The sequence below is a fragment of the Zalophus californianus genome, chromosome 5, assembly GCF_009762305.2.
Source record: "Zalophus californianus isolate mZalCal1 chromosome 5, mZalCal1.pri.v2, whole genome shotgun sequence".
In the NCBI taxonomy this organism is placed as follows: domain Eukaryota; kingdom Metazoa; phylum Chordata; class Mammalia; order Carnivora; family Otariidae; genus Zalophus; species Zalophus californianus.
The window spans coordinates 2,220,098-2,292,186 of record NC_045599.1 but is presented as its reverse complement, the minus strand read 5'-3'; the positions used below and the strand labels follow the sequence as shown (position 1 = coordinate 2,292,186).

Genomic DNA, 72,089 nt, shown 5'->3' with positions numbered 1-72,089 from the left:
CTATATACTTTCTTCTTAGGACCACCTTTGCTGCACCCCAAAGAATTTGAACAGTTGTGTTTTCATTTTCATTAGTTTCCATGAATTTTTTTTTACAAATTATTCTTTAATTTCCTGCTTGACCCATTCATTCTATAGTAGGGTGCTCTTTACCCTCCATGTTTTTGAGTTCTTTCTGACTTTCCTTTTGTAATTCAGTTCTAGTTTCAGAGCACTGTGGTCCAAAAATTGGCAGGGAATGATACCAATCTTTTGGTACCAGTTGAGACCTGATTTGTGACCCAGTATGGGATCTATTCTGGAGAATGTTCCATGTGCACTAGAGAAGAATACGTATTACTTTGCTTTGGGATGGAATGTTCTGAATATATATTTGTGAAGTTCATCTTGTACAGTGTGTCATTTAAAACATTTATTTCCTTGTTCATCTTTTGCTTAGATGATCTGTCCATTTCAGTGAGGGGAGTGTTAAAGTCCCCTAATATTATTGTATTGTTGTCGATGTGTTTCTTTGATTTTATTATTAATTGGCTTATATAGTCGGCTGCTCCCGTGTTAGGGGCATAGATGTTTAAAATTGTTAGATCTTCTTATTGGATAGACCCTTTAAGTAGGATATTGTGTCCTTCCTCATCTCTTATTATAGTCTTTGGTTTAAAATCTAATTTGTGTGATATAAGGATTGCTACCTCAGCTTTTTTTTTTTTATGTCCATTAGCATGGTTAAATGGTTATCCATCCCCATATTGTTTCATCTTATGATATCACTTTTCTCTCAAATTCTGCCCTCGTGATCCAATAGTTGTTTATCTCTCTTTTTCTCAGCTCCTTTGTTCTCCATAATTTAGTCTTCTATATCCCTACTTCTCTCTTCTGCCTCATTTATCCTAGCAGTTAGAGCCTGCATTTTTTATTGCATCTCATTAATGGCGTTTTTTTATTTCGACTTGGTTCGATTTTAGTTCTTTTATTTCTCCAGAAAGGGATTCTCTTGTATCTTCCATGCTTTTTTCAAGCCCAGGTAGTACCTTTATATAATCCTCATTTTGAACTGTAGTTCCAACGTCTTACTAATGTCCATATTGATTAGATCACTGGCAGTTGGTACTGCCTTTTGTTCTTTCCTTTGAGGTGAATTTTCCTTTTTGTCATTTTGTCCAGAGAAGAATAGATGAATGAGAGAACAAAACGCTAAAGTGGCAACCACGACTCCAGAAAAATATACACTAAACAAATCAGAAGAGACCCGAAACGGGGCAGGGTGTGGGAAAGAAAGGGAAAGCAAAAAAATTAACATGATCATTCTGGTGAATAGGACAGAGCCACACACTAGATTTTGGGTGTATTTTGGTCTGTTAGAAGAAACTGCCTCCCAAAATTTTAAAGAAAGTAAAACTTTTATATATACAAAAATAAGCATCAATACGATGAAGGGACAGAATATGACTGTAAACATAAAAATTTAAAAAATGATTTAAAAAGGAATTGACAAGATTAGAAATTGGTTCAAAAAAGAAAGAAGAAAAATTTTAAAAGGGTGGGAAGAATGTTTTCAGGCAGGAGGCTAGAACAAAATCATGCACTAGAGATTCAGGGTATATTTTCAGTAGTTAGAAGAAACTGTATCCCAACATTTTAAAGAGAGAAAAACTTATATATATGTACAAAAATAAGGTTATTAACTACTATGAAGAGATAGACTATGACTCTAAATATGAAAATTTAAAAAAGATATTACAAAAAGGAATTAATAAGATGTTGGTTGAAAAAGGGAAAAAGAAAAATTTTTAAAAATTTAAAAAATTAAAAGGAAAATAAAAAAAATAACTTTGAAAAACTAAAGAATCATGGGGAAAAAAAGCCATGAATGCTCCCCTAGCGCTGGAGTTCTGCAGTTCTCATTGATTGGTAAACTTGGTCTTGGCTGGATGTTCTTTCTGATCTTCTGTAGGAGGGGCCTGTTATAGTGATTCTCAAATGTCTTTGCCCAAGGCAGAATTACACCGCCCTTGTCAGGGGCCAGGCTAAATAATCTGCTCAGGTTTGCATCCATAGTTTTTTTTTTAATTTTTAATATTTTCTTGTGTTATGTTAGTCACAATTCAATACATCATTAGTTTTTGATGTGGTGATCCACGATTCATTGTTTTCGTATAACACCCAGTGCTACATGTAGTACGTGCCCTTTTTAATACCCATCTCCCAGCTAACTGACCCCCTTCCCCCTCTCCTCTAAAACCGTTTCTTACTCAGAGTGAATAGTCGCTCATGGTTCATCTCTCCCTCCGATTTCTCCCCTCATTTTTCCCTTCCTTCTCCTAATGTCCTCCATGCTATTGCTTATGTTCCACAAATAAGGGAAACCATATGATAATTGACTTTCTCTGCTTGACTTATTTCACTTAACATAAGCTCCTCCAGTCCTATCCATGTTGATGTAGTCGTTGGGTATTCATTCTTTCTGATGGCTGAGTAATATTCCATTGATTATATGGACACACCTTCTTTATCCATTCATCTGTTGAAGGGCATCTCGGCTCTTTCCACAGTTTGGCTATTGCAGACATTGCTGCTATGAACATTGGGGTGCACATGGCCTTCTTTGCACTACATCTGTGTCTTTGGTGTAAATACACAGGAGTGCAATTGCTGGGTCATAGGGTAGTTCTATTTTTAATTTTTTGAGGAAACTCCACATGTTTTCCAAACTGGCTGTACCAGCTTGCATTCCCACGAACAGTGCAAGAGGGTTCCCCTTTTCCCACAACCTTTCCAATATTTTTTGTTTCTTTCCCTGTCCATTTTTATCATTCTAACTGGTGTCAGGTGGTATCTCAATGAGGTTTTGATTTGATTTCCCTGATGGCTAATGATGATGAACATTTTTTCATGTGTCTATTAGCCATTTGTATGTCTTCTTCAGAGAAGTGTCTTTTCATGTCTTCTGTCCATTTTTTGACTTGATTATTTGTTTTTTGGGTGTTGAGTTTGAGAAGTTCTTTATAGATCTTAAATACCAGCCCTTTATCTGTGGTGTCATTTGCAAATATCTTCTCCCATTCTGCGGGTAGATTCTTTGTTTTGTTGACTGTTTCCTTTCCTGTGCAGAAGCTTTTTATCTTGATGAAGTCCCAAAAGTTCATTTTTGCTTTTGTTTCATTAGCTTTTGGAGATGTATGTTGAAAGAATTTGTTGTGGCCGATGTCAAAGACGTTACTGCCGATGTTCTCCTCTAGGGTTTTGATGGATTCCTCTCTCACATTGAGGTCTTTCATCCATTTTGAGTTTATCTTTGTGTATGGTGTTAGAGAGTGGTCGAGTTTCATTCTTCTCCATGTGGCTGTCCAATTATCCCAACACCATTTATTCTAGACAGGGTCTTTTTTTTCCATTGTATATTTTTTCCTGCTTTGTCGAAAATTATTTGACCATAGAGTTGAGGGTCCATATCTGGGTTCTCTATTTTGTTCCATTGGTCTATATGTCTGTTTTTGTGCCAGTACCATGTTGTCTTGGTGATCACAGCTTTGTAATATAGCTCAAAATCGGGCAACATGCTGCTCCCAGCTTTGTTTTTCTTTTTCAACAATTCCTTGGCAATTTGCGGTCTTTTCTGATTCCGTATCAATTTTAGGATTGTTTGTTCCAGCACTTTGAAAAATATCAGTGGAATTTTGATTGGGATGGCCTTGAAGGTATAGATTGCTCTGGGTAGCATAGACATTTTAACAATGTTTATTCTAATCCATGAGCATGGAATATTTTTCAATCTTTCTGTGTGTTTTTCAATTTCTTCCATGAGTGTTCTATAGTTCCTTGAGTACAGATCACTTACCTCTTTGGTTAGGTTTATTTCAAGGTATCTTATGATTTTTGGTGCTATTATAAATTGAATCGTTTCTCTAATTTCTCTTTCTACAGTTGCATTGTTAGTGTATAAGAAAGCAACTGATTTCTGTGCATTGATTTTGTATCCTGCCACATTCCTGAAATGCTGTCTGAGTTCTAGTAATTTGGGGGTGGAGTCTTTTGGGTTTTCCACATAAAGTATCATATCATCTGTGAAAAAAGAGAGTTTGAATTCTTCTTTGCCAATTTGAATACATTTCATTTCTTTTTATTGTTTGATTGCTGTTGCTAGGACTTCTAGTACTATGTTGAACAATAGTGGAGAGAGTGGCCATCCTTGATGTGTTGCTGATCTTAAGGGAAAGGCTTTCAGCTTTTCCCCATTGAGGATGATATTCACTGTGGGTTTTTCATAGATGGATTTTATGAACTTGAGGAATGTTCTCTGTATCCCTATACTCTGAAGCATTTTAATCAGGAAAGGATGCTATATTTTGTCAAATTCTTTTTCTGCATCAATTGAGAGGACCATAATATTCTTCTCCCTCTTCTTATTAAGGTGTTCTATCACATTGATTGATTCGTGAATGTTGACCCACGCTTGCATCCCGAAGTAAATCCCACTTGGTCACAGTGGGTGATCCTTTTAATGTATTGTTGGATCCTATTAGCTAGGATTTTGTTGAGGATTTTGGAATCCATATTCATCAGGGATATCAGTCTGAAATTCTCCTTTTTGATGGGGTCTTTGCCTGGTTTGGGGATTAAGGTAATGCTGGCCTCATAGAATGAGTTTGGAAGTTTTCCTTCTGTTTCCAGTTTTTGAAAGAACTTCAGTAGAATAGGTATTATTTCTACTTTGAATATTTGTTAGAATTCCCCAGGGAACCCATCAGGCCCTGGGCTCTTGTTTTTTGGGAGGTTTTTGATCACTGCTTCAATCTCATTACTGTTATTGGACTATTCAGGTTATCAATTTCTTCCTGTTTAAGTCTTTGCAGCTTGCAGATTTCCAGAAAGGCCTCCATTTCATCCAGATTTCTCAGTCTATTGGCAAATAATTGTTGATAATAATTTCTAATAATTGTTGCTATTTCCTTGGTGTTAGTCATGATATCTCCCCTTTCATTCATAATTTTATTAATTTGGGTCCTTTCTCTTTTTTGGGGGGGGGGTTAGGCTGGCCGGTGGTTTATCGATCTTCTTAATTCCTTCAAAGAACCTACTTCTAGTTTCATTGATCTGATCTACTGTGTTTCTAGTTTCTAATTCATTGAACTTTGCTATAATCTTAATTATTTCTCTTCTAATGTGTGGCTTAGGCATTGTTTGTTGCTTTTTCTCTAGTTCTTATAGATGTAGAGTTAGTTGGTGAATATAGGATTTTTTTATTTTTTTGAGTGAGGCTTTGATGGCTATGCATTTCCCCCTTAGGACCGCCTTTGCAGTATCCCATAGGCTTTGGACTGATGTGTTTTCATTCTCCTTGGTTTCCATGAATTGTTTAAGTTCTTCTTTGATTTCCTGGCTGACCCAACCATTCTTGAGCAAAGTGGTCTTTAGCTTCCAAGTGTTTGGATTTCTGCCAAATTTTTTCTTATGATTGAGTTCCTGTTTTAAAGCATTGTGGTCTGAGAATATGCATGGAAAAATCTGTCTTTTGGTATCGGTTGAGACTTGATTTGTGACCCAGTATGTGGTCTATTCTGGAGAAAGTTTCATGTGCACTCAAGGAGAATGAGTATTCTGTTGTTTTAGGGTGGAATGTTCTGTATATATCTATGAAGTCCATCTGGTCCAGTGTGTCTTTCAAAGCTCTTGTTTCCTTGTTGATTTTTTGCTTAGATGATCTGTCTATTGCTGAGAGTGGATTATTGAGGTCTCCTACAATTAACATACTGTTATCAATATGACTATTTTGTTTAACAGTTGGCTTTTTTAGATGGCTGCTTCCATGTTGGGGGCATAGATATTTACAATTTTTAGATCTTCTTGTTGGATAGACACTTTAAGAATGATATAGTGTCCTTCTGTGTCGTTAACTACAGTCTTTAGTTTAAAATCTAATTTGTCTGATATAAGAATTGCTACCCCAGCTTTTTTTTGAGGGCCACTTGCATGGAAGATGAATCTCCAGCCCTTCACTTTCAGTCTGGTTGTATCTTTAGGTTCAAAATGAGTCTCTTGTAGTTAGCATATGGATGGATCCTGTCTTTTTATCCAAACTGCAACCCTGTGCCATTTTATGGGAGCATTTAGGGCATTCACGTTGAGAGAGATTATTGAAAGAAATGAATTAATTGTCATCATATTGCCAGTAAAGACTTTGTTTTTATAGATTATCCTTGTAAATTTCTATTGTATATCACTCTTAGCGTCTTTTTTCATTTTATAGAGCCTCCCTTAATGTTTATTTTTTTAAGGTTTTATTTATTTGTTTGACAGAGAGATTGAGACGGCGAGAGAAGGAACACAAGCAGGGGTAGTGGAAGAGGGAGAAGCAGGCCTCCCGCTGAGCAGGGAGCCCGATGCAGGGCTCGATACCAGGACCCCTTGATCATGACCCGAGCCAAAGGCAGACGCTTAACGACTGAGCCACCCAGGCGCGCCCCCCCTCCCCCGCCTTAATGTTTCCTGCAGGACTGGTTTAGTGATCATATATTCTTTCAGTTTCTGCCGCTCTTGGATGCTCTGCATCTCTCTATCCATTCTAAATGACAGCCTTGCTGGATAAAGTATTCTTGGTTGAATGTTCTTCTCATTTAGAATTCTAAATATATCTTTCCATTCTGTTCTGACTTGCCAGGTGTCTGTGGATAGGTCTGACGTTATTCTGATATTCCTCCCTCTGTATGTAAGTAATCTCTTCCCCCTAACTGCCCTTAAGATGGTTTCCTTCATTCTAAGATTTGGGAGTTATACTATTATATGCCGGGGTGTTGGCCTGTTTTCCTTGAATTTGGGAGGGTTCCTCTCTGTCTCTAGGACATGAATGTGTGTTTCAGTCCCCAGATTAGGGACGTTCTCAGCCACGATTTGCTCAAATATATTTTCTAGTCCTCTCTCTATCTCCACTCACTCAGGGATTCTAATAATTCTGATATTTAAATACTTCATGGTGTCATTTATTTCTCTGATTCTTTTTACATGGATTCTGAGTTGTTTTTCCCTGGCCTCCTCTTTTCCCTTTTTATCTGTTAAATTGTCTCCCAGGTCGCTTATTCGTTCTGCCTCACCTACCCTAGCTGTTAGATTATCTAGATTAAATTGGATTTCATTGATAGCACTTTTAAGTTCTGCCAATTCAGCTTTCATTTCTGCCCTTAGAGGCTCTATCTTGCCATTAATTGATTTCTCCATTCTAGCTATTGTCTTCACAGTTGCTAGCCTGAATTCCATCTCCGACATCTCGGTTATATCTGCATCCGTTTGTAAATCTGCGGCATAAGTCATAATCTCTGCATCTTTCCTCTTTTGGGGTTTCCTCCTCCTAGTCATTCTGTTGATGGGTGGTTGAGGGAATGTATAGAGTCCAAATTATTGCCTACATCCAAGCAAGATGCACCTGTTTTCTAGGATACAAGAAGACAATATTTTTTTTAATTTTATGTTTGTTATTGTGATGTCCATTAAATATAGACTATTATAAATCAACTGAGTGAAATATTAGAACCACATTCAACTGTTCAAAACATCATATAGTGCCCAAATTCATTACTTAATGCATCCATATCAATAATTAGAGCTATTATAAATATACATTCTGTCTACTGAACTCTAGAAACCATTAAGTCTATTTTTTTCATATTCTTCTGTTTGATATTAATATAAATAATAAACACTCACAGTTGTTGTGGTGGATAAGATTTATTTATATTGTGTGACTTTAAATAGTTACCATGGGGCACAATAAGCCTTGCCTCTAGTAAATAGAATTGAAAGAAATGAAGAATAACAACAATGAGGAATGAGAGCATTTGGCATTCCTATGCAGGAATATTCCAAGTCAGTTCAGTCCCATTCTCATCAGATGAAAATAAGAGTTTTTTCTCCTAGAATGGGAGTTCTACATAGGTTTGGGGATTTGGCTAATCAGGTTACTTTGCATCCATCAACATTTGAGTATTACACTTTTCAGAGACTTCCCCTTTCCATTTCAGATATGCCCCAACACCTACATACAAGAGTTGGTAATTAAGATTTATTTATTTTTTTAGGATTTTATTTATTTGACATAGAGAGAGACAACGAGAGAGAGAACTCAAGCAGGGGGAGTGGGAAAGCCAGATGTGGGGCTCGATCCCAGGACCCTGAGATCATGACCTGAGCTGAAGGCAGTCACTTAACCAAATGAGCCACCCAGGCGCCCCAATATTAAGATTTATTATTATTATATTTTTGGTTTCCATTTTATTAAATCAAATTAGATATCAGACTCGGTATTTGAGTTCTAACTCCATTAGCTATATGGCAGAAATTTGAGAATATTTTGGAAGCATTTGTCTGCTATCATATTTTTATACAACATACTAAAATACTAAGCTTGTAATTTTTTGGTAATTTTTCCAATATAAGAAATTACTGTACCTAAAATGTAATAAAGGGGGGTATCAAAGGAATTACTAAAACTTCCAAGCTGTTTATATAGGACACAGAAGACACAAGAAATGACTTCTTCATAGAGGACATAGAAGTTACTTAAAACTCTTTTGCCTTAGGATAAATACCTAAATAAATAATTAAAAAGCAAACAAACAAAAAACTCCTTTGCCACTGTATGCTGTGGACCACATCAGTACATTTTACAATGATAATTATGCTTTCAATCTTTTAAACCTGAGCAATTCAAGTAAAAAACACAGATTTCCATTCTTGTTTCTCTGTTGTATGTATTTATTTTCTGATTTTTAATGAAAAATAAAGGAAAATGGAGATTATCTCTTAATTCACATCCCACCTAGAAGGACTGCCTTTAAATTACTTAAACATTATATCGATATTTAATAACATAACATTATTTAGCATGTATTGATTACAAATTGAAGTATAAATAAGGTCTCTCAATGAGATGCATTTTGGAACTTTATTAATCATGGTAGGTAACTCGTAGCTACCGAAGTAGAGCACATCACTATTTATGTTACCACTCGGCCCCATCTGTTAACTTAGTGACATGGACTTCTTTTCTTATTTAATCTTTTGAAACTTTTTACAAGTTAATTATAAAATTATTTAAGAGTGAAATCTACTTTGAATATCTTTTAGCCATCAATTAAATTTACATTAAAATACAATATTTCTAATTCAAAAATATTATTTATTACTAAAATTCATTTTTCTTTTTTTAAAATTCATCTTTCTATTTAGGAAATTACTATTTTTTATTGACTTTATTTTTAGAGCAGTTTTAGGCTCACTGCAAACTTGAGGACATTTAAAGAGATTTTCCAGAAACGCCCTGCCTCCATGTATGCATAGCTTCCCCCATTATTAGTATATCCCACCAGAGTTCTACATTTGTTACAATTACCAAACTTAAACTGACACATTACAAAACCCCAGAATTCAGAGTAAACATTAGAGTTCACTCTTGATGTTATATATTCTATGCCCTTAGACAAATGTATACTGATGTGAATTGACCATTAGGATACCTAATTTTCAAGGTCCTAAAACCCTCTGGGCCTGTCTACTCATCCTTTCACTCCCTCTCTCTACAACCCTTGGCAGCCACTGATCTTTTCATTGTTTCCACAGTTCTTTATTCCTTTCTGAAGTGTCATAGAGTCGGAATCATTCAGTATATAGTATTTTCAGATTGGTTACTTACACTTATTAATAAGCATTTAAATTTCTAAAGGCAGGTATTTTCATGCTTATCTGTGCTTTCCTATTTAATGCTGAATAATAGTCTATTTTCTATATGTACCACCATTTATCCATTCACCTAATAAAGATATTATTTATATATAAATATAATATATTATTTATCTATAATAATATTATTTATATATATATGATCATCACATATATCACATAAACAAAGCACATATATAACATATAACATTTATATATATATGGGTTCTTCACTGTGTTTCCATGGTCTTTATTTTTCTGATATCACACTGTCTTGATTACTTTGCTTTAGCATAAGTCTTTTTGTGTGTGTGTGTGCAATTGTATGCTATTTTATTTTTAATTTTTTTACAAAACTTGAGGCTTCTGCAGAGGCTTGGTGCTGTGGGTTGAGTGCAGAGGACAGCCCTGCAGTAGGATGTGCCTGCTGCTGCCAGCCAGAGGTCTCAGCATGTGCAGGCTGCATAACTGCCCCATCCTGAGCCTGTCCTGGACCGATGACAAGCTGGGAACCCACGCCCCAGCACAGTGCTGCGTGGTTGCTCCCGGGGTGTCCTGTCTCCTTCAAGCCTTGGCAAGGACTGTCAGCTAGAGGCTGAGGGTAGTATTGGAAGTGCAGGGGTGCCATGCCGGGGTACTCATGTTGCTGCTGGTATTCCCTTTGGGATGGGGGCCAAAGAAGAGCATGTGGAATGGAGAGAAACCCTCCCAGAGTTGGTCCCGTCAAGGAACGGCTCCTCAGGCTTCCAGCAGCAGGATATTGTATCATCCCTGCCCACCTAGGTTGGGTGGGACCATCATGGCTCCCAGGGCCCCCACAGAAAACTGGAGGGGCAAAGCCCTTGCAGGGAATGGGATTTGTCCCTGTAGCAAGGGCCTGCATGCTTCCCAGAGGATTGGACAGAGCCAGTTGAGGAGAGCTTACAGGGTCACCGGTCAGGAGGCCCGGGTCCCCTGGGACTGTCACATAAGGACTGGGGTTGGGGTGTGCCTCCAGGTCCTTCACAGGGCCATTTCTGCCCTACCCTGGGTGCCGAGCTCTTCTGTTCTGGAACCAGACCTGGGACAGAGAAGTGATGTCGTGGACATGGGAAGAAGGGATAGATGTCAGCTCTCTTTCTCCCCTACCCCCACCTGGGATCTCTCACGGACAAGGCCAGGACTCTTGGTCTGAATCTCAAGGGAACTCTGTCCATAATTTTCACCTGGCGTTTGGAAACTAGGTGAACACCCAGGGAAATTGTGGACACCTGGCCTGGAGTCCATCCCCCTTTGATAGGCTTAAATTGCAGGCTCTCAGGTCTGCTGGCTGTTCAGTCCCTAACTTGCCCTCCTGGCCTCACATCCACATGATAGGTAAGTTTACAAGCACATCACTGATGGGTCTAGTGGAAGGCATGTGCAGCCAAGAATCCACATCTCCAACACTCACATTCAGATTTGGCTCTCCCTGTCCTCCATTTGCTACATGGGAAGAAGAGTTTTCAGGAACAAGCACGTTGAGCTTCCCCTGTGTCCAGGGACATGACTTCTCGGAGTACAGGCCCATGAAGGCCCGCCTGAAGCAGGATCACTGGCTCTTGTCCCAAAGGAGACGCTTCCAGAGAGCCTGCCTCCTTATACCATAAGGGCGTTCCACAAATCCTATACGTGGGAACACTCTATGCAGAGCCTTTTCAACCAGGGCTCATGAGACCTCTGACCCACCTGCCAATAATCCTTGGGACAATTATCCTGGATGATTAGGTTATCCAGATAAGGTGTGGTTTGTGGGTAGAATCCATTCCCGCCCTGCAGGCCTGAGGCCCAGGACACTGACAAACACGTTGCCACACACAAGACAGCAACCCCACTCACACTCAGGAAATCCTGAGGGCCACATGGAGAGTGCTACTAGGCTGCTCAAGAGCTGACAGTTTGTGTGATCTCTAGATAGGTGCCAATGTTTCTGTTTCCCCTCTTTTGTCTACTCACTATTTCTACACTCATGTTCACTGCCAACTCCCCACCCCCAAATACACACACACCATTTGGTTTGGAAATTCTTCCTTGGGCCGTCTCTCACTTGCAAGTTCAACACATTCCCCTCATTGCCTGGGCACTGGATCCTGTGGATAACTCAAAGGAGCCCACGATTCCCCAGCAACGTCTCTGGCTTCACTATCCTTTCCATGTTGGAACAACTCACAGGCCACACTCTGAAAATGGACCTGAATGTGGTATTCTGGAAGACCTGTGAGTCTGGCCAGGTGTTCCCTGGTAACAATGCTTGGAAAGCTGTTTTTCTCAAAGCCTTGGAGGAGGATACTGTTTTGGGATGGAGAAATGGATGTCCGTTTCCTCCTGCCTTCCTTTGGAAATGTTCTAAAAAGAGAATAGAGTTAGAAAGGAGGGCTTTGAAGCCACTGGCACATCCAGTGTAGAAAGAGAAAATGGTGTCCGTGTGCACGCATGAGTGTGTGTGCGTGTGTTTGTGCGTCTGTGTGTGTGTTCTCTCATACTTCTGCGTTTTCTCTATAGCCTCTCCTTCCCTGAGTCCACTGAGGTCAGCATGGACCCGTCCACACAAGCCAGTGCTTGGATTTAAAGTCTGAGGGGTCCCCAGAAGAGTACTCTGTCCTTCCTACAGTTTCAGGGCAAGAAGATTCAAAATCTTCCTTGCCCAGAAACAATACACCTGCCCAACAGGCGGGGTATGCACATTGTTCACCTCTGGGTACAGAAAGGCAGCTGGAACCAGTGTTCTTGTGTCCCTCTGCTAAGCCTCCTTGCCAAACACATGGCAAGCCCTTGCATACCCATTCCTGTGTCAAGGAGAAGCTCAAGAAGAGACCCGTTTTGTATGCTGGGGAGTTACCTTGAGTCAAACCTGGAGGTTGTTCTTGTCCATGTGCTGTCCCTTCCCCCTTGGGATTTGGCAGACCCCAATCATTTCTGCCTTAGCTGTCTCATGCACTGGTTCTGAAATCACACCTAATCGGCAAAAGAAGAACCAAACTTCAGGCAACACTTGTGGGCATGATATATATACATATATGTTTTTTTTTCTCATACCTAAGGTCTCAAAGTGTTTTGTGTGGTCTATGCAATAACACTAGAAAAATGATCTCTAGGGAAAGGCAGCGAAGATGAGTTGACCTGTTGGAATGTCCCAGGCCTGTACTTGGGTTCGATGAGTGAATGACTTGGAAAGACTTCAAAGGGCATGAGCTTAACAGAGATGCACATAGAGGGGCCAAAGCTTCTTAGCTCCCCAGCTGAGCATGTAGATTGACATGCAGTGGCTTGGGACTGATTGTGTCCACGACTTGTCCCCTAGGGAAAATGCAAGTGAAGCTGAAAACTACCTGGATCCTGGATTCTGGAATGTCTAGCTCTCGGGCCAGTCGTTCTCTGGTAGTGATGTCTGGGTATGGGTTCTGCTTGACCAATGCATGCGGAGCCCCTTGTTGTGTCGGCTTCCAAACAAGCCGCCTCCGTCGGGATCTCCATGGGAGTTGGCCTGGTGCAGGGAAAATGACAACCGTATTAGGAATGCTTTCATAGGAATGCAAACTGGTGGTGCATTCTCAGTTCTTCACTTTCTGCGCTGTGGCAACATTCCCAGGCTGAGGCTTCCTGTGCCTTTGTCATTCAGGGATACAACTAAGGGTCTGCTCAATAGGACAGGCAGTCCACCATCTCCCTATGGGAATGAGTGATGGCAATGATCTAGGGAAATACCAAATGCTATCCAACCATATGATTGCATATAAAGGAACTGAGGAAACCCGCGATGGGGATGAAGAGGTGAAAGCACCTTAGGAGAAACAAAGAGGAACCCACTGGTCCTAACACTCATCAGGGTCAACTCCAACAACATATCTTAAGTGCTTGTCTATGTGGTGAAACTTCTTTTTTTGTAAATGACACCTGAAATAGGTGCTGAATATTTTCCTGTTCTCTGGCACCTGAGATCTAGCTTGCCTATTTGCAAAAGAGGGGCTCTTGATGGGATTCCTGGCCACCCAGTTCAGTTTTCATTCTGACAGCAGCCATATGCAATCCTCTCTCTATCCCTTTCCTCCAATCCTCCCTTGATCACAATCCCTCCAGCATGTATGCCGGCAATTGAGGTGGGCTCTTCTACTTTCCCGAACCCTGGAAAATTATCAGGGACTCTAGGAAATGCAAGCAGGGAGCAGGGCATTGGATGGAAACTTACTCCTTGATGTGCTGGTGGGGGCCATGCCGATGGAGTCACTTGGGTTCCAGACACTGGCTGGCCGACTGGTCAGGATCGGGGCCATGGGACTTATCAATGCCTGGTATGGCCCTCCCCTGGATGTCCCATCCCTATCATTTCGACAGCTTCCTGTGGTAGCCCTGCCATCAGTTGTTCAGACCTTTGCTTGAAGAGGTCTTCAGGAGGACATTGGTACCACTTGAGGCAAGTGCTTTCCCTGGGCAGTGGACGTGCCCTGCCCCCTCTCCTCTGGATGCAATGTGTCTTTCCCACTCGCACTAGATTTTCTCTGGGATTATAGCCTTGTCATCAAATCGTGGTGTTGAGACTCTGGGACTCTGTGTAGGACCAGACCATGTGAAGGCCCTTCGATAATCCCTTCAGATTCTGGCATGTGTGTGTGGAACTCGAGTCACCTTTGACAACTGAAGACGTGCCTCCTAATGAAGTTCCCTTTCTTGCATTACATTGTTTTCTACTTTTCTTTTCTTCTTTTACATTTTTTCTTATGTATTGGAACTTTCGTCATTTTCCATTTGAATGTTTTTGATTTTCCCCTTCATTTTTATATTTAATTATTTGGTATTATTTTCTTTTTAATATTGATTTTGTAAGTGCCCTGGTATTTTCAACTTTCGCCCTGCCAGTCAGGACTTGTTAGCCACATAGTTTGGTGTCTATATGCCCTCCCCATCTGGGGAACCCGATTGTGATGACATCATGGCAGCTCCCAGGCAGCTTGTGAAGCTACAGGTGTGGAGCCAGGCAGGAAACTGAAATCAGTCAGCTTAGATGGGTGGCACATGAGAGGAAAATTGCGGAGTTGGCCATTGCCATGTATGTGGGGTGGTTTGGTTGACACTTTTAGTTGCTTGTGGGTTTGCACATGTGTGTGTGTGGCAAACCACCTCCTCGGACTGAGAGGCTTTGAACCCTTTCCTCCCAGGCTCACATCCAGCTGGTTCCTCTACTGGCACATTTCTTATGGGCCATGGTGACAGGTGGCATCTAGAAGTTCCGTATCAACAACACCAGAATTTGGATATGACTGTGTCCATTTGTGGCCGGGAGAAAAGTTTAACTCTCATTGGCAATTTCAGTTTCTTCCTTTCTGTGTGTAAGAGTTGTCAGATTTGGGGGGGGGGGTGGATGACGGGGGGTGGAGCAAGATGTCAGAGGAGTAGGAGACCTGGATTTCGTCTGGTCCCAGGAATTCAGCTGGATTGGGATCAGACAATTCTGAACAATTACAAACCTAACAGGAGATCAAAGAAAAGAATAGCAACAACTCTCTGATCAGAAAAGTAACCACTTTCTGGAAGGTAGGACATGCGGAGAAGTGAATCTGAGGCGATACTCAGGAGGATAGATGGCGAGGGAGGGGGCCTCCGTCAGTTGCTTCTGGCAAGTGAGAGAGCAGTGGAGCACAAAATCGGGACTTTTAAAAGTCAGCTCCGCTGAGGGACGTTGCTCCAGTGGCTAAGCAGGGGTGGAACCCTCACGGGACACTGTGGTCTCAGGATGTAGGGGTCACAGAAAGACAGGGGGTGCCTGAGTACAAGAGAGCTCCCAGGTATCAGAGCAGGGACGCCGGCTGCAGAGAGGGAGCCCAGGCACAGGCTCTCAGCTCGGGGTTGCCATAAACCATGACCCACGGCACAGTTGGGCCACTGCACCTCCAGCAGGGAACCAACATTCGGCAGATCCGGGGAGACTCCTTTTCCTCCCCGGGGAGGAGTGGTTTGGGAGCACACCACAGGGATCTGCTGGGATTGGAGACTCCACACCGTGTCGGGTGCCAGAGATAGAAAGCTTGGTCACAGGCCGGTGAGCATGGAGTGCTGCCGCAGATGAGAGAGGTGGGAGTGAATGACTGCTTTTCTCTGGGGGTGCACTGAGGAGTGGGGTCCCTGAGTTCTCGCGTCCTCCGTGGTGGAGATTGTGAGGTCGCCATTTTCACTCTGGTCCTCCAAAGCTGTACGGAAAGTTTGCAGGAAACAAAAGCTCCTGAGAGCACAGGGGAGCAGATTACTTAGCCCAAACAGGCAAGGGCAGGGCAATTCCACCTCCGGCAAAGACATTTGGGAACCATGGCAACAGGCACCTCCCCCAGAAGATCAGCAAGAACAGCCAGCCACGAAAAAGTTTACCCATCAATGAGAACGGCAGAACTCCAGCGCTAGGGGAATAAAGCACATAGAATTCATGGCTTTTTACCATGATTCTTCAGTATTTTAAAGTTCATTTTTTTAAACTGTCTTTTTTTTTGAATTTTTCTTTTTCCTTTTCTCAACCAGCATCTTATCAATCCATTTTTTAAAACATTTTTATTTTTCATTCTTAGAGTCATATTCTGTCCCTTCATAGTAGTTACACTTATTTTGGCATATATATAAGTTTTTCTCTCTTTAAAATTTTGAGATACAGTTTCTTTTAACAGATCAAAACCTTGTATCTCTAGTGTATGGCTTTGTTCTAGTCTCCTGCCTGATCACATTCTCTCCCTTTTCTTTCTTTCTTTTTTTTTTAAATCCACTTCTTTCCTTTTTCAAAAAATTTATCTTATCAATTCCTTTTATAAAACTTTTTATAATTATCATCTTTACAGTCATATTCCATCCCTTCATTATATCAACTCTTATTTTTGTACATATATAAGTTTTTCTTTCTTTAAAATTTTGGGAGTCCCTTTCTTCTGAGAGACCAAAATACACCCAAAATCTAGTGTGTGGTAATGATCTATGCTCCAGCCTCATCATATTTGATGATATTCCTGGTTTATTTTGTTTTGTTCTGTTTTTAACTTTTTCTTTATTTTTTCTTTTTTCTCTCTTTAACTTTGTTTTCCCCTAGTTTCAGATCTTTTCTGATTCGTTTAGAGTATATTTTCTGGGGACGTTGTTAGCCTGTTAGCATTTTGTTCACTCTTTCAATTCCTCTCTGGACAAAATGAGAAGACGGGAAAAAATCACCTCACCAAGAAGAACAAGAGGTAGTACCAACTGACAGGGACATAATACGGACATGCTAAGATGTCGGACCTAGAGTTCAGAATCATGATTTTAAAGATGCTAGCTGGGCTTGAAAAAAGCATGGAAGTTATTAGAGAAACCCTTTCTGGAGAAGTAAAAGAACTAAACTCTAACCAAGTTGAAATCAAAAAGGCTATGAATGAGGTGGAATCAAAATTGGGGGCACTAACTACTAGGATAAATGAGGCCGAAGAGAGAATCAGCGATTTAGAAGACCAAATGACGGAAAAAGAAGAAGCTGAGAAAAAGATAAACAACTACTCAATCATGAGGGCAGAATTCCAGAGATAAGCAATACCATAAGATGAAACAACATTAGAATACATGGGATCCCAAAAGAAGAAGAAAGAGAGAGCAGAGCAGAAGGTATATTGCAGCAAATTATAAGAGAGAACTTCCCTAATGTGGGGAAGGAAACAGGCATCAAAATCAAGGAGGCACAGAGAACCCCTCTCAAAATCAATAAAAATAGCTCAACACCCCAACATCTAATAGTAAAACTTACGAGTGTCAAGAGACAAATAGAAAATCCCGAAAGCAGCTCAGGAGAAGAGATCTGTAAACTACAATAGTAGAAACATTAGATTGGCAACAGACTTATCCAGAGAGTCCTGGCAGGCCAGAAATGACTGGGATGATATACTTAGAGCACTAAACAGGAAAAATATGCAGCCAAGAATACAATATCCAGCTAAGATGTCATTGAAAACGGAAGGAGAGATAAAAAGCTTCCAGGACAAACCAAAACTAAAGGAATTTGGAAACACGAAACCAGCCCTACCAGAAATATTGAAAGGGGTCCTCTAAGCAAAGAGAGAGCCGAAAGCAACATAGACCAGAAAGGAACACAGACAATATAGTGTAACAGTCACCTTACCGACAATAAAATGACACTAAATTCGGACCTCTCAATAGTTACACTGAATGTAAATGGGCGAAATGTCCCAAGCAAAAGACACAGGCTATCAGATTGTATTAAAAAACAAGACCCATCGATATGCTATCTGCAAGAGACTCATTTTAGACCCAAAGACAACCCCAGCTTGAAAGAGGGGGTGGAAAACTATTTACCATGCTAATGGACACCAAAAGAATGCTTGGCTGACAATCCTTATATCAGACAATTCAGATTTTAAACGAGAGTGTAATAAGAGATGAGGAAGGAGAGTATATCCTACTTAAAGGGTCTATCCATCAAGAAGATCTTACAATTGTAAATATCTATGCCCCTAACATGGGAGCAGCCATTATATAAGGCAATACAAACAAAAGCAAAGAAACACATTGACAACAATACAATAATAGTAGATGACTTAATACCTCCCTCACTGAAATGGACAGATCATCTAAGCAAAAGATCAACAAGGAAATAGACTTTAAATGACACACTTGATCAAATGGACCTCACAGACATATTCAGAATATTCCTTTCCGTTCCCAAACGAACAGAATACACATTCTTCTCTAGTGTCATGGAACATTCTCCAGAATAGATCACATCCTAGCTCACAAATCATGTCTCAACTGGTACCAAAAGATTTCGATTATTCCCTGCATATTTTCAGACCACAATGCTTTGAAACTAGAACTCCATCACAAGAGAAAAGTGGGAAAGTACTCAAATACATGGAGGCTAAAGAGCATCCTATTGAGAATGAATGGGTCAACCATGAAATTATAGTAGAATTGAAAAAAATTCATGGAAACCAATGATAATGAGCACACAACTGTTCAAAGTCTTTGGGATGCAGCAATGGCAGTCCTAAGAGGAAAGTATATAACAATACAAGTCTTTCTCATGAAACAAGAAAGGTCTCAAATACAGAACCTAACCGTACACCTAAGGAGCTGGAGAAAAAACAGCAAATAAAGCCTAAACCCAGCAGGAGAAGAGAAATAATAAAGATCAGAGCAGAAATCAAGGAACTAGAAACCAAAAGAACAGTAGAACAGATCAACGAAGCTAGGAGATGGTTCTTGGAAAGAATTAACAAGATTGATAAACCACTGGCTATACTTATCAAAAAGAAAAGAGAAATGACCCAAATCAACAAAATCATGAATGAAAGAGGAGAGATCACAAACAACACCAAAGAATTACAAACTATATTTGTTCCATTGCGTTGAAAGACAATATGGTACTGGCAAAAAAACAGACACATAGATCAATGGAAAATAATAGAGAGCCCAGAAATGAACCCTCAACACTATGGCAACTATATCCAGCAAATAAATAACCCGGAAGAAATGGATGCATTCATAGAGATGTATCAACTAACAAAACTGAACCAGGAAGAAATAGAAAACCTGAACAGACCTGTAACCACTAAGGAAATTGAAGCAGTCATCAAAAATCTCCCAGCAAACAAAAGCCCAGGGCCAATGTCTTCCCAGGGGAATTCTACCAAACATTTCAAGAAGAATCAATACCTGTTCTCTGGAAACTGTTCCAAAAAATAGAAATGGAAGGAAAACTTCCAAACTCGTTTTAGGAGGCCACCATTACCTTGATCCTCAATCCAGACAAAGACCCCATCCTAAAGGAGAATTATAGACCAATATCCTTGCTGAACATGGATGCAAAAATTCTCAACAAAATACTAGCCAGTAGGATCCAACAGTACATTTAAACGATTATTCACCACGACCAAGTGGGATTTATCCCTGGCTGCAAGGTTGGTTCAACATCCGCAAATCAATCAATGTGGTACAATACATTTTAGAAGAAAAAACAGGTACCATATGATCCTCTCAATAGATGCAGAAAAAGCATTTGACAAAGTACAGCATCCTTTCTTGATCAAAACTCTTCAGAGTATAGGGATAGAGGGTACATACCTCAATATCATAAAAGCCATCTATGAAAAGCCTACAGCGAATATGATTCTCAATGGGGAAAACTGAGAGCTTTTCCCCTAAGTCAGGAATATGGCAGGGATGTCGACTATCAACACTGCTATTCAACAAATTATTAGAACTCTTAGCCACAGCAATCAGACAAGAACAAAAAAAATTCAAAGGCATCCAAATCGGCAAAGAAATCAAACTCTAAATATTTGCAGATGATATGATACTTTATGTGGAAAACCCAAAAGACTCCACCCCAAAATTTGCTAGAACTCATACAGGAATACAATAAAGTGGCAAGATATAAAATTAATGCACAGAAATCAGTGAATTCTTATACACCAAAAACAAGACAGAAGAGAGAGAAATTAAGGAGTCGAGCCCATTTACAATTGCACTCAAAACCTTAAGATACCTAGGAATAAATCTACCCCAAGAGGCAAAGAATCTATACTCAGAAAACTATAAAATACTCATGAAAGAAATTGAGGAAGACACAAAGAAATAGAAAAACCTTCCATGCTCATGGATTCGAAGAGCAAATATTGTGAAGATGTTAATGCTACCTAGATCAATCGACACATTTAATGCAATCCCCATCAAAATACCATCCAATTAAAAAAAATGGAACAAATAATCCTAAAATGTGTATGGAACCAGAAAAGACCCCGAATAGCCAGAAGAATGTTGAAAAGAAAAGGAAAGCTGGTGGCACCACAATTCCGGACCTCCAGCTCTATTACAAAGCTGTTACCATCAAGACATGATGGTACTGGCACAAAAACAGACACATAGATCAATGGAACAGAATAGAGAGCCCAGAAATGGACCTTCAAGTCTATGGTCAACTAATCTTCGACAAAGCAGGAATGAATGTCCAACGGAAAAAAGACAGTCTCTTCAACAAATGGTGTTGGGAAAATTGGATAGCCACATGCAGAAGAATGAAACTGGACCATTTCCTTACAACATACACAAAAATAGACTCAAAATGGTTGAAAAATCGAAATGTGAGACAGGAGTCCATCAAAATGCTAAAGGAGAACACATGCAACCACCTCTTTGACCTCAGCCACAGCAACTTCCTAGAAACATAGCCAAATGCAAGGGAAGCAAGGGCAATAATGAACTATTGGGATTTCATCAAGATAAAAGGCTTTTGCACAGTCATCAAAACGAAAAGACAACTGACAGAATGGGAGAAGATATTTGCAAATGATATATCAGATAAAGGGCTAGTATCCAAAATCTATAAAGAACTTACCAAACTCAACACCCATAGAACAAATAATCCAATCAAGAAATGGCAGATGACATAACAGAAATTTTCTCAAAGAAGACCTCCAAATGGCTAACAGACACTTGAAAAAATGCTCAACATCACTCGGCATCCAAATTTGGGAAATCCAAATCAAAACCTCAATGAGATACCACTTCACACCAGTTGGAATGGCTAAAATCAGCAAGTCGGGAAATGACAGATGTTGGCGGGGTTGTGGAGAAAGGGGAACCCTACCACACTGTTGGTGGGAATGCAAGCTGGTGCAGCCACTCTGGAAAACAATATGGAGGTTCCTCAAATGTTCAAAATAGAGCTACCATACAATCCAGCAATTGCACTACTGGGTATTTACCACAAAGATACAAATGTAGGGATCTGAAGTGGTACGTGCACCCCGATGTTTATAGCAGCAATATCCACAATAGCCAAACTGTGGAAAAAGCCAAGATGTTCATCAACAGGTAAATGGATAAAGAAGTTGTGAGATATATATATATATATATATATATATAATGGAATATTCTGCAGCCATCAAAAGGAATGAGATCTTGCCATTTGCAACAAGGTGGATGGAACTGGAGGGTGTTATGCTGAGCAAAATAAGTCAATCAGAGAGAGACATGTATCATATGACCTCACTGATATGAGGAATTCTTAATCTCAGGAAACAAACTGAGGGTTGCTGGAGTGGGGGTGGGGTGGGAGGAATGGGGTGGCTGGGTGATAGACATTGGGGAGGGTATGTGCTATGGTGAGTGCGGTGAATTGTGCAAGACTGTTGAATCAAAGATCTGTAACTCTGAAACAATTATATCAATATATTTTAAGAAAAAATGAAGGAAAAGATAGCAGGAGCGGAAGAATGAAGGGGGCGAAACTGGAGGTGGAGAAGAACCATGAGAGATGATGGACTCTGAAAAACAAACTGAGGGTTCTAGAGGGGAGGGGGTGCTGGGTTAGCCTGGTTATGGTTATTAGAGAGGGCACGTTCGGCATGGAGCACTGGGTGTTATGCGCAAACAATGAATCATGGTACACTACATCAATAGCTAATGATGTAATGTATGGTGATTAACATAACAATAAATAATAATTAAAGGGGGATATAAAAAGGGTTGTCGGCAATGTCCACAATAGCCAAACTATTGAAAAAACCAAGATGTCCAACAACAGATGAATGGAGAAAGATGTGTATATATATATACAATGGAATATTATGTAGCTCTCAGAAAAAAATGAAATCTTTCCATTTACAATGACGTCAGTGGAACTAGAGTGTGTTATGCTAAGCGACTTGAGTCAAACAGAGAAAGATATGTATCATATAATTTCATTGATATGAGGAATTCTTAATCTCAGGAAACAACCTGAGGGTTGCTGGAGTGGTGGGGGGTAGGAGGGATAAGTTAGCTGGGTGATAGACTTTGGGGGAGTGTGTGCTATGATGAGCACTGTGAATTGTGTAAGACTGATAAATTACAGAACTGTTCCTTTGAAACAAATACTAGATTATATATTTTTAAAAAAAGAACATAATATACCGGGAAAATGAAGGGGGGAATCAGAGGGGTAGATGAACCATGAGGGACTATGGACTCCAGTTCTAGAGGAGAGGGAGGTGGGGGGATGGGGTAGCCTGGTGATGGGTATTAAAGATGGTACGTTCTGCATGGAGCACTGGGTGTTATATGCAAATAATGAATCATGGAACACTACATAAAAAAACTAGTGATGTAATGTATGGTGATTAACATCACATAAGAAAATAAAATTAGAAAAAAAAGAATTGTCAGAATATCGATCTGTGTATGCTAGGCCAAGCTGGTTTAAAGTGTCTTGCACTAATTTAGAGTCTTCTAGATAGTTATCTCATATGTTATGAATTCCTTTTTTTATGTAATGTTTATTTGAATCCTCTGGCTATTATTGCAAATAAAATATTGTATAAACATAATCTTTCATGAAGATTACTGCCTTCATGCAATCTTCTTAAATATCGATTGATGAAACTTGTTTTTCTTTCTTTCTCCAACCCATTTAAACCTTACATTTCTAAGGAGACCATTTTTCTTATTGAACATGCATTTTTTTTTACTTTCTTTTTTTCCACATTATATAAACCTTCATTTTGAATTATTTTTTATTTTTATTATGTTAGTTTGACTTCTTCTTTGCCAGTTTAGATGCCTTTTATTTGTTTTTCTTTCCTGGTTGCTAAGGTGGAACTTCTAGCAATATGTTGATTAACTGTGGTGAGACTGGACATCCCTGTCATATTCCTGCCCTTACTTGAAATGCTCTCATTTATTCCCCATTGAGGATAATGTTCTCTACGTGTTTTTTTGTATATGGCTTTTATGACACTGTGGAATGTTCCCTCCAGACCTACACTGCAGAGAGTTTTAATCAAGATAGTATACTGCATTTTGGGCGCCTGGGGGGCTCAGTTGGTTAAGCGACTGCCTTTGGCTCGAGTCATGACCCTGGATTCCCGGGATCGAGTCCCGCATTGGGCTCCCTGCTCAGCAGGTAGTCTGCTTCTCCCTCTGACTAACTTCCCTCTCGTACTGTCTATCTCTCATTCTCTCTCTCTCTCAAATAAATAAATAAAATCTTAAAAAAAGAAAGTATACTGCATTTTATCAAATACATTTTTTGCATCTATTTAAAAGATTATGTGGTTCTTGTCCTTTCTTATATTAATGTAGTGTATCACATTGATTGATTTGTGTATTTTGAACCACACTTGCAGCCCTGGAATAATTTTACTTGGTTGGCGTGAATCATCCTTTTAATATACTGTTGGATCCTATTGGCTAGTATCAGAGTGAGAATTTTGGGATCCATGTTCATCAGTGATATTAGTCTTTAATTCTCCTTTTGGGTGGGTCTTTGGTTTTCGGTTCAAGGTATTGCTGGCCTCATAGAATGAGTTCGGAAGTTTTCCTTCGATTTCGATTTTTTGAAAAAGCTTCAATACAATATATATTACTTTTTAAAAATATTGGAGAGGATTCTCCTGGGAGGCCAACTGGTCCTGGACTCTTGTTTGTTGGGAGATTTTAATTACTCCTTCAATATCTTTGTCCGTTAAGGGTATTTTCAGGTTTTCCATTTCTTCCTGTTTCAATTTTGGTGGTTCATATGTTTCTAGGACTAGAAGACAACCTATGGAATGAGAGAAGATATTTACAAATGTCTTATCAGATAAATGGCTAGTATCCAATCTCTACAAATAATTTCTCAAACTCAACATCTAATAAGCAAATAATCCCGTCAAGAAAAGGGGAGAAGCCATGGACAGACATTTCTCCAAATAAGACATACTAGTGGACAAGAGACACGTGAAAAAATACTCAACATCACTTAGCATCAGGGAAATACAAATCAAAAGCACAATGAGCTGCCACTTCACGCCAGTCAGAATGGTTAAAATGAACAACACGGGAAAGAACAGAACTTGGTCAGGATGCAGAGAAAGGGGAATCCTCCTACACTGTTGGTGGGAATGCAAACTGGGGCAGCCACTCTGGAAAACAGAATGGAGGATCCACAAATAGTTAAAAATGGAGTTATCTTTGTCCCAGCTGTTGTACTACCAGGTATTTATCCAAAGGATATAAATATAGTTATTCAAAGGGGCACTTGCCCCCAATATTCATAGCAACAATGTCCACAGTAGCGAAATACAGAATCATCCCAGATGTCCATTGACAGATGAATGAAGAAGATGAGGTGTATGTGTAAAATGGATTATTACTCAGCCATCAGAAAAGATGAAATCTTACCATTTGCAATGATGTGGAAGAAAATGGAGTGTATTATGCGAAGTGAGGTAAGTCAGTCAGAGAAAGACAAATATTGTATGAATTCACTCATATGTGGAATAGGAAACATCATAGAGGAACATAGGGGTAGGGAAGCAAAAATAAAATAAGAGGAAATCAGAGAAGGAGACAAACTATAAGAGACTCTTAACTATAGGAAACAAACTGCAGGTTGCTGGAGGGGAAGTGGATGTGCGGATGGGGTAACTGGGTGATGGACATTAAGGAGGGTACTTGATGTAATGAGCACTAGACGAATCATTCATGCAATTCAGCAACTGATGAATCACTAAACTCTACCCCTGAAATTAGTAATACACATTACGTTAATTAATTGATTTTAAATGATAAAAAATTTCAAAAAAAGAAATTGTTAGAATACAAGAATTCAGCAAATTCATGGGATACAAAATTGAGGTATAGAATTCTTTTGCATTTCTACACAGCAATCAGTAAGCAGCATAAAGAGAAATCAAAGAATCAATCACACTTATAATTGCAACAAAACCCATGATACCTAGGAATAAACCTAACCAAAGAGGTGAAAGACTTTTACTCTGAAAACTATAAAACACAGATGAAAAAAATTACAGACACACAAAGAAATGGAACGATACTCCACGCTCATGGATTGAAAGAACAAACATTGTTGAAATGTCTATACAACCCAAGGAAATGTGCAAATTTAATGAAAATCCATTCTAATTCCCAATGCCATTTTTCCAGAGCTAGAACAAACTATCACAAAATATATATGGGACAACAAAGACCCCAAATATCCAAAACAATCTTGAAAAGAAAAGCAAAGCTGAAGGCATCCTAACTCCAGACTCCAAGTTATATTACAAAGGTGCAGAGATCAAGACAGTATGTTAGTGGCACAAAACTAGACAGAAGATCAATAAAACAGAATAGAACACCCAAAAATGAAACCACAGCTATATGGTCATTTAATCTTCAACAAAGCAGATAAGAATAGTCAGTGGGAAAAAGACAGTCTCTTTAACAAATGGTATTGGGAAAACTGGATAAAACACTCAAAAGAATGAAAATGGGCTTCTTTCTTTCACCATGCAAAAATTTATTCAAAATGGAAAACAGATCTAAATGTGGAAGAGGAAACCATTAAAATCCTAGACAAGAACATAGACAGTAACTTCTTTTACCTTGGCCATAGCAACTTCTTACTAGATATGAGTCCTAGGGCAAGGGAAACAAAAACAAAATAAACTATTGGGTTTTCATCAAATATAAAGCTACTGCACAACAAAGGAAATAATTGAAGAAAAAAGGCAACCTAGAGAATGGGAGAAAATGTTTGCAAATGACAAATATGATAAACAGTTAGTACTCAAAATGTATAAAGAACTTTTCAAAGTCAAAGAGGGAGGCAAAATGGTGGAGGAGTAGGGGACCCCGTTTCGGCTGGTTCCCTGAATTTAGCTGGATATCTATCAAACCGTTTTGAACACCCATAAAATCCACCTGAGATGTAAGAATATATATTTGGATGTCTACAGGTAAAACTACTGCTTTTTGCAAGGTAGGATGTGTGGAACCATGAATCTAGGGGGAGATTTCAAAAGATTAACAGAAGGGGAGGGTCTCCATTACCTAGGTCCTGGAAAATGATATAACATCAGAACGCAAAATAAGAACCCTAAGAAATCTGCTCTAGGGAGAGAGAGCCCTCTCTGTAAAGGGGCTCTGGAAATGAAAAGGTAGAATTCTAGGTAGGGCATTGTGGTCCTGGGATCTGAGGAGTCGCAGAGCTATCAGGGTGCCTGAACAGGTAGAATGCCTGAGCAGTGGAGCGGGGAAGCATGTTATGGTCAGCGAGCCCAGGAGGGGACTCTCACCTTGGGTCCTCATAAACCACCAACCAAGCTGGTTGGTAATCGCTCTTTTCCTGAGCAGCCTGATAATGACCAGTCTGCAACTGGCCAAAAGCTCACAGGGGAGCAGAGGACCAGGAAGGACACTAGAGAGGCAGCTAGACATGATCTAGGAGCACTGGGTTCACGCAGGAGCCCATGGCTGCTCACGGTTTTAGTGGCACTCAGAGGCCTCTGGGACTACCTCCGAGAGAGCTACAGTGGGTGTATGCTGCAGGAGATGTGTTTTTTCTCGAATACAGAAGTGGATACTTATTGTCCCTGAGGGTGTATTAGACGGCAGACTGCAAACTTTCTGCTCTGGGCCAGAGTTTTGGCTATGGCCATTTTTGCTTTGATCCTCTGAAGAGGCGAGGAAACCCTCCACTGAACAAAAGCCACACAGAAGACCACTTTACCCTGAGCCCTTCCCACTGACAGGGTGTGGGACAACTCCGCCTAGGCGGGGATACCTGGGAAACAGCGTGGCAGGGCCTTCCCCAAGGAGAAAGTCTGGAAGAACAGGTGGAGTACAAGCCTATGGATTCCATGAGACTGTAAAATTCCAACACCAGGGGAAAATAGTATATTGAGTCCAGGTGTTCCCTCACAACTCCTTTATTTTTTGGATAAAATTCTCCTTTTTTTTATTTTATTAGTTTTTTTCTCTTTTTCTTTTTACTTTTACATTTTTCTCATTTCAACTAGATGCTTATTATAAAACTTATATTTCATAGTTGCTTTTTAGCTTGTATTTTTTCACATCTAAATTTTTTAAAGATATATTCTTCATTTTTGCTCCTTTTTCACGCTCTTAATTTTATCTTTATATATATATATATGTTTACTTTCACTGTCCAGTTTTATCTTTACATGTAATATTATTTTTCCTTGCAAGTTTGGGATGTAGCAATTTCTAACACACAGACCAAAAATCACTAAGGAACAAGTAGAACACACTGCTTTGACATACGATGTCCAGAAGGGACTCATTTTGAACCTAAAATCACCTCTCTATTGAAAGTGAATAATAGAGAACAATTTACCATGCTAATGGATGTCAAAAGAATGTTGGGGTAGCAAACCTCATATCAGACAGATTAGATCTTAAACCAAAGACTGCAGTAAGAGATGTGGATGGATGCTATCTCATCCTTAAAAGGTCTATCCAACAAGAAAATCTAACAATTGTAAATATCTGTGCCACCAACGTGGGAGCAGCAAACTACATAAACCAATGAATAACCAAAATAAAGGAACATACTGATAATAATGCATTAATAGTAGGAGATTTTAACACTCCACTCACAGCAATGGACAGATCATCTAAGCAGAAAATCAACAAAGAAACAAGAGGTTTGATGGACACATTGGACCAGATCGACTTCACAGACCTTTACAGAACATTCCATCTTAAAACCACAGAATACTCATTCTTCTCGAGTGCACATGGAACTTTCTCCAGAATAGATCACATGCTGAGTCACAAATCAGGTCTCACTTGATACCAAAAGACTGAGATTAGTCCCTGCATATTTTCAGACCACAATGCTTTGAAATTGGAACTCTATCACAAGAAAAATTTTGGAAGGAGCTCAAAACTTGGAGGTAAAAGAACATCCTGCTAAAGAATTTATGGGTCAACCCTGAAATTAAAGAAGAACTTAAACAAATCATGCAAAGCAATGAAAATGAAAACACAGCATTTCGAAGCCTATAGGATGCTGCAAAGGTGGTCCTAGGAGGGTAGTACATAGCCATCCAAACCTCTCTCAAAAAATTAGAAAAATCCCAAATGAAAAGTTTACGTTACACCTAAATGCCCTTGAGAAAGAACAAGAAATAAAGCCTAAACCAAGCAGGAAAAGAGAAATAATAAAGACTAGCACAGAAATCAATGAAATAGAAAATAGCAGAACAGTAGAGAAGATCAACAAACCTAGAAGTTCTTTTAAAGAACTGATAAAATCAATAAACCTCTGGCCAAACTTATCCAAAAGAAAACAGAAAGGACCAAATTAATACAATTAAGAATGAAAGGGGAGAGATCACGACTACTACCAAGGAAATAGAAACAAGTACTAGAAAATATTTTCAGCAACTATATGCCAACAAATTAACCTATCTGGGAGAAGTGGATGTTTTCCTGGAAACTTATAAACTACCAAGAATGAAACAGGAAAAAATAGACAATCTGAACAGACCAATAAGCAGCAAGGAAACCGAAGCAGTAATCAAGAACCTGCCCCCCAAAAAAGAGACCAGGGCCAGATGGCTTACCAGGGGAAGTCTACCAAAACTTAAAGAAGAAATGATACCTATTCTACTGAAGCTGTTCCAAAACAAAGAAACAGAAGGAAAACTTCCAGACTTGTTCTATGTGGCCAGCTTTACTGTGATCCCAAAACCCAACAAAGACCCCATCAAAAAGGAGATTTAGTGACCAATATCCCTGATGAACATGGGTGCCAATATTCTCACCAAGATCCTAGCCAATAGGATCCAACAGTACACTTAAAGGATTGTTCACCACGACCAGGTGGAAATCATTCCTGGGATGCAAGTGTGGTTCAGCATTCTTAATGTGCTCTATCATGTTGATTGATTAATAATGAAAAGACAAGAACCATATGATCCTCTCAGTTGATGCAGAAAAAGCATTTGACAAAATACAGCATCGTTTCCTGAATAAAATTCTTCAAAATAAAGGGATTGAGGTACATACCTCAATGACATAAAACCCATCTATGCCCACAGTGAATATCAATCTCAATGCGGAAAAATTTAGAGCTTTTCCTTTAAGGCCAGGAACATGACAGGGATGCCCAATCTCACCACTATTGTTTGACATAGTACTAAAAGTCCTACGCTCAGCAATCAGACAAAAAAAATAAATGTCATTTTTTTAAAAATTTTATTGTTATGTTAATCACTACACATTACATCGTTAGTTTTTGATGTAGTGTTCCATGATTCATTGCTTGTGCATAACAACCAGTGCTCCATGCAGAATGCGCCCTCTTTAATACCCATCACCAGGCTAAACCATCCCCCCACACCCCTCCCCTCTAGAACCCTCAGTTTGTTTTTCAGAGTCCATCGTCTCTCATGGTTCGTCTCCCCCTCCGACTTACTCCACTTCATTCTTTCCCTCCTGCTATCTTATTCTTTTCCTTTTTTCTTAACATATATTGCATTATTTGTTTCAGAAGTACAGATCTATGATTCAACAGTCTTCCACAATTCACAGCACTCGCCATAACACATACCCTACCCAATGTCTATTACCCAGCCACCCCATCTCTCCCACGCCCCACCACTCCAGCAAAACTCCGTTTTTTTCCTGAGATTAAGAATTCCTCATATCAGTGAGGTCATATGATACATGTCTTTCTCTGATTGACTTATTTCACTCAGCATAACACCCTCCAGTTCTATCCACGTTGTTGCAAATGGCAAGATCTCATTCCTTTTTATGGCTGCGTAATATTCCATTGTGTATATATGCCACTTCTTCTTTATCCATTCATCTGTCGATGGACATCTTGGCTCTCTCCACAGTTTGGCAATTGTGGAAATTGCTGCTATAAACATTGGGATACACGTACACATTCGGATCCCTACATTTGTATCTTTGTGGGAAATACCCAGTAGTGCAATTTCTGGATCGTATGGTAGCTCTATTTTCAACTGTTTGAGGAACCTCCATACTGTTTTCCAGAGTGGCTGCACCAGCTGGCATTCCCACCAACAGTGTAGGAGGGCTCCCCTTTCTCCACATCCCCGCCAACATCTGTCGTTTCCTGACTTGTTAATTTTAGCCATTCTGAGTGGTGTGGGGTGGTATCTCATTGAGGTTTTGATTTGGATTTCCCTGATGCCGAGTGATGTTGAGCACTTTTTCATGTGTCTGTTGGCCATTTGGATGTCTTCTTTGGAAAAATGTCTATTCATATCTTATGCCCATTTCTTCATTGGATGATTTGTTCGTTGGGTGTTGAGTTTGATAAGTTCTTTTTAGATTTTGGATAGTACCCTTTATCTGATATGTCATTTGCAAATATTTTCTCCCATTCTGTCGGTTGTCTTTTGGTTTTGTGGACTGTTTCTTTTCTGTGCAAGAGCTTTTTATCTTGATGAAATCCCAATAGTTCATTTTTGCCCTTGCTTCCCTTGCCTTTGGCAAAGTTTCTAGGAAGATGTTGCTGCGACTGAGGTCAAAGAAGATGCTACCTGTGTTCTCCTTAAGGATTTTGATGGACTCCTGTCTCACGTTTAGGTTTTTCAACCATTTGGAGTCTATTTTTGTGTGTGGTATAAGGAAATAGTCCAGTTTCATTCTTCTGCATGTGTTTGTGCAATTTTCCCAACACCATTTGTTGAAGAGACTGTCTTTTTTCCATTGGACATTCTTTCCTGCTTTGTCAAAGATGAGTTGACCATAGACTTGAGGGTCCATTAGTGGGCTCGCTCTTCTGTTCCATTGATCTATGTGTCTGTTTTTGTGCCAGTACCATACTGTCTTGATGATGACAGCTTTGTAATAGAGCTGGAAGTCCGGAATTGTGATGCCGCCAGCTTTGCTTTTCTTTTTCAAGATTCCTCTGGCTATTCGGGGTCTCTTCTGGTTCCATACAAATTTTAGGATTATTTGTTCTATTTCTTTGAAAAAGGTGGATGGTATTTTGATGGGGATTGCATTGAATGTGTAGATTGCTCTAGGTAGCATTGACATCTTCACAAAGTTTGTTCTTCCAATCCATGAGCATGGAAAGTTTTTCCATTTCTTTGTGTCTTCTTCAATTTCTTTCATGAGTATTTTATAGTTTTCTGAGTACAAATCCTTTGCCTCTTTGGTTAAATTGATTACTAGGTATCTTATGGTTTTGGGTGCAATTGTAAATGGGATCAACTCCTTGATTTGTCTCTCTTCTGTCTTGTTGGTGTATAGGAATGCCACTGATTTCTGTGCATTGATTTTATATCCTGGTACTTTCTTGATTTCCTGTATGAGTTCTAGCAGTTTTGGGGTAGAGTCTTTTGGGTTTTCCACATAGAGTATCATATCTTCTGCAAAGAGTGAAAGTTTGACTTCCTCTTTGCCGATTTCGATGCCTTTGATTTCTTTTTGTTGCGTGATTGCTGTGGCAAGGCCTTCTAATACTATGTTGAATAGCAGTGGTGATAGAGGACATCCCTGCCACGTTCCTGACCTTAGGGGAAAAGCTCTCAGGTTTTCCCCAATGAGAATGATGTTCCCTGTAGGTTTTTCATAGATGACTTTTATGATATTGAGGTATGTACCCTCTATCCCTATACTCTGAAGAGTTTTGATCAAGAAAGGATGCTGTACTTTGTCAAATGCCTTTTCTGCATCTATTGAGAGGATGGTATGATTCTTCTTCTTTCTTTTGTTAATGTATTGCATCACGTTGATTGATTTGCGGATGTTGAACCAACCTTGCAGCCCAGGGATTAATCCCACTTGGTCATGGCGTATAATCCTTTTAATGTACTGTTGGATCCCATTGGCTAGTATTTTGTTGAGAATTTGTGCATCCATGTTCATAAAGGATATTGGTTTGTAATTCTCCTTATTGATGGGATCTTTGTCTGGTTTTGGGATCAAAGTAATGCTGGTCTCATCAAATGAGTTTGCAAGTTTTCCTGCCATTTCTATTTGTTGGTACAGTTTCAGGAGAATAGGTATTAATTCTTCTTTAAATGTTTGGTAGAATTCCCCTGGGAAGCCATCTGGCCCTGGGCTTTTGTTTGTTGGGAGATTTTTGATGACTGCTTCAATTTCCTTAGTTGTTATAGGTCTGTTCAGGTTTTCTATTTCTTCCTGGTTGAATTTTGGTTGTTGATACATCTCTAGGAACGCACCCATTTCTTCCAGATTATCTAATTTGCTGGCATAGAGTTGCTCATAATATGTTCTTATAATTGTTTGTATTTCTTTGGTGTTGGTTGTGATCTCTCCTCTTTTATTCATGATTTGTTGATTTGGGTCATTTCTGTTTTCTTTTGGATAAGTCTGGCCAGCGGTTTATCAATCTTGTTAATTCTATCAAAGAACCAGCTCCTAGTTTCGTTGATCTGTTCTACTGTTCTTTTGGTTTCTGTTTCATTGATTTCTGCTCTGATCTTTATTATTTACCTTCTCCTGCTCGGTTTAGGCTTTATTTGCTGTTTTTTCTCCAGCTCATTTAGGTTTAGGTTTAGGTTCTGTATTTGAGACCTTTCTTATTTCTTGAGAAAGACTTGTATTGCTATATACTTTCCCCTCAGGACTGCCTTTGCTCTATCCCAAAGTTTTTGAACAGTTGTGTTTTCATTCTCATTGGTTTCCATGAAAATTTTCAATTCTTCTTTAATTTCCTGGTTGACCCATTCATTCCTTAGTAGGATGCTCTTTAGTCTCCATGTATTTGAGTTCCTTCCGACTTTCCTCTTGTGATTGAGTTCTAGTTTCAAAGCCTTGTGGTCTGAAAATATGCAGGGAATGATCCCAATCTTTTGGTAGCAGTTGAGACCTGATTTGTCAACTAGGATGTGATTAATTCTGGAGACTGTTCCATGGGCACTAGAGAAGAATTTGTATTCCCTTGCTTTGGGATTGATTTTTCTGGATATGTCTGTGAAGTCCATTTGGTCCAGTGTCTCATTTAAAGTCTTTATTTCCTTGTTGATCTTTTGCTTAGATGATCTGTCCATTTCAGTCAGGGTGTGTTAAAGTCCCCCACTATTATTCTATTGTTGTCAATGTGTTTCTTTGCTTTTGTTATTAATTGCCTTATATAATTGCCTGATCCGACATTAGGGGCATAGATATTTACAATTGTTAGATCTTCTTGTTGGATAGACCCTTTAAGTAGGGAATAGTGTCCTTCTTCATTTCTTATTACAGTCTTTGTTTTAAAATCTAATTATTCTGATAGAAGGATTGCCACCCCAGCTCTTTGTGTCCATTAGCATGGTAAATGGATTTCCACCCCCTCACTTTCAATCTGGGGGTGCCTTTGGGTCTGAAATGAGTCTCTTGCAGACAGCATATTGATGGTTCTTGTTTTTTAATCCAATCTGATAGCCTGTGTCATTTGATTGGGGCATTTAGCCCATTTACATTCAGGGTAACTATTGAAAGTATGAATTTAGTGCCATTTTATTGCCTCTAAGGTGACTGTTACTGTATATTGTCTCTGTTCCTTTCTGATTTATGTTGCTATTAGGCTCTCTCTTTGCTTGGAGGACCCCTTTTAAGATTTCATGGAGGGCTGGTTTCATGTTTGCAAATTCCTTTAGTTTTTGTTTGTCCTGGAAGCTTTTTATCTCTCCTTCTATTTTCAATGACAGCCTACCTGGATATAGTATTCTTGGCTGCATATTTTTTCTCGTTTAGTGCTCTGAAGATATCATGCCAGTCCTTTCCGGCCTGCCAGGTCTCTCTGGATAGGTCTGTTGCCAATCTAATGTTTCTACGATTGTAGGTTACATATCTCTTCTCCCGAGCTGCTTTCAGGATTTTCTCTTTGTCTCTGAGACTCGTAAGTTTTACTATTAGATGTCAGGGGGGTTGACCTATTTTTATTGATTTTGAGAGGGGTTCTCTGTTCCTCCTGAATTTTGATGCCTGTTTCCTTCCCCAAATTAGAGAAGTTTTCTGCTATAATTTGCTCCAATATACTTTCTGCCCATCTCTCTCTTTCTTTTTCTTCTTGGATCCCAATTATTCTAAGGTTGTTTCATCTTATCATATCGCTTATCTCTCGAATTCTGCCCTCATGATCCTGTAGTTGTTTCTCTCTCTTTTTCTCAGCCTCTTTATTTTCCATCATTTGGTCTTCTATATCCCTGATTCTCTCTTCTGCCTCATTTATCCCAGCAGTTAGTGCCCCCATTTTTTATTGTACCTCATTCATAGCTTTTTTTATTTCGACTTGGTTAGATTTTAGTTCTTTTATTTCTCCAGAAAGGGTTTCTCTAATAACTTCCACGCTTCTTTCAAGCCCAGCTAGTATCTTTAAAGTCATGATTCTGACCTCTAGGTCCAACATCGTCCTAATGTCTGTATTGAGTAGGTCCCTGGCTGAGGGTACTACCTCTTGTTTTTTCTGCTGACATGATTTTTTTCGTCTTGTCATTTTTCCAGAGGAGAATAGATGAATGAGAGAACAAAATGCTAACAAGTTAACAAAGTCCTCAGCAAATATACTCTATACAAATCAGAAAAGACCTGAAACCAGCGGAAAACAAAGGGAAAGAATGAAAAACCAAAGGGAAAAAAACAAAAAGAAAAAGATAAAAACAAAAACAGAACAATACAAAAAAAACCAGAATATGATCAGATATGATCAGGCTAGTGCATAGATTTTGGGCATATTTTGGTCTGTTAGAAAAAAGTGCCTCCCAAATTTTAAAGGAAGAAATACTTATGTATGTACAAAATAAGGTTTGATACAATGAAGAGATAGAAGATGACTGTAAAGATGAAAATTATAAAAGATTTAATAAAAGGAATTGTTAAGAAAAGAAGTTGTTTGAAAATGAAACAAGATTAAAAAAAAAGAAAAGAAAAGGGAGAGAATGTGATCAGTCAGGAGACTATAAAAAAGGCATACACTAGTGATTTAGGGTATATTTTGATTTGTTCGAGAAACTGTATCTCAAAATTTTAAAGAGAGAACAACTTATATATTTATGCCAAAAATAAAAGTAACTACTATGATTGGGTAAAATATGACTCTAAAAATGTAAAATAAAAAATGTTTTTTAAAAAAGGAATTGATAAGATGTTGGTTGAATAAGGGAAAATGAAAAATTAAAAAAAATTAAAAAAATTAACTTTGAAAAACTAATGAATCATGGTAAAAAAGCCATGAATTCTATGTGCGGTATTTCCCTAATCCTGGAGTTCTCCCGTTCTCCTTGATCGGTAAACTTGTTCGGGGTTTGCTGGCTGTTCGTGCTGATCTTCTGGGGGAGGGGCCTGTTGCCGTGGTTCCCAAATGTCTTTGCCAGAGACGGAATTGCCCGCCCTTTTCGGTCCGGGCTAAGCAAGCTGCTCAGCTTTGCTCTTGGGAATTTTTGTTTCCTGCAAGCTCTCGGTACAGCTTTGGAGGACCAGGGCGAAAATGGTGGCCTCCCAATCTCCACCTGGAGGAGCCGAGAACTCGGGGCCCCGCTCTTCAGTGTGACCCCAGAGAAAAGCAGTCACTCCCATCTCCCCGGTCTCTGGCCGCACTCCGTGCTCACCCGGCCTGTGACCGAGCGTTGCTATCTCTGGCACCCGACCCCGTGTGGAATCTCCAAACCCAGCAGATCCCTGCAGTGCGCTCCAGTGCCGCTCCTCCCCGGGGAGGAAGGGGAGTCTCCCCAGCTCTGCCTCTTGTTGGGTCCCTGCTGGAGGAGCAGTGGCCCGACTGGGCCGTGGATCACAGTTTATGGTAACCCCGAGCTGAGAGTCCACACCTCAGCTCCATCTCTGCAGCCGGCTTCCCTGCTCCGATACCTGGGAGCTCTGCCACACTCAGGCACCCCCGGTCTTTCTGTGACCCCGAGGGTCCTGAGACCACACTGTCCCCTGAGGGTTCCACCCCCAACTTCGCCACTGCAGTGATGTCTCTCAGCGGAGCTGACTTCTAAAGGTTCCGATTTTGTGCTCCTCGGCTCTATCACTTGCCAGAAGCGGGAGAGGCCCACTCCCCCGCCGTCTATTCTCCCGACTATTGCCTCGGATTCACTTCTCTGCACGTCCTAGCTTCCAGTAAGTGGTTGCTTCTCTGTTCAGAGAGTTGTTGCTACTCTCTTCTTCGATCTCCTATTGAGTTCATAGGTGTTCAGAATGGTTTGATCCCTATTCAACTGAATTCCTGAGACCAGACGAAATCCAGGTCTCCTACTCCTCTGCCATCATCCACCACCCCTGAAATAAATGTCATTTAAATTTGCAGTGAACAAGTCAAACTCTCTCTCTTCACAGATGACATGATAGTTTTGGTGGAAAATGCAAAAGACTGTAGCTCAAATTTGCTAAACATTTTAAAGTATCCAGCAATGTGGCAGGATAAAAAAAATGCAGAAAAATAAGTTGCTTTCCTATAAACTAAAAATGTAACTGTACAAAGGGAAATTAGGGAATCAATTCCACATACGATAGAAATAAAAATATAAGATACCTTGAAATAAAGCTAACCATAAACGTAAAGCATCTATACTCTAGAAAACACAGAACACTTATGAAAGAAATTGAGGAAGACACTAAGATAGAAAAATATTCCATGCTCATGCATTTGAAGAATTAACATTGTTAAAATCTCTATGCTGCACAGAGCCATCTATATATCCAATGCAATACCTATCAAAATATCATTAGCATTTTTCACAGACTTGGAACAAATAATCTTAAAATTTGTATGGAACCAGAAAAGACTTCAAATAACCAGTGCAATGTTGAAAAAGAAGACTAAACCTGGAAGCGTCACATTGCCTGATTTCAACCTGTATTACAAAGCTGTCATCATCAAGACAGGATGATACTGGCATAAAAACAGACACATAGATCAATGGAACAGAATAGAGAGCCCAGAAATGGACCCTCCACTCTATGGTCAACTCATTTCAACAAAGTGGGAAAGAACATCCAATGGAAAAAAGACAGTCCCTTCCATATTTGGTGCTGGGCAAATTGGACCCCCACGTGCAGAAGAGTGAAACTGGACGATTCTCTTACAGCAAATGTAATATAAACTCAAAATGGATGAAAGACCCCAATGTGTGTGGAATCCATTAAAATCCTAGAAGAGAACATAGGCAGTAACCTCTTCGACAACTGCCACAGCAACTACCTCTCTACATCTCCACCTATCTGTAGTAGGGCTCTAACTGTCAGTGCACCTCAGAATAGTTCCCTAATCTCTCAGTCCCACCCTGGTTGCTGGAGCTCCAAGCTTCACTAAGTGCCCCAGGACACTAAGGTGTGAGTGTCAAGCAGCAGTGAAGGAGGCAGGAGAGGTCTGTCACTGGTCTATGACTGTGTAGGTGTTGGGCTGTGATGCCCTGTAAGCACGAGGGGCAGAGAAGCTCAGGTGTGGGACAGAGGCAGCACGCAGTCAGTTGTCCTCCCAGACCCAGAGCTAATGTTTTACATTTGAAGAGAAAAGGCCAGGAAAAGGACCAGGCTCACAGTGTACCATTCCCCTTCTTCCTTCCCTACTCCGGAATGTATCTGTCCCTTGCCCTTTTAAATTCCTTCCCCATCCCTGCCATCTCCTGCCTTCTGCTCAAACGACCACCTCCCAACAAAGTTACCCCCATCTTACGATGAAGGAATGGAGATTCACGGGGTGAGCAGCTCTGTGGGGCCAGCTCTCCCAGAGCCTGATGTTTGTGGAACCCAGGGTACGTTGTGCAGGGTCTGAGCAGCTACAAACAGGAGATTCTAAGTGTTGGGAATCACATAAGTGACCCACCTCCCCCTTATATTTAAGTGACCTAGACTCCACCAGCCTCCAGACTCCTGAAAGCAGCACCCTCAAACCAGCTCAAACACCATCCACCATAAAGAGGCAAGACTCACACTTCCCAGGCCCCTGAAGGTCACTTCTCATCCCAAGAAGCTTCCTCACAGTTCCATCTGTTTATGCTCAGGTGCTATGAGCACACTGCCTTGACTGAGCTCAGCTCAGAAACCAAAACTCTAGGCTTCTCCCTGCAACCTCAACTGGAGCCACAGCTGGGCCCCAGCTCACTGGGATCTGCACCTCACTGAGCTTCCAGCCCACATCCCTGAAGCCAAGATGGACCATTTCCCAGGAGGGTCTGACCCTAGAACTTCACCTTCCAACTCCCTTTTGACCCTCAGTGTCCAATATATCACAGAATCTTTGCTCTGCCTCTTGGAATTGGCCCTTTTCCCTCATGCCCAGGTAGACCCTACAGTCTCCAAGGAGCTCTTGTCCCCACCTCTCTCCCACTGTCCTTACTATGTGCAAACACACAGGCACCTAAAGCACCCAGTGTGAATCCCACGTGTCTCCCCCAATTCCTGCAGTGTTAGTTTGGTCAGAACAAGGACAACCACCCTGCCTCTCACCCTGTTCTGCCTACCATGCTGACCCCACAGCCCCTCGCTCAGAGATAGGGAATGGTCCCATGTATCTGGAGTCTCTCTACCCTGGTTCCCTGGTGTTATAACATTTACTCTTCAAAGGCCTGTATCACACAAGAACTTGTCGTGGAGAAACAACTGCTGTCATGGCCACAGATTGAAGCTATAACATCACTGTCCCATCTCAAGTTTAGCAACAATCTGCTGGGAGATGTCAGCCCGAAATTCCCTATGCAGCAATCTTGGTGTACAGACATACTGCTTCTTTTTTCCATCCAATCATAATTGTGCTGATCTCAGCAGCTGTGCATGTTTTATAGGGATCAGTATGTCTGAAAGTGCTGTTGGGGACAGGCAGATTTTGCTCAGGGTCAGTTCTGCATAATTCACAGATACTTTCTCAGAGCCATGGAGACCCCTGCCCACCATCAGGAGAATGTGATGACTCCTAAGTGTCAATAGTCACTGCAAGTCAGGCTGCCCATCACAATCACCCTAAGGTGGTTTCTCATAAATTACTCATTCAGAAATGATCATTTTAAATTCTTTCACCTAATATTCAAATTTATACCATGCCACCACTCCTAAAGATGACCGCACTTTTCACAGCTCTTCTTCTATGTTATCAGGGGGTGGGTGCTCAGACTTCACTTCTGTGGGCACTGTGTGGGATGGAGAAACTTCCAGGAAGATCTTCGTTTGAATGAAGAGCCACTCCACCTCATGAAGCTGAGCCTGCCTCTCACTGCACTGCTTGGCCTCTTTGTTTAAGGCCTCTACCTCTCCCTCCTTGTTGGAGTACCTCTTGTCCATCTGGAGGATCTCAGGCAAAGAGTTCCGGGGTCTGCACTACCATTTCCTCCTAGTCCCCCTCCTCATTTCCTGATGTGAGTTTTAATTAAAACTCTTCAAACCACTGGACTGTTTCACATTCTAGGGCACGGTGTCATTTTCTTTTGAAGAGAACTTTCCAAACGATGAATAATGCACAGATAGCCGACTACATGGACCTCAGGCTGAAATCAATCCAAAGTGAGAAGGGACTCGAATGCTCACTTTTCTGCAGAGTTGGTGGGTGCCATATCAGAGGGTTTTAGGACACACTGTTATCCCCGTGGCTTCTTAGCCCACTGTTAAGCTGGGATAGAGGGCTCATGGCTTGATGGCTCCCAGGTGACCAAGGGACCAATGGACACATGAGTGAGGTGTTAGGCAGGTTTGGAGGTCTTATAGCCTGAGAGCAAGTAGCAATTCCAGGGTCTGTGTGTCCTGGGCTCTGGAGGGAAAGAAGAATCCATGTCCTAGAGCATGTGATGAAGCTTCTGTCCAGGTGCATGCTTGGCCTTGTGCAGAGTTGCACTTTTGGTCTCCGGGACCAAGGGGGATATGGTGAACCCATTGAGCAGGTGCCTGCTTGGACTAGCACAGAACTGAGTTGTTGGTCTCCAGGTCCAAAAGCACATTTTGTGACCTCTGTTCAGATTCCTGCTTACCGTAGCACAGAAATGAGTTGTTGATCACCAGGTCCAAGGGAACATGGGAAACCCATTTTCAAGGTGCCTGCTTGGCTTAGACCAGAGCTGAGTTGTTTGTCTCCAGGTTCAAGGACACATGGTGGGCCTGCTATCCTGGTGGCAGTTTGGCTTAGCACAGAGCTGAGTTGTTGGTTTCCATGTCCAAGGGTACATGGTGATGTATCTGTCAATGTGCCTGCTCCACCCATCGTAGGGCTGAGAAGCTGGTCTCCAGGTGCAAGGGCATGAGGTGAGGCAACTCACCAGGTAAATTCTTGGCCAAATACAGAACTGTGGAATAGAACTCCAGGTCCAGAGGCACATGGTAATTACATTGTCCAGGTGAGTTCGTGGCAATATGCTGAGCTGGGTTTGTAGTCTCCAGGTCAACAGGCATATGGTGAGCCTGCTGCTGAGGTGCATACCTGGAATAGTGCAAATCTGCACCATCGGTCTCCAGGTCCAAGGGCAGGTGAGGTCAATGTCCAGGCAACTTCTTGGCCTAATGCAGAGCAGTGTAACAGGGCTCCAGGTCCAAAGGCACATATTGATCCCATTATCCTGGTGAACAGCTGGCAACGGGTGGAGCAGTGTTGGTAGGCTCCAGGTCTAAGGGCACATGGTGAGCCTTCTGTCCAAGTTCCTGATTAGCCTAGTGCAGAGCTGTTTTGTTGGTCTCCAGGTCCAAGGGCACATTGTAAGCCTGCCGTCCAGGTGCCTGCTTTGAATAGCAGAGTGCTGAGATTTTGGCCTTGAGGTCCAGGAGCAGATGGTGAACCCACTGTCAAGGTGCTTTCTTGGCTTAGCACAGAATGGAGTTGTTGTTCTCCATGTCCGAGGGCACGTGGTGTTCTCTCTGTCCAGGAGCTTACTTTGTTTAGTGGAGATCTATTTTGTTTGTGTCCTTATCCAAGGGCCCATCTTGAGCCTGTTGCCAAGTGTCTGCTTGGTCTAGCACAGACTTGATTTGTTGGTCTGGACATCTGAATGCTCATGGTGGGCTTGCTGTCCAGTTGCTTCCTTCTTCCAATGCTGAGCTGGGATGCAGGGTCATCATTTCCTGGCACTTGGAAAACCTGGTGTTCTCTGCACTTACTTCCTTGTGCTGTACTGGGCTGGCCAGCTAGTGGTATGAGCATTCCTGGTCCACCCCGTGTATATGTGACTCTGCCCAGTGTTAAATGGATTCAGAGGGCTGCCAGTCTTTGGATTAATGGTGGGTGCTCTGTTCTGGGGACTGAATTTCTCTATATTCTGCTCTGTTCGAGTGTTGGTGTTCTGTGGCCTCCTGCTCAGGCAGGTGTCTGGGGCATTAGTATTTCCAATGCTGAGCTGGATTAGAGAGCTCATGGTCTGAGGGCCTGTGTTCCAAGGACTCTCACTGTGTCTGGCAATGTGGTGATTCCTTCTCCCAGAACTTACTTCTTGCCTCAAACTTCTTCTGTGCCTGTTGTCTGGAGGCGTTGTAAACATTGTGCACATCTGGGTTGGCTGGATGTTCAGGGCATTCATGTGTCCTGTGCTGAGCCAATTTGGAGGGCTCCAGAGTATTTGTGTGCCCAGTGCTCCCTCAGGACATGCTCAGCTTTCATGTGTTGAGCCTGGTTGTGACCCCAGTGGTGTGGGGCCCAGCTGGCTGAGAATCCACTGTTCTCTGATTCCTAGTGCCCCACTCCCATATGCCAAATGGGAGTGTGTCCCTGAGCAGCAGGTCCAACCTCACAATGGGAAACAGACCCGGCAGTCACCGGGTGCAGTTGTAGGGACACTCAGGACCACAGAGGGGCATAAAGATAGGTGGAAACATGAAGGCAGACTGCAGAGTGTTGGAGAGAGCCCTGGGGCAGGAGCAGTGGGCAGGGCCTGACCATGAGCAGAGGCAGAAAACAGGGCAGAGAAGACGAGGAATAGCAGGAAGAGCTGTGACTGTTGCATCATCTCTCTCCTCAGTGCAGCCTGGGCAGTGGCCATGCTCTTATAACAGCCCTGGGGCATCACAATGCCTTCTAGGGATGTCACCACCATGCCCTGGCCAATCATCAGGGTGCTGTCAGGTTGGCTTCATTCAGTGGCCAATCACCATGATGTCTGGCTGGCCAATGACTGATGGCTTCTCAATGACCTTCATGACATCATTGCCTAGAAACCATGTTTAAGGAAAACAGGTGAATTTTCCTTCATGATAAAAAATTAATATTTGGGATGTATTTTTAGTGAATTTCATGGTGAGCCTGAAATTCTCAACCAATACAAAGCTATATGTTACACCCAGAGTCACCATTCATTGAAATGCTGACACTGATTATAATGAAGACATAGGCTATTAGACCCCATGAAAGATCACTCTTGTGGGGTTAGTCGGAGAACATGGTATTAGAAAAAAAGGTACTCTCAACTCATCCATCACAGTTTAAATATAAGTCTAGAAAAGGGTAGAGATTGTGTTTGGTATATCTTCCCACAATGAAAAGAAACCTGAGAATGATGGAGGTTTGTCACAAGTCATTGGCTCATGGCCAGAATGACACTCAGCTCTCCTAGAAGGGAGACAACCAATTCCAGCCTGTCACCTGGTTCACAGCCTTCAAAGCCAGTATCCAATCAGAAAGTACTGGGAGGAGGCTTTAAGTTTGTCTCCTCCCTCCATTATAACTGCAAAATTATGAAGTCATTTTGAAGACGTCAGAAATGAATCAGAGTTTGAGAATATAAATGCTACAAGTTGATAAGTAGAAAAACAACCACTGTTTGAAAGGGGGGAGGTATGGAGATTTGAATCTGGTGTGACATAGCTGAGGATACAGCTGAGGGGAGGGAGTCAGCCTGAGGAGTGTACTGTAAAGTATTATGAGTAGCAGGGTACAAAATTTCATCTTTTAGAATTCTGGTAAAGAATGTATTTATACATATACATATATATACATATACATATATATATATAATGGAATATTACTCAGCCAGCAAAAAGGATGAAATCTTGCCTTTTGCAAGGACATAGAGGATATCATGCTATGTGAATACAGTCGGTGAAAGACAAATACCATATGATTTCACTCATAGGTGGAATTTAAGGGAAAAATGAATATTGGGAGAGGGAAGAAAAAAATAATGTATGATGAAAACAGAGAGGGAGGCAAACCATATGAAGCTCCTCTGTAGGAAACAAAACGGTTGCTGGTGAGGAGGTGGGTGGGACATAGGGTGATTGGGGGATGGACATTAAGAAGGGTACTTGATGGAATGAGCACCGCGTGTTCTATGCAACTAATGCGATCCTAAATTTAGACTCTGAAATCTAAAAAAAATAAAACACAAAAAAATAAAATGGAGTGTGTTCAGGAAACTTCCATATTTCTTCTGCACTGCCACATAGCAATCACCCATTAATTATTTGTTGAAGGACTGAGCTGGCAGATGGAGCTGTCTCCTCCCAGAGCAGATGTACAGGGTCTGGAGCTTAGGGGAGAGAAGACTAAGAGCAGAGAGGTGCTCTCTGAAGCCAGGGGATGGATGGGCTTCCCCGTGAGGACCGTGAAGAGAAGAGCATGTGGGCTAGGACTGAACACAACCAAAGGGGCTGCACAGGAAAAAGCCCGGAAAGGAAGCTGAAAGAGAAATCAGTGAAGAAGGGAACTGGAAGTAAATTATCACAGATGGGACGAGCTGGGTGTGTCCAGAGACCAGAGTTTCCTGCAGCCCCTAGACTGGCTGAGTGAGGCTGATTGCAGCTGGATTGCCTTTGGATTTCTGTGACTCTCAGACAAACCCAATTCTGTTTTACATATATTCTTTCTGACTTATTATTTTTTTAATTGAATCTGCATTGACAGACAATAATAAGTTAGGTTCAGGAGGATATTATAGTGATTGGACAAGTTTTTACCTTATCCTACACGCACCACAAGTGTAGTTTTACTCTGTCACCTGAGACACTGTTACAATACCATTGACCACATTCCCTATGCTGTGCCTTTAATCCCTGTCAGGTGTTCATCCCATAATGGGAAGCCTGTGTCTCCCACTCCCCTTTACCCATTTCTCCCATACCCCCCTCATCTCCCTTCTGGCAACCATCAGTTTGTTCTCTGTATTTATAGGTCTGATTTTTTTGTTTGTTTGTTTGGCGGTTTATTCATTTGTTTTGCTTTGCCAATTCCACATAGGAATGAAATCCTATGGTATTTGTCTTTCTCTCTCTGACAAATTTCACTTGTTTAGGCCCTCTGCGTCCATCCATGTATTTCCAAATTGCAAGATCTCACCCTTTATTGTTATGATTGGGTAATAATCAATTATGTGTATATACCACCTCTTCTTTACCCATTCATCTGATTTTTTTGCAGATGGTAAGTTTTTTTTTTAATTTTGCAATCTTCCAAAACATAACAAAAACAAGAAAAAGCACACTATACTAATAACTATGTACAGTGTGGACATTTTCAGAGGACTTACATTAGGAAGCATTGTTTCTCTTCAATCCATGACAGTACTGCATATGCCATAATAACACTTTGCAACAACAATCCATCAGCAGTCATACAGACATCATGATTTGACATTTCAACACAAGGAGAAAATCCACGTTTTCCTAGGACTTTCTTTCCTCATACCAGCTGCCTGTTTCCAGTCTAGCAGAGCAGGTCTCCACACATGCTTTTGGAAACATCAGATTTTCAATTCTAACAGTGTCTATATTCGAAGTACTATCCATTCCAGATGCAAACATAAATGAGGAAGTTGCCATTGACAATAACAACCAATGGTTTTTAATGGCTTTGTTGAAGTTGCCCTACAAGGTGTGTAAAATATTGCATGGAAGAGAAATAAATAAACCTGTCTTAAAGCAAACTTGTTTACATTATAGATCCAAAAACACACTAAACATAAGACTGTCGTTATGTTTTACAAATTAACTATTTATATTCAAATTAGAGCATTTCTATCATTCTAATGAAAAGAAGTGTTTTGAGAAAGTTTGAAAGGCTTTCACATCGCCGTCCCGCATGGCTCCTGCTGCCACAGGTCACAGTGATGAAATACGCCATGTGCTGATATATAGCTTGAGATCTGAATAGGCCCATGCTCTCCCCTTATGTCATATGACCTGTTGCAGACCAGTGAATTCTTTGAGATGAAAAATTTTAAAAAAATCAGGACACAGTGAACTTTGATAAAATATAGCATCTGAAATTTTTCAAAGGTCTTAAAACAGTGGTTTAATGCAATTCTGGTAACTAAGAAACACATAAAATCTTGTTTCTTATGCTGGGTTTCACTGGGAAAAATACCCATCACCAAACCCTGATACACATTCTTAGCCATTTGACTGTCTTCTGTCACGGTCAGTGTTCATGAGGCAGAGTCTATCCAGAATCTTGTTCACATTTTCTCCAAGGTCTGCTCCATGCACAGTGGCCATTCTGCTTCTGTCTCCTTCTGTTTGGCACCTGTGGGCATGAGTATCAGGGCTTGCCGTCTGTCAGACAGGGAAATGACACCCACGATGCTATCTGCTTCAGTTGTGACCAGCAGCCCACAGAGGTCAGCCCACAATGATCCTTCCAGGATTCCAGCTTACTGCACTCCACAGCACCCTCAAGACTCTGTGAGGGGTGCCGAAGGCCTGGGTCCCTGTGATAGCTTGGTTATTGTATGTTTTCTCAGCAGCAAGTTTAGCATCAGACTTGGAATACATATCTACAACTTGTCCTGACTCATGCAACCCAGAGAAGGCAGGGAACCATCATTCTACAGAGACATTCAAGGCTTTCCTGATGGGAGTGTCCCGGTGGATGAAGGGATGTTGTGGTGGGTCCCAAACAAAAGAGCATTTGGGTTCTGCAGCATGAAGGCAGGCTTTGGCAAATCCGACATAAAATGCTGGAGGAACTTGAAGATTCTTTTTGTGGTTAATTATATCAAGTGCATTTCCACTGAAAAGATCAATAGCTGGCTATGTGTGGATTTTATTTTTGATCATTGAGTGTACAACATGGAAGAGGCTTGCCTCTGGAGTTATATTGACTAAAGACTTATGTGTTTCTGGGTGAGAAATCTCCATGTTTCAATGTTTTGTGCCCCTCTTTCATAAATCTATACCGGGGTGATTATAATATCTCTGTGGTGTATTTATGAAATCTGTAATTGCTAATATTCCTACAAAACTTTGTTGTGTGTTCTGCAGTGGCCCTGATGGACACTATTTGACTGATAAGACAAAAAAACCTTTCTAACCTTTTAAAGTCGTATGAGAAACAACATGTTTTAAGGGGTTGGAATGATGTGGTGTACCTTGTTTGACCTCATGAAGAGCATGAAAACCCACATTCTGGGTCTTGTGCTTCTTTAAACTGGCTAGGAATGTAGGGAGGTGGTGTTTAGGCTGAAGGGCAGCCCTTATCCATTCATCTCTGGTGGATACCTGGGTTGTTTCCATATCGTGGATATAGAAAGTCACGGTACAATAAACTAATGGGTGCATGTATCTTCACATTGAGGGAATCCATGTCAGTTAAGTGAAGCTGAAGTGGATATAACTGGTGTCACAGCGCTCTCTGTGCAGAGGTTGGCTGGAACGGAAATAGATCAGGAGCTGATGTTTTCTGGGGTGCTCTGCACAGGGGGAACCCTGGCAGGACAGCTGTAGCTGAAGTGAGTGTAGGATGGCGTGTCCCAGGGCTCTCTGCAGAGAAGGCACTTTGGCAGGGTAGCTATTGCTGAAGTGCATTTAGGATTCGGAAGGGTTCTCTGTGCCCAGGATGTCCTAGAATGATGGTTGAGTCTTAAGTGGGCAAAAGCTGGTTTGTCCCTTTTTCTTCAGTACTCTGAGTGTCCTGAAAGAATGTGGGCTGTGGTGTTCTGAGTTTTCCACATAATTGGTTCCTTGTCAGGGTAGGTGCAGCTGATGCAGTAGTGGCCCAGGAGGTCACATAACCTTCCTTAGAATGGGTACCCAAGAAGTTGGAGTCCTGCAGGCCTGGGTTGTTCTGGGGTGCTAAGCACTTCTGTCACATCGGTTTGTTGTCAGGAGCTGTCACTGATGCTGACCAGGGGCGTCCCAGTGTGTGCCATGCTGGGGCTGCCTTGTTGGCACAGCTGGGTTTGAGTAGGCTGGGGACCAAGGCTCATCGAGGTAATAAGCTGTATAGGGTGCTTAGACCCTGCTTCTGTCCATGCTATCAGGGTGGAGGGAAATGTGACCCATGGTGCTTGCCAGTGCCTCAACACAGAAAGAGATCCAGCAACACCCCCTCCTGATTTGGGGGAGGGGGAAATTGGGGTGGATCCATTAAATTCTAGTTTCTCTTTAAACTGCAGCTTCTTGAGATATTTCTGTGGCTCAGTCAGTTAAGTGAGGTCCCCAAAAGATAAAGGCTTCCCAAGTGATATGTTACCAGAGCATCAGCCTGAAGTCAGCCCCAGGCAAGAGGCCTGCATGCCTTGGAACCACCAGCATATTGGCTCAGTGACACAAAGTGGGTACTACACTCTGAATGCCTGCAACACCAGCCAGTTCTTGTCATCCCACCATGAAACTCTGACACTTGGGACTAAACCCCCAAAAGAGGGAACAGCTTTTAAATTCACACACCACACCACACTGGCCCTCGACTGGAGAGGGTCATTTGTGCCTAGGTAGTAGCCTCAAATTTCTCATATCTAGGTGTAGATGACCCCCTTCTCTGGGTTTGGGTTGTTCTTCCTGCTCTGTTTCCTGACCTGCATGCATCTTACAGAGTCCTTGAAAGAGTTAGGGAGGGAGGGGCCTGCACCTGGAAATCTGAGGTCCACATACTGCACTAAGACAATCAATAGGTGGCTCTCCCCAATCTACTCTCCCTGGCCAATACCTGGTGGCTGTCTCCACCCCACTTTCCCTGGTCAATCACCAGGAGGCTCTCAGCTGTTAGCTGTCTCCTGTGGCCAATCACCAGACAGCACGGCTGGCCAAGCACCAGGTAGCTCTGCCCCTTCGCCTGCCCTCCTCCAACCACGGCCCTATTAGACTCGCAAGCTGTTGCGCAGTGTCCTTGCTGGTATTTTCTGGGGACAGGTCCTGGCTCCCTCTCTGCCATGACCCAGGCTTCCTTTCTCAGGTGAGAAACAGGAAGTAGGGGTTTTGACCTGAGGCTCACAGGTCTCAGGATTTGAGAAGCATCATGGGCCCACCCCTCCTGAAGCACTCTCATGGTTTCCCTGCTACTCCCCAGGGAGCCTAGATTCCACAGGCTCTCCACCTGAGATCCGGTTCTGAGCACAGGGCCCTGCAGATTGGGGAAGGGACAGGAGATGAGGGGACTCTGATAAGAGGAAGGGTCTACACGCCGCAGGTCCTGTGTAGCAGATGGACTGCGCTTCCCACCTGCGAATGTTCCAGTGCAGTTCCCAGACAGCCCCCATACCCTTCCGCCCTTTCTCTGCCTGTTGGCGACCCCCTTGTGCTTCCTACTAGGATTTCACAGTGTCCTGTAGCAACAGCCACCAGGAAACATTGGGAACACCCAGATGTATTACATGCAAGACCTCAAAATGATACAGCAGCTGGGGCTAGAGTTCTGCAGTTATTGGGGTGGTTGGTGGGGGCTGAAGGTTTCAAGCCTCGCTCATTATTGGTGAGTTTATAGGTAAGTGTGAGAATTTCAAGCAGAGCAAGAGAAAAGGCAAGTGGCCCAAATGGTCAGGTGTCAAAATCCACCCATATTCTTTAAAACAAAGGAGTCTGGGGGGTGTGGTGTTGGCCTGGAGGTCCTTTTGATTGGCCAGAAATGTGTTTACCCGAGACAGCCCTCTTTGATGTGGAAACATCAGCAAAAAGAGGGGGGAAAGCAACTCTAAGGCCTTACAGCACAATCCTGTGATGCTGAGGCATCAGAGTCAATGGTGAGGACATCCACTGTCTGGGTAGCTGCTATGCTATAATCACAAGTAGAAAGAGTTAACCCAGAAAGGGCACATCTAAATAGACAGAAGCAGATATTTTTCCAAAGAAGACATCCAAATGGCCAACAGACACATGAAAGGATGCTGAACATCACTCATCATCATGGAAATACAAATCAAAACCACAATGAGATACCACCTCAAACATCTCAGAATGGCTAAAATTAACAAAACAGGAAACAACAGGTATTGGTGAGGCTGTGGAGAAAGGGGAATCCTCTTACACTGCTGGTAGGAATGCAAACTCCTGCTGCCACTCTGGAGAACAGTGTGGAGGTTCCTCAAAAGTGCAAAACAGAGCCACCCTAAGACTCAGCAATTGTACTACTAGGTATTTATCCAAAGAATACAAACATAGTGGTTCTAAGGGTACATGCACTCTAATGTTTATAGCAAAAATATCCACAATTGCCAAAATATAGAGTCCAGATCCCACTGACAAATGAATAGGATAAAGAAAACGTGATATAATATATATATATATATATATATATATATATATATATATATATACACACACACATAAACATATATACATATAATTATATCAATGGAATATGACTCAGCCTTCAAACAGAATCAAATCTTGTAATTTCCAGGGACATGGATGGAAGCGTATTATGTTAAGAAAAATAAGTCAGTCAGAGAAAGAAAAATACCACATTTTTTCTTTCATATGTGGAATTTAAGAACCAAAACAGATGGGGCACCGGGGTGGCTCAGCTGTTAAGCGTCTGCCTTCGGCTCAGGTCATGATCCAAGGGTCCGGGGCTTGAGCCCCACTTCGGGCTCCCTGCTCAGCAGGAAGCATGTTTCTCCCTCTCCCTCTCCCACTCCCCCTGCTTGTGTTCCCTCTCTCACTGTGTCTCTCTCTGTCAAATAAATAAATAAAATCTTAAAAAAAAAAGAAACAAAACAGATGAACATAGGTGGGAGGAAGGAAAAATAAAATAAAAGGAAAACAGGGAGGCAATCCCTAAGAGACTCTTAACTTTTGGGAACAAACTGAAGGTTGCTGAAAAAGAGATGGGTGGAAGGATGGCTTAAATGGATTATGGGTATTCGGGGGGGGAGTTGTTGGCATGAGCACTCGGTGTTGTCTGTATGTGGTGAATCAGCAAATTCTACTCCTGAAATCAATAATACACTATATGTTAACTAACATGAATTAAAAAAAAAAAAGAAAAACACTTTTTTTAAAGAGGTAATTGAGATAGAATTAATTATATGGGGGACCCAATCAAAGATATGAAGAGCCCTTATCACAAGAGATTAAAACATGGATACACCAAAAGCAAGTTAATGAGAATACCCAGAGAGAAAATGGCTACATACGAGCTGAAGAGATAGGTTTCAGAAGAAATCAACCCAGAAGACAGCTGTATCTAGATTTTTACCATTCAGAATTGTGACCAAATAAAAGTTTGTGGTTTCAAATTAAATAAATAAATAGGATTACAGTAGCAAATTCTACAGCAATTAAACAAGCAGTAGTCAGAACTCCACTGTGTAGCAAATGATGGGTATTCATCCTTTCTGATGGCTAAGTAATATTCCATTGTATATATGGACCAAATCTTCTTTATCCATTCACCTGTTGAAGGGCATTTCAGCTCTTTCCACAGTTTACCTATTGTGGACTTTGCTCCTATGAACATTGGAGTGCATATGGCCTTTCTTCTCACTGCATCTGTATGTTTGGGGTAAATACCAAGTAGGGCAATAGCTGGGTCATAGGGTAGCTGTATTTTTAGCATCTTGAGGCACCTCCACACTGTTTTCCAAAGTGGCTGTGCCAACTTGCATTCCCACCAACAGTGTAAGACTGTTCTTCCTTCTCCACATTCTTACAAACATTTGTTGTTTGTTGCCTTGTCAATTTTTGCCTTTCTAACTGGTGTAAGATGGAATCTCAATGTGGTTTTGATTTGAATTTCCCTGATCGCTAATGATGATGAACATTTTTTTTCATGTATCTGTTAGCCATTTGTGTGTCTTCTTTGGAGAAGTGTCTGTTCATGTCTTCTGCCCGTTTTTTGACTTTTATTTGTTTATTGGGTGTTGAGTTTCAGAAGTTCTTTATAGATCTTGGATACCAGCCCTGGATCTGTAGTGTCATTAACAAATATCTTCTCCCATTCTGTGGGCTGCCTCTTTGTTCTGTTTACCATTTCCTTTCCCTTGCAGAAGACTTTTATCTTGGTGAAGTCCCAAAAGTTAATTTTTGTTTTGTTTCCCTTGCCTTTGGAGACGTGTCTTTAAGAATTTGCTGTGCTTAATTTTGAAGAAGTTACTGCTTATCTTCTCCTCTAGGAAACTGATGGATTCCTGTCTCACATTGAGGTCTTTCATCCATTTAGAGCTTATCTTTGTGTATGGTGTAAGAGAATGGTCATGTTTTATTGCAGCAACATGGATGGAACTGGAGGAGGTTATGCCAAATGAAGTAAGTCAATCAGAGAATGAATTATCATATGTTTTCACTCATTTGTGGAACATAAGGAATAGCATGGAGGTCATTAGGAGAAGGAAGGGAAAAATGAAGGGGGGTTCAGTGGGGGAAATGAACCCTGAGAGATTATGGACTCCAGGAAACAAACTGAATTGTTTAGAGGGGAAAGGGGTGAGTTAGCCCAGTGATGGATATTAAGGAGGGCAGGTATTGCATGGAGCACTGGGTATTATATGCAAACAATGAATCATGGAACACTACATCAAAAACTAATGATGTACTGTACGGTGACTAACATAACATAATAAAACAAAAAGAAAATACAAAGAAACCCGCTGTGTATTTATTGCCCCGAACATGCATGGTCCAGCCATGAAACTAAATCAGTATCACAGGGGCCTAAAATGTGTTTAAAGAGTTGAGTAATACTGAAATATCGAAGGCTTTGTGCACTTAAAAGACTATTTGCAACCATTTGGTTGATTATAACTGCTATAATGAGAAATACTAAAACCTCAATTAATCTCCCAACTTCCAAGCATAGCCAAATTGAGATTAATTTTTTTTCAGTATAAGCCTAGTTTCAATACACTTGGCCTGTTTATTTATGTTAGTACAGCAAAAATAGCAATTCATCAAGTAGGCCGTTTTAAACCAGCTACGCTGAAACATTTCCTAAGAAATCTCAGATTGAATTTGAACAGCTTTTCAAGGCCAGTGGCCCACCCAAATACTTGCCAGCAGACTTTTCCTGCAAGCCCCAAAGACTTGGGTTAAGTCTTCTTCTTGATGTCTCAAAAATATCCTGAGGTTCTTGCACTTGCCCTTCTAGAAGTGGGCTTCTTCCCTCACCTGATAAGGGTGCTGGGAACCTTGGAAACAAGGGTTCAGGCTGCTCTTTCCAGGGGGCTGGAGCGGCTCCATAAAGTCAACCCTTTACTGTTAAGCTGTCTGGTCAGATATGAGTCTATTCACATCTACCTTAAATTTGGCATTCCAGTCAAATCCCTGGCAACATGCCAAACATTTCCAATTGTTTTCTGTCACAAGGAGAACATGTTCTTATTGAGGTTATGCAAATAAATACATTACCACAGAAGTAGGAATATTAAGTTTCTGAATTTTGAAAACCAAAAAGAATTTTCAACCCTTAACTTCTATTCAAAATGAAGTAGTAAGCAGTTGTGAACCGTGTGCTGTACCAGCACACTTTTGTTTGGCTAATTGATGAATACATTTCATAATTCCTGGAAACATGTGCTTCTTCATAGTATAATCTCTCAATAAAACGCAAAACACGTTCACTAAGAGACCCAAATTCCTCTTGAGCTGCTTTTTAATGAGAAAGCCCAAAGTATGTAAACATATGTTCAGTAAATTATTTTATCTTATTTGGATATCATCTAGACATGCAGTGAATTTGACTGAACTCATCTTTTAACTTCACAAGAAATGAGGATTTCAGGTTCCCCAAAAGATTTGGGGAAACTAAAAGTTTACCTAAAATTTCTGGTGTGAAGGCAGAATGGATTGGAAACACTGGGGCTGGAGGTGAGTGAGTTTATGGCCCCTGCTGAGAATGCTTTGGCCCTGGATCAGAGTGGAGATCCGGGAAGCAGCTGGATGGAAATGGTAATGCCTGTGCTCCATTCAGTCACAGGGATTGATACACTCTGGAGGCTGAGAAAGGGCTTGCGAGCACTGCTGATGCAAGCCCAGTGCTGAGAAATGCTGACACCCACCTTGTGGGTGGGCAGGCCACAGCAGGAAGTGAGGTCCACTCACACAAGCCTCCTGCACTTACCTGCAGGCCTTGTGGATGTCCACCATCTGCCCCCATTCCTCCAGCTGCAGCCTAGAAACAGATGTGGAGACTCCCCTGTAGGAGGAAGTGAGCTGTCATGTGAGCCCTCTGACTCATGCATACCTGGAGGTCAGCTGGAGCTAATGTCCCAAAACTTACCTGAACCTCCCTGATAAGACCAGGCCCCACAACCTCCCTATTTCCCTGCAGTCACACCTCAGGAGAAGGGGAATCTCTGGCCAGGTGATGATGCCATTTGTTGTTCAACCACACAGGGAATTTAAGGTACTTGACACATCAGGCATATTTAGTGGAGACCATCTGTGTGTCTTCAGGACAGATTCTGGGAATGCAGCATCCCAGACATGCCTGGCAGCCTTGTGACCTCGATCTGCTGTGTGTCCAGGCAGTGCATTCTTCCTCATCACTTTAGTCTGTGTGCGTGAACAACTCAAGCTGGGCCCGGAAAAGCAACCTTCTGTGCCAATGTCACAGGTGCTCTCCCTACATCCTGGAGAACACACTTGTACTGAGATCCATAAACACACATGCAGTGTGTTCCATAAATGATAAACTGGACAACTACAATATAAATGAGAGAGTAGATAAGATGGGTGTGTCTTTGCAGGGGAAATCTCCTAGGTAAGGACACTTTTCATTGGGAAAAGAACATGAATGGAATTTTATTTTGATATTTTGAGGACTTTTTATCAGGTAATGTGTAGTTGTGGTGGGGTCAAGTTAAAATACAGCAAAAACAGTCTACCTGAGAAAATAGAATATGTTCCAAATAAGAAAACTATAAACACTAAAATCATTTTGTGTTTTAAGGAAGCATTCAAATACAGTCTTTACCTTCTACCCCTTATATAGAATTTCTATTTTATAACCTTAATTTATTATTTATTCTTCCTTTTTCAGTTTGTGCATTGGGGGATAAAAATCGACCCACCCTCGGGGCAGAGCAAGATGGCGGAGGAGTAGGAGACCTGGGTTTCGTCTGGTCTCAGGAATTCAGCTGGATAGGGTTCAAACCATTCTGAACACCTACGAACTCAACAGGAACTCAAAGAAAAGAATAGCAACAACACTCTGAACAGAAAAGTGACCACTTTCTGGAAGGTAGGATGTGCAGAGAAATGAATCCAAGGAGATATTCGAGAGGATAGACTGCAGGGGAGGGGGCCTCCTTGGCCGCTTCTGGCAAGTGCTAGAGCAGTGGAGCACAAAATCAGAACTTTTAGAAGTCGTCTCCGCTGAGGCATGTCACTGTAGTGGCTAAGCGGGGGGTGGAACCCTCGTGGGACAGTGTGGTCTCAAGACCCTCGGGGTCACAGAAAGACAGGGGGTGCCTGAGTGCAGCAGAGCTCCCAGGTATTGGAGCAGGGAAGCTGGCTGCAGAGATGGAGCTGAGGCACGGGTTCTCAACTTGGGGTGGCCATAAACTGTGATCTGTGACAGTCGGGCCACTGCTCCTCCAGCAGGGACCAACAAGCAGCAGAGCTGGGGAGACTCCCCCCTCTCCCCTGGTAGGAGCGGCATTGGAGCCCACTGCAGGGATCTGCTGGGTGTGGAGATTCCACACGGGGTCAGGTGCCAGAGATAGAAACGCTTGGTCACAGGCCGGGTGACCCCAGAGTGCAGCCGGAGACCAGGGAGACCGGAGTGACCCACTGCTTTTCTCTGGGGGCGCACTGAGGAGTGGGGCCCCGAGTTCTCGGCTCCTCCTGGGCGGAGATTGGGAGGCCACCATTTTCACTCTAGTCCTCCAACCCTGTCCGGAAAGCTTGCAGGGAACAAAAGCTCCTGAGAGCAAACCCGAGCTGATTAATTAGCCCGGACCTGGCAAGGGCGGGGCTATTCCGCCTCCAGCAAAGACATTTGAGAACCATGGCAACAGGCCCCTCCCCCAGAAGATCAGCATAAACAGCCAGCCAAGACGAAATTTACCAATCAATAAGAACGGGAGAATTCCAGCACTAGGGGAATACTGCACATAGAATTCATGGGTTTTTTTTTTTTACCATGATTCATTAGTCTTTCAAAGTTAATTTTTTTAACCGTATTTATTTTTTTTGAATTTCTCTTTTTCCCTTCTCCAAACAACATCTTATCAATCCCATTTAAAAAAAATATTTTTCATTTTTAGAGTCATATTTTATCCTTTCATAGTAGTTACCTTTATTTTTGGCATATATGTATATAAGTTGTTCTCTCTTTAAAATTGTGAGATAGTTTCTTCTAACATATCAAAATATACCCTAAATATCTAGTGTATGGCTTTTTTCAGTCTCCTGCCTGATCACATTCTGTCATTTTTTTTCTTTTTTTTAAATACTCTATTTTTTCAAACACCTTTTGATCAATTCCTTTTTTAAAATTGTTTATAATTTTCATTTTTACAGTCATATTCCATCCCTTCATCATATCTCCCCTTATTTTGTACATTTATAAGTCTTTCTTTCCCTAAAATTGTAAGAAGCAGTTTCTTATAACAGACCATAATACACCGAAAATCTAGTGTGTGGCACTGATCTATGCACCAGCCTGATCCTATTTGAACATATACTGTTTTTTGGGGGGGGTTCTGTTTTCCTTTGATTTTTTTCTTTTTCTTTTTTTTTTCCGCTTTCTTTTTCCATTCTTTTCCTTTCTTTTCCCCTGGTTTCAGGTCTTTTCTGATTTGTTTAGATTATATTTTCTAGGGAGTTGTTAACCTGTTAGTATTTTGTTCTCTCATTCATCTATTCTCCTCTGGACAAAATGACAAGATGAAAAAAATCACCCCAATGAAAAAACAGGAGGTAGTACCATCTGCCAGGGACCTACTCAATATGGATATTAGTGAGATGTCGGATGTAGAGTTCAGATTCATGATTTGAAAGATACTAGCTGGGTTTGAAAAAAGCCTGTAAGTTATTAGAGAAACCCTTCCTGGAGAAATAAATAACTAAAATCTAACCAAGTCGAAATCAAAACGGCTATGAATGAGGTGCAATCAAAAATGGCACTAACGGCTAGGATAAATGAGGCAGAAGAGAGAATCAGCGATATAGAAGACCAAATGATGGAAAATAAAGAAGCTGAGAAAAAGAGAGAGAAACAACTACAGAATCACGAAGGCAGAATTCGAGAGATAAGTGATATAATAAGATGAAACAACATTAAAATAATTGAGATCCCAGAAGAAGAAGAAAGAGAGAGAGGGGCAGAAGGTATATTGGAGCAAAATATAGCAGAGAACTTCCCTAATGTGGGGAAGGAAACAGGCATCAAAATCCAGGAGGCACAGAGAACTCCTCTCAAAATCAATAAACATAGGTCAACACCCCAACATCTAATAGTAAAACTTACAAGTCTCAGAGACAGAAAATCTTGAAAGCAGCTCGGGAGAATAGATATGTCACCTATAATGGTAGAAATATGAGATTGGCAACAGACCTATCCACAGAGACCTGGCAGGGCAGAAAGGACTGGCATGATATCTTCAGAGCACTAAACGTGAAAAATATGCAGCCAAGAATATTACATCCAGCTAGGCTGTCATTGAAAATAGAAGGAGAGATAAAAAGGTTCCAGGACAAACCAAAATTAAAGGAAATTGGAAACACGAAACCAGCCCAGCCAGAAATATTGAAAGGGGTCCTCTAAACAAAGAGAGAGCCTAAAGGCAGCATAGACAAGAAAGAACACAGACAATATACAGTAAATGTCACCTTACAGGCAATACAATGGCACTAAATTCATATCTTTCAATAGTTACCCTGAATGTAAATGGGCTAAATGCCTCAATTAAAAGAGATAGGCTATCAGATTGGATTAAAAAACAAGACCCATCTCTATGCTGTCTGCAATAGACTCATTTTAGACACAAAGACAATCCCACATTGAAATTGAGGGGGTGGAAAATAATTTACCATGCTAATTGATAACAAAAGAAAGCTACAGTGGCAATTCTTATATCAGAAAAATTAGATTTTAAACCAAAGACTGTAATAAGAGATGAGGAAGGACACTATATCCTACTTATATGGTCTATCCAACCAGAAGATCTAACAAATGTAAATATCTATGCCCCTTACATGGGAGCAGCCAATTATATAAGGCAATTAATAACAAAAGCAAAGAAACACATGGACAACAATACAATAATAGTGGGGGACTTTAACACCCCCCAAACTGAAATGGACAGATCATTTAAGAAAAAGGTAAAGAAGGAAATAAAGACTTTATAGGACAACCTCGACCAAATGGACTTCACAAATATATTCAGAACATTCCATCCCAAAGCAACGGAATACACGTTCTTCTCTATTGCCCATGGAATATTCTCCAGAATAGATCACATCCTAGGTCACAAATCAGGTCTCAACCGGTACCAAAAGATTGGGATTATTCCCTGCATATATTCAGACCATGATGCTTTGAAACTAGAATTCAATCAGAAAGAACTCAAATAAATGGAAGCTAAAGAGCATCCTACTAAAGAATGAATGGGTCAACCAGGAAATTAAAGAAGAATTAAAAAAAATCATGGAAACCGAAGGAAATGAAAACACAACTGTTCAAAACCTGTAGGATGCAGTGAAGGCAGTCCTGAGGGGAAAGTATATAGCAATACAAGCCTTTGTCAAGAAACAAGAAAGGTCTCAAATACACAACCTAACCCTACACCTAAAGGAGCTGGAGAAAGAACAGCAAATAAAGCCTAAACCTAGCAGAAGAAGAGAAATAATAAAGACCAGAGCAGAAATCAAAGAAATAGAAACCAAAAGAACAGTAGAACATATCCATGAAACTAGGAGGTGGTTCGTTGTAAGAATTAACAAGATTGATAACCCTCTGGCCAGACTTATCAAGAAGAAAAGTGAAATGACCCAAATCAACAAATTCATGAATGAAAGAGGAGAGCTCACAACCAAAACCAAAGAAATACAAACAATTATAAGAACATATTATGAGCAAATGTATGCCAGCAAATTAGATAACCTGGAAAAAACGGATGCAATCCTAGAGATGTATCAACTACCAAAATTGAACCAGGGAGAAATCGAAAACCTGAACAGAACTATAACCACTAAGGAAATTGAAGCAGTCATTAAAATCTCCCAACAAACAAAAGCCCATGGCCAGATGGCTTCCCAGGGCAATTCTACCAAACATTTAAAGAAGAATTAATACCTATTCTCTTGAAATTGTTCCACAAAATAGAAATGGAAAGAAAACTTCCAAATTCATTTTATGAGACCACCATTACCTTGATCCCAAATCCAGACAAAGACCTCATCAAAAAGGAGAATTACAGACCGATATCTTGATGAACACGGATGCAAATTTCTCACCAAAATACTAGCCAATAGGATCCAACAGTATATTTAAAGGGTTAATCAACATGACCAAGTGGGTTTTAACCCTGGCCTGCAAGGTTGGTTGAACCTCCTCAAATCAATCAATGTGATACAATACATTAACAAAAGAAAGAACTAGAATCATATGATCCTCTCAATAGATGTAGAAAAAGCATTTGACAAAGTACAGCACCCTTTCTTGATCAAAACTCTTCAGAGTATAGGGACAGAGGGTACATACCTCAATATCATAAAAGCCATCTATGAAAAAACTACAGCGACTATCATTCTCAATGGGGAAAAACAGACAGCTTTCCCCCTAAGATCACGAACACGGCAGGGATGTCCACTCTCACCACTGCTATTCAACATAGTATTATAAGGCCTAGCCACAGCAATCAGACAACAAAAAGTAATCAAAGCCATCCAAATCAGCAAAGAGGAAGTCAAACTCTCACTCTTTGCAGATGATATGATACTGTATGTGGAAAACCCAAAAGACTCCACACCAAAACTGCTAGAACTCATACAGGAATTCAGTAAAGTGGCAGGATATAAAATCAATGCACAGAAATCAGTGGCATCCCTATACAGCAACAACAAGACAGAAGAGAGACAAATTAAGGAGTTAATCCCATTTACAATTGAACCCCAAACCATAAGATATCTAGAAAAATCTAACCAAAGAGGCAAAGAATATGTACTCAGAAAACTGTAAAATACTCATGAAAGTAATTGAGTCAGGCCCAAAGAATTAGAAAAACATTCCAGGATCATGGATTGGAAGAACAAACTTTGTGAAGATGTCAATGCTACCTACAACAATCTACACATTCAATGCAATCCCCATCAAAGTACCATCCACTTTTTTTATACAAAGCTGTCATCATCAAGACAGTATGGTACTGGCAGAAAAACAGACACATAAATCAATGGAACAGAATCGAGAGCCCAGAAATGGACCCTCAACTCTATGGTGAACTCATTTTTGACCAAGCAGGAAAGAATATCCAATGGAGAAAAGATAGTCTCTTCAACAAATGGCGTTTGGAATATTGGACAATACAAACTATGAGTGCATTTAGCTCTTCACCAAATGCTAAAAATGCCAACATCAATTTCTCCCACCCTAGAAACAGGAGAAAGGTTTGAAAGGGGAGAGGTTTTTGGATCATGCAAATGGATTTGATTCTGCTGTACTCAGGTGGATTGTAACTGTTAAGTCAGCAAGATGAACTTAAAATTGCTATTAAATGTATATACCACATCTTCTTTCTTCATTCATCTGTCCATGGGCACCTGGGGTTTTCCATAGTTTGGATGTTGTGGACATTACTGCTGTAATATTGGGGTGTATGTGCCTCTTCAAATCATGTTTGTACCTTTGGATAAATACCTAGTTTTTGCAATTCCTGGGTCATGGGTACTTCTATTTTTAACTTCTTGAGGAACTTCCATTCTGTTTTCCCGAGTGCTTATACCAGTTTGCATTCCCATCAATGGTGTAAGAGAGTTAGCCTTTATCCACATCCTAGCCATCATTGTCTTTTCCTGTCTTGTTCATTTTAGCCATCCTGACCAGTGTGAGGTGATCTTTCATTGTGGTTTTGATTTCTATTTCCCTGATGCTAAGTGATGGGGACCATTTTTTCATGTGTTTGTTGGTCATTTGTTTATACATGAGGGAATATTACTCAGCCATCGAAAAGAATGACATCTTGCCATGTGCAACCATGTTGATGGAACCAGAAAGTATTATGCTAAGTGAAATTAGTCAGTTAGAGAATGACAAATACCATATCCACCTATGTGGAATTTAAGAAACAAATCAGATGAACATAATGGAATGTCAGGAAAAATAAAATAAGAGGAAATCAAAGAGGGAGGCAAAGCATAAGAGACATTTAACTGTGAGAAACAAACTGAGGGTTGCTGGAGGGGAGGTGTGTTGGGGGGTGGGGTAACTGGGTGAAGGGTGTTAAGGAATGCACTTGATGGAATGAGCACTGGGTGTTATATGCAACTGATGAATCACTGAATTCTACCTATGAAACTAATAATACAGCATATGTCCATTAAATTGAATTTAAATAAAAATGAAAAACAAAACGCTGCTATTGAGTTTTCTCTCAGAGTTGAGGTACATTGAGGAGTTTGTATTGAAGGTAGCCTTTGAGGGTGGAGATATTAGCATGTTGCTGGACAATATTGCTCTTTCTTGACAATGAGCTCTCCATCGCTTTTCTAAGAAAGGTTAGTGTTGGGAAGATGATCTGGTGAAGACACAATGAAGATGATCTGGTGAAGACACAATGAAGGAAAATTGCCCTAATTTTCACTTTAAGCAGAAACAAGTGTTTTTTTAAGTTCATGGGAAGAATACAAGATGAGCCCTACCACCTATGTATTTCATTGTAATATCTGTGTGATTTGAAGCTTAATTTACACTTGTAATACATCTTTATTTGTTAAAAGATGTCATTTGTAGAATAAATTATTTACTGAGTATTTTTGTACCTTTCTTGACAAACAATTAATAGCCTGAGGTTTTGGTGTACTAGAGAGAAAAAGCACACAAAGCAAACTAAAATAAATATGACAGGGAACTCATAGGTGGGATTGGAGACTACAGTCTTCACTAACATGCCAGCCATGTGAAGCAGACAATGGTGGGGGTTGTGGACTGACCAGAAGAGGACACACAGAGTTTTGGGTCTGGGGCTGAGTCTTCAGGAGTGGATATTGTACAGATTAGCTGGGTAAAAGGAGAAGAGTCTGTTGAGTCTAGGAGGGAGAAGGAGCTTTCATGTCTCTCAAATCATTATGATTTGTTTAAAGCAAAGAAGATTATTTGCAGTGACCAGATTGAGACGTGTGGTTGTACATGCTCTCCTATCAGGACGTACCCTCTAAACCTGGAAAACTTCTGTTTATAAATCAATGTAATTCCTCCTCTGTGAAGTCTTCCCTGATTTTCACAACCAGAGCTTTTTCCTTTGATTTCCACTTTTCTCGGTTCTCATAGAAGTACATGTGTAAAAGCAGTTATTTTCAGTCACACTGACTTTACATTTTGCCAATTCCTATTTTCTTCATTTATTTTTAAAGATTGAGATATAATTGACAGGTAACATTCTATTCCTTTCGGTGTACAACAGAGTGATATATGTATTGTGAAATAATCACCACCCCATTCAGGTTAACATCTTTCCCATAGTTTCATGTATCCTTGTGAAAGAATTTTAAGAATTTTGTCATAGCAATCTTCAAATATACAATAAAATATGACTAACCATTGTCACCATTAACTGAAGTCCTCATAAAACCAGTTTTGCACATTATTCACATCTTCTGTCTTTAAGTCACATATGTTTGCTAAAGGCAGAAGAAGGCCCTTGGTTTTCTTTTCATTCAGAATAGTTTGTCCCTGTGGTTGTAGCTTTTCAACTGCAATGGCAATAACACTCTGGTGCCTGGCATAGTCATTGACATGTGGTTAAGAGCATGGTCAGAAGATACTGGCAGAGGGGCGCCTGGGTGGCTCAGTCGTTAAGCGTCTGCCTTTGGCTCAGGTCATGATCCCAGGGTCCTGGGATCGAGACCTGCATCGGGCTCCCTGCTCAGCGGGAAGCCTGCTTCTCCCTCTCCCCCTCCCCCTGCTTGTGTTCCTTCTCTCGCTGTGTCTCTCACTGTCGAATAAATAAAATCTTAAAAAAAAAGAAGATACTAGCAGAGCTGAGTCTCTGTGGGACCAGGTAGCTGCTGAGCAGAGAGTCATGAGGTTTTGAAAACTCAAGCAAGAAGATCACTCTGATTCTGAATCTGGATTTGCAGCTGGAAAGCCCTGCAGTTCTTACTGTGAAAAAGAGGGAGACCTGAGAGCCACTTCTAGAGTGACTGTGAGTCTGAGCAAGGAAGGGAAGGAGCCTGGGCTCTCTGGCAGTTTATTCTAGACTGATCATCAATCCTTGGTATGCTTGCATAGTTGGGAATTATGAAGTCAGCAAAGTAAGACTATGTTCATTCATTCCATAAATGTTTATTTAAAAGTGTCTCATTTGGCTGAGGATGTGCTAGACTGAGGAATGTAAGCGATAGGATGAGGTTCCAGATGCTGACATGCTGCTTCTGCCCACAGGAACCTCGTAACTGGGACACAGATTCACATTTGAGGCCTGTCTGTATCACATTAAGGAAGATGAACTGGTTTATTCAAGTGCGTAAACGTCACAACATTTTTGAGTACTTGTGACATGCCAGGCATTGACACTGGATGCTCTAACCTTTTAGTCTAGGAAAATGTCACGAATGAGTCTGGGTAGGGAGAATGTGTGTTGTTGAATGGGCCCTCAGATGCTGCAAGAGAAGCATGATAATATCAGTGCCTGTGCTGACAAGGGAGTGAGTGTGTTTCTAATGGTTAGAGGAAGTTAGAATATCTTAGTCATGCCTATAATTGAGGAGCATGATTGTTCTGCTCCACGGATAGTACCTCGATGTCAACTGTGGAGGGTCACACAGTTTAGGGCCGACTTACCACTGACTTAATCTCACACAGTTCTAATCATTGTCAGCTAGATTATAGAGCACTCCCTCCAAACATTTGGTAGTATACAGAGAAGAAATGCCAGGTTTTAATCAACCCCTCGTAGAGATGACTGTTGTCTGCATGTTGTTTTAATTCCATGGTGTGTATGGGACCACTGTTGGCTAATGGCTCAAAAGAAGGATGATAGAGTTCTTTTTTTTTTTTTTTTTTGGAATTGAGAAGAACCTCTGTCCTCATGTTGGAAGTTCTCACTGAGAGAGGTTCCTTCACTATAAAGAACGAATTCATGAATGTATATGCCCATCTTCATGAGCATTAAAAACGTCTCCAAATATTCCCGAGACTAAGTTGCTAAAAATGTCAGTCAACAACAAAAATAAAAAAGTAATGGATTATAGATCATTTTGAGAATTTAATACACTTTCCATCTTTAATTTATTGGAAGGGTTAAACTCCAGAATATATAAAGAACTTACACAACCCAACATCAAAAAACCAAATAATCAATCCCATCAAATGTTGAGCTGAAGGCATGAATATTTTCCATAGAAGACATCCAGATGGCCAAGAGACACAGGAAAAGATGCTCAACATCACTCATCATCAGGGAAATGCAAGCCAAAACGAAGCAAAGATACCCCCACACACTGGTCAGAACAGCTAAAATAAACAACAGAGGGAATAAAAATAAAATAGATGTTGGTGAGGATGCAGAGAAAGAGGAACACTGTTACACATCTGGTGGGATTCCAAACTAGTGCAGCTACTGTGGAAAACAGTATGGAAGTTCCTCAAAAAGTTAATAATAGGACTACCATACAACTCAGTATTTGCACTATGGTGAATTTACCCCCAAAATACAAAAACAAAACAAAACAAATCACAAACAAACAACAACAACAACAACAAAAAACCCCACCAAAAAAAAACAGAAAACTAAATCAAAAGGTTATATGTACCCCTAGGTTTATAGCAGGATTATCTGAAATCACCAAATTATTAAAGCACCTCATGTGTCCATCGACTGATGAATGGATAAAGAAGAAGTGGTGTATATATACACAATGGAATATTACTCAGCCCTCAAGAAGAATGGGCTCTTGCCATTTGCAATGACATGCATCTAGAGAGTATAATGCTAAGACAAGTAAGTCAGAGAAAGACAAATACCCTACGATTTCACTTATATGTGGAATACAAGATACAAAACAACAAGCCACGGAACAAACAGGTGGTTCCCACAGGGCAGTTGGGTGGGGGATGGGAGAAAGAGGGAAGGGATGAAGAGCACAAGTATCATGTTGAGCACTGAGTAAGGTACAGAATGGTCGAATCACTGTATTGTACCCTTGAAAGTAATACAACACTGCATGTTAACTCCATTTCAACAAATGACCAGGAAAGGAAGAGTTATGGCTGACATTTAAATGCAAGGAAACACCTGTCACAAATGGAGCCCATTAGACAGATCGGTGGCACTGCTTCCCTTTTGTTTTCAAACGTCGGACTAACTGTATTTAAAACATTCAGAGTTTTCATGTGGCCATACTTAGATCTAACTAGATTACATCTAGACACCAATTAGATTAGAAACCAATAGGAAAAGTGAGTTAGAAACCATTCTTATGCGAAAATCCAGCCCCCGTCTCTTCCTGAGTCTTGTACTCCAAACCACAAGCAGAGAGGGACTGGTGGTGTTAGGGATGCCGAGCAAACACTGGGGTGCTGTTGAGGCTTGCTCCTGGCAGGCTTCAAGGGTCAGGCACCTCAGTGTCAGGGGTGCCCAGCAGGGCACAGGAGCAGATGACGTGGCCTGTGTTCAAATAAGAGAGCATTCTGTCCCTTGTGGGGCACCTATGAATGTCTGGAGGACATGTGTGATGGGCGAATGCCTTGGGGATATTGAGTTCGTTGTTGCCAGGCCTAACATATTTTCCCCCAAAGGAAATCAGAAGTCCAGTGATTAAATGTATATGCAGAGCTCAGATGGTGCAGGAGTAGGAAGGCCCTAAGTTTGTCTTGTCCCTTGAGTATAACTAAATGTTACCAAATCATTATGAACACTTGAGAAATCAATAAGAGATATGAGAAAAGAAATCCTGCATGTCTGCCTGTAGAAAAGCCACCACAGTTTGGAATGCAGGAGGTGGGGAGACTTGACTCCATTGTGATATAGCTCCGGATATGGTGGGAGGGCAGCTTGAGGAGGGGAGCACCAAGTATAAGCAGCAGAGCACAAAATGGGAACCTTTAGAGGTCTGCTACATGGGGATGTTCCCTGCTTAGAGGTGCTCAGGTGCAAAGTAAGGCAGAATCCCAGATGTGACAGCATGGTCTGAGGACCCCTCGGGTCACGAAGAGAACATGTGGTGCCTTGGTGCAGCAGAGTTCCCAAGCATAAGAGCTGGGACGCTGGCAGCACCAGTGAGTCTAGACGCCTGTTTCTGCCCTGTGTTGTCATAAACTGCAAACCGCTGCATGGTAGACTGATCACTCTCCTGGGAGGGGCTTTGCAAAGGCAGAAGCGTGGGGAGACCCCCTCCCTCCCCTGGAAGGAACAGAGTGAGTCTGCACCGAAGAAGTACGTCAAATTTGGAGTTTTGAAAATCAGTTGTAAGCCAGCACAAAGGCAGCCTTGAATACAAAGTTCTCAGGGAACCCAGGGAGACGATAATGATTAATTTATTTTCTGTGAGGGCTCACTGAAGAGTGGGAGAATGAATGTTCAGTCCCAGGGCTAGAGAGGGGGACACTGCCATATTCATCCTGCCCAAAGGGCTGAATGCCCTGTAGGGAGCAAATCAGCGCCACCTACTGGAGGCCGGAGCAGCTTACACCAAGGCCGGCCTCCCTGTGCATTGGAAGAGCTGTTCCCCTCGGGCAAGTCCACCTGAGAAGTAGCACAACAGGCCCCTCCCCCAGAAAGTCCAGTACAAAGAACTCACTCTCACCATGTTTACTGATCATAGAGGGCTGCAAAGTTTCAGCTCTTGAGGAACACAGTATAGAGCACTATCCCCCAAAGCACAACTGAAAAAAGAAGAATAAATAATTCATTAAGGTTATAAAATAGAAATTCTATGTAAGTGGTAGAAGGTAAAGAATGTATTTGAAAAATTCCTTAAAACACAAAATGATTTTAGTGTTTATAGTTTTCTTATTTGGAACATATTCTATTTTCTCAGATACAGTGTCCTTGCTATATTTTAACTTGAACCCCCACAACCACACACATTACCGATAAAAATAGTCCCCAAAACCTCAAAATAAAATTCAATTCAATGAAAAGTGTCCTTACCTAGGAGATTTCCCCTGCAAAGACACATCCATAATATTTACTGTGTCATTTATATTGTAGATGTCCAAGTATTCATTTATGGAACACACAGCATGTGTGTTTATGGATCTCACTGCAAGAGATTTCTCCAGGATGCAGGGAGAGCACCTGTGACATTGACACAGAAGGTGGCTTTTCGGGCCACAGCTTGAGTTGTTCACACACACAGACTAACAGTGTTGAGGAAGAATGCACTGCCTGGACACACAGCAGATCGAGGTCACAAGCCCCCAGGCATGTCTGGGATGCTGCATTCCCAGAATCGGTCCTGAAGACACACAGATGGTCTCCACTAAATATGCCTGATGTGTCAAGTACCTTAAATTCCCTGTGTGGTTGAACAACAAATGGCATCATCACCTTGCCAGAGATTCCCCTTCTCCTGAGGTGTGACAGCAGGGAAGTAGGGAGGCTGTGGCAGCTGGTCTCATCAGGGAGGTTCAGGCTAGTGGTGGGACATTAGCTCCAGCTGACCTCCAGGTCTGCAGGTTTGAGAGGGCTCACATGACAGCTCACTTCCTCCTGCAGGGTAGTCTCCACATCTGCCTCTAGACTGCACCTGGAGGAACGGGGGCAGATGGTGGACGTCCACAAGGCCACCTGCAGGTAAGTGCAGGAGCCTGGTGTGAGCGGACCTCACTTCCTGCTCTGGCCTGCCCACCCACAAGGTGGGTGCCAGCATTTCTCAGCACTGGGCTTGCATCAGCAGTGCTCGCAAGCCTTAGCTCAGCCTCCAGAGTGTATCAATCCCTGTGACTGGATGGAGCACAGGCATCACCACTTCCATCCAGCTGCTTCCCCGGATCTCCACTCTGATCCATGGCCAACACATTCTCCAGCAGGGGCCATAAGCTCACTCACCTCCAGCCCCAGTGTTTCCACTCCACTCTGGCATTACACCAAAAATTTTAGGTAAACTTTTAGTTTCCCCAAATCTTTTGGGGAACCTGAAATCTTCATTTATGGTGAAGTTAAAAGATAACTTCAGTCAAATTCACTGCATGACTAAATGATTACCAAATACGATAAAATAATTTACTGAACATTGGTTTACGTACTTTGGGCTTCCTCATTACAAAGCAGCTAAAGAGGAATTTGGGTCTCTTAGTGAACGTGTTTTGTGTTTTATTGATAGATTATACTATGAAGAAGCACATGTTTCCAGGAATTATGAAATGTATTCATCAATTTGCCAAACTAAAGAGTGGTGGTACAGCACACGGTTAACAACTGCTTACTACTTCGTTTTGACTAGAAGTTAAGGGTTGAAAATTTTTGTTTTTCAAAATTCAGAAACTTAGTATTCCTACTTTTGTAGTAACATATTTATTTGCATAACCTCAATAAGAACATGTTCTCCTTGTGACAGAAAACAATTGGAAATGTTTGTCATGTTGCCAGGGATTTGATTGGAATGGTATATTTAAGATAGATGTGAATAGACTCATATCTGACCAGACAGCTTCACGGTATAGGGTTGACTTTATGGAGCCGCTTCAGCCCCTTGGAAAGAGCAGCCTGAACCCTTGTTTGCAAGGTTCCCAGGACCCTTATCAGGTGAGGGAAGAAGCCCACTTCCAGAAGGGCAAGTGCAAGAACCTCAGGATATTTTTGAGACATCAAGAAGAAGACTTAACGCAAGGCTTTGGGGCTTGCAGGAAAAGTCTGCTGGCAAGTATTTGGGTGGGTCACTGGCCTTGAGACGCCATTCAAATTCTTTCTTTTTTTCATTTTTTTAAAATTATTATTGCTATGTTAATCACTATAGATTACATCATTAGTTTTGGATGTAGTGTTCCATGATTCATTGTTTGTGCATAACATCCAGTGCTCCACGCAGAATGTGCCCTCTTTAATACCCATCACCAGACTAAACCATCCCCCGAGCCCCCTCTCCTCTAGAACCCTGTTTGTTTTTCAGAGTCCATTGTCTCTCATGGTTGGTCTCCCCCTCTTTTTTCCCCACCTTCATTCTTCCCTTCCTACTGTCTTCTTTTTTTTTTCTTAACATATATTGCATTATTTGTTTCAGAAGTACAGATCTCTGATTCGACAGTCTTGCACAGTTCAGAGAGCTCACCATAGCATATACCCTCCCCAATGTCTATCACCCAGCCACCCCATCCCTCCGACCCCACCCCCACTCCAGCAACCCTCAGTTTGTTCCCTGAGATTAAGAATTCCTCATATCAGTGAGGTCATATGATACATGTCTTTCTCTGACTGACTTATATCACTCAGCATAACACCCTCCAGTTCCATCCATGTCATTCCAAATGGCAAGATCTCATTCCTTTTGATGGCTGCATAATATTCCATTGTGTATATATACTACATCTTCTTTATCCATTCACCTGTAAATGGACATCTTGGCTCTTTCCACAGTTTGGCTATTATGGACATTGTTGCTATAAACATTGGAGTGCACGTACCTCTTCGGGTCCCTATAATTGTATCATTGTGGTAAATACCCAGTAGTGCAATTGCTGGATCGTATGGTAGCTCTATTTCCAACTTTGTGAGGAATCTCCGTACTGTTTTCCAGAGTGGGTGCACCAGCTTGCATTCCCACCAACAGTGTAGGAGGGTTCCCCTTTCTCCGCATCCCCGCCAACATCTGTCGTTTCCTGAATTGTTAAATTTAGCCATTCTGACTGGTGTGAGGTAGTATGTCTTTGAGGTTTCTATTTGGATTTCCCTGATGCCAAGCGATGTTGAGCAATTTTTCATGTGTCTGTTGGCCATTTGGATGTCTTCTTTGGAAAAATATCTGTTCATGTCTTCTACCCATTTCTTGATTGGATTATTTGTTCTTGGGGTGTTGAATTTGATAAGTTCTTTATAGGTTTTGGATACTAGCCCTTTATCTGATATGTCATTGGTAAATATTTTCTCCCATTCTGTCGGTTGAGTTTTGGTTTTGTGGACTGTTTCTTTTGCTGTGCGAAAGATTTTGATCTTGATGAAATCCCAATACTTCATTTTTGCCCTTGCTTCCCTTGCCTTTGGTGATGTTTCTAGGAAAACGTTGCTACAGCTGAGGTTGAAGAGGTTGCTGCCTGTGTTCTCCTTTAGGGTTTTGATGGACTCCTGTCTCACATTTAGGTCTTTCAACCATATGGAGTCTATTTCTGTGTGTGGTGTAAGGAAATGATCCAGTTTCATTCTTCTGCATTTGGCTGTCCAATTTTCCCAACACAATTTGTTGAAGAGAATGTCTTTTTTCCGTTGGACATTCTTTCCTCCTTTGTCAAAGATGAGTTGATCATAGAGTTGAGGGTCCATCTCTGGGCTCTCAATTCTGTTCCATTGATCTATGTGTCTGTTTTTGTGCCAGTACCATACTGTCGTGCTGATGACAGCTTTGTAATAAAGCTGGAAGTTCGGAATTGTGATGCCGCCAGCTTTGCTTTTTTTTTTTTTTTCCAACATTCCTCTGGGTATTCAGGGTCTCTTCTGGTTCCATACAAATTTTAGGATTAGTTGTTCCCTTTTTTTGAAAAAAAGTGGATGGTATTTTGATGGGGATTTCATTGAGTGTGTAGATTGCTCTAGGTAGTATGTACATCTTCACAATGTTTGTTCTTCCTATCCATGACCATGGAAAGTTTTTCCATTTCTTTGTGTCTTCCTCAATTACTTTCATGAGTATTTTATAGTTTTTTGAGTACAGATCCTTTGCCTCTTTGGTTAGATTTATTCCTAGGTATCTTATGATTTGGGGTGCAATTGTAAATGGGATCGAATCCTTAATTTGTCTCTCTTCTGTCTTGTTGTTGGTGTATAGGAATGCCACTGAACCCTGTGCATTTACTTTATATCCTGCCACTTGCCTGAATTCCTGTATGAGTTCTAGCAGTTTTGGGGTGGAGTCTTTTGGGTTTTCCACATAAAGTATCATATGATCAGCAAAGAGTGATTGTTTGACTTCCTCTTTGCTGATTTGGATGCCTTTGATTATTTTTGTTGTCTGATTGCTGTGGCTAGGACTTCTAATACTATGTTGAATAGCAGTGGTGATAGTGGACAACCCTGCCATGTTCCTGAACTTAGGGGGAAAGCTCTCAGGTTTTCCCCATTGAGAATGATATTCGCTGTAGGTTTTTCATAGATGGCTTTTATGATATTGAGGTATGTTCCCTCTATCCATATACTCTGAAGAATTTTGAGCAAGAAAGGATGCTGTACTTTGTCAAATGCTTTTTCTGCATCTATTGAGAGGATCATATGATTCTTGTTCTTTCTTTTGTTAACGTATTCTATCACGTTGAATGATTTGCGGATGTTGAACCAACCTTGCAGCCCAGGGATAAATCCCACTTGATCATGGTGAATAATCCTTTTAATGTACTGTTGGATCCTATTGGCTAGTATTTTGGTGAGAATTTTTGCATCCAGGATCATTAAGGATATCGGTCTGTAATTCTCCTTTTTGTTGGGGTCTTTGTCTGGTTTTGGGATCATGGTAATGGTGACCTCCTAAAATGAGTTTGGAAGTTTTCCTTCCATTTCTGTTTTGGAACAGTTTCAGGAGAATAGGTATTAATTCTTCTTTAAATGTTTGGTAGACTTCCCCTGGGAAGCCATTTGGCCCTGGGCTTTTGTTTGTTGGGAGATTTTTTATGACTGTTTCAATTTCCTTAGTGGTTATAGGTCTGTTTAGGTTTTCTATTTCTTCCTGATTCAATTTTAGTAGTTGATACAGCTCTAGGAATGCGTCCATTTCTTCCAGGTTATCTAATTTGCTGGCATAGAGTTGCTCATAATATGTTCTTATAATTGTATTTCTTTGGTGTTAGTTGTGATCTCTCCTCTTTCATTCATGATTTTGTTGATTTGGGTCATTTCTTTTTTCTTTTTGTTTTTTTTTAAGATTTTATTTATTTAATTGACAGAGAGAGAGAGAGAGAGAGAGAGGGAACACAAGTGGGGGAGTGGGAGATGGGGAAGCAGGCTTCCCGCCGAGCAGGAAACCCGATGCGAGGCTTGATCACAGGACCCTGGGATCATGACCTGAGCTGAAGGCATTCGCTTAACTACCTGAGCCACCCAGGTGCCCCCCCTCTTTTTTTTTTTTTGATAAGTCTGCCCAGGGGTTTATCAATCTTGTTAATTCTTTCAAAGAACCACCTCCTAGTTTTGTTGATCTGTTCTACTGTCTTTGGATTTCTATTTCATTGATTTCTGCTCTGATCTTTATTATTTCTATTCTCCTGCTGGGTTTAGGCTTTATTTGCTGTTTTT

General features: G+C 41.2%; 1 long non-coding RNA gene and 2 pseudogenes across 1 annotated transcript; 1 reads left to right on the top strand and 2 right to left on the bottom strand.

Moving 5' to 3' along the window:
• Positions 1 to 7,366: 7,366 nt before the first annotated feature.
• On the bottom strand, positions 7,367 to 15,073 carry LOC113929414. The gene is made up of 4 exons (XR_003522182.1): positions 13,910 to 15,073; positions 13,053 to 13,207; positions 12,563 to 12,678; positions 7,367 to 7,421 (listed from the first exon to the last, which is right to left on the bottom strand). It is a non-coding gene; the product is annotated as an uncharacterized LOC113929414 (long non-coding RNA).
• A 30,721-nt stretch (positions 15,074 to 45,794) lies between these two features.
• Positions 45,795 to 53,637, bottom strand: LOC113928637 (annotated as a pseudogene).
• A 12,653-nt stretch (positions 53,638 to 66,290) lies between these two features.
• Positions 66,291 to 72,089, top strand: part of LOC113928636 — a 15,050-nt pseudogene continuing 9,251 nt past the window's right edge.